Genomic DNA, 72,089 nt, shown 5'->3' on the forward strand with positions numbered 1-72,089 from the left:
ACATGGAACTTGGCCCTTACAGAACAGTATATAATATTATTACCATTTCATTAAGATTCCTGAGTTTTTATTTTACACAACAAATGATACACAATTGCAATCAGAAAGTTCGATTTCGATACTGAATGCAAGCCTGTACTGATGTATGAAATGAACGGAATTTGTTTCGCGTTTGGTGATACTTCTTTATCACTTTTGAAAAAAAGCTTTGATATGTATTACGCAGTGATTTCATACAATGTTAAATTACGATTTGATTAACTACATTAGGCAACACTTACCGCATCCCCAAAATACTATTCTAATGACAAGAATCAGACGACACAATTTCAAAATTTAAACAGACTGGTCGGCCGGATGAAGCTACTTATCCAAATTAAAAACTAAATATTATATAAATTAAAGAGTTGTAGAATACGTACATTGCTGGAACTATTTGTAAATATTACACGTATTCTACTCACATTCTCGCAATAAAATTTAGTACAAGAAAAGGTTCGTGAATATGGACACGAATTTGACTTCAGCCGGTTCGCGAGGAACAGTAGAAACACAGAATACTAACTACGGTCAACCAATCTCCCATAAGACTGAAACAGCCCTGGTGCTGCCACGCGCCAGACAGAATGATAGAGGAATACCATAGGCGGAGGGGTAGGTGGGTGTGATGTGGGAGGTAGGGGAGGGAAATGAGTGCGAAGCACACGTAAATTTTACGTACGGTACTGTTCTAGGGAGTCAGTCGTTTGCGTTTCTGTGCCATCGTAACAGAAGTGACACACACTTCTCACGATAACCACAAAGAATACTGTCTACTGTCTGCACTTTTAAAAAGAAATACGTTCGGTGTAACATGAAACAATGCGCGCTAGTTCGAAATACTGGCCATTGTTGTGTCGAATTCCAGGAATTGCGACAGTTTTCTTTCAGGCTGTCCGTTATTAAGAAGTTTTATTTGCGTTGGGAGGTAGTTTTCAGCGTCCGCGTCCGTTATTGAGAAGTAATATTGCCATTAAACTCCATGTATATCACCGGGGAATTTAAAAGTGTTCGTAAATTAGAGGTGTCCTTTAGGAGAAGTTTTACTGTAGTATATGTAAACATGCAGAGAATAAAAATATCATTTTTTGAGTTAACATGCCACTATTTGCAAATATAATAATACAAAGTATCATTGATTTTAGAATCATATAAAAATATGTATTTGCATTCAATACATTCCCTGCTTATGATTAAAGCTCTGATATTTACGTAACCAAAACATGCGAAATATGTACATAAATATGTAGACTACATCGCTGAAATATGTAAAAATTATATTAAAAAGTGTCAAAAAATTTTCGCAGCCTTCGTTACTTTTCTTCATTCCTGTGCTTTTGTTTCGGTTTCGGTGTATTTCTCGGAAAATCCACTAGGGGCACTACCTGCAGTCATTACTCCCAGAATCAGCAGGGGTTATTTGGGAAACATGGTAGTGGCGAAGAACAAAGGATACAGGGAGATTTTGTTTCTACCAGGTGATTTACAAGCACTGGTTAAGTTAAAGTAAACTGAAGGGCTTCTCACTATTGGCGTACACAGGATTTTAGTCGGGGGGGGTTGGTATTGTAAAGGTGGATAGCACGTAGCTTTTTTTTCTACGGGGAATGCATACATAATAAAATATTTCGTATATTTAGATTCACTCTCTAAAATGGCAATCGGGAATAATTTTAAGTGTGGGTTGCATCTACCACTCTGGTTTTACCCGACATCTTCACAGCTTTTATTTGAGAAGGTTAATTTTCAAAAAAATTCGGATGGGGCTGGCCCCATCAGCCCCCTTCTGCGTACCAGTGCATCTCACACTCAGAAAATCACCAATTTTTGAAGAAATCTTATTTTGAATATTTTCCCTATAAGTATATCTAAGTTCTATTAATTAAAAATCCACAAATATAGATTTTTTGTAAAAATACATACTCTAAACTCATGTATAGCGATCCTAACTGTGTAATTCGCCGGAATTTGTTCTTTTGATTGATTATATATTAAGTAAAGACATACGTAATCACTAGACCTCGAATTTTTAGGTTCTAAAAAGTGTCCTAAAATAGGCTCTAAATATTACAAAATAGGTTCTAAAAATCCTAAAATAGGTTCTAAAAATCTTAAATTAGGCACGAAAAATCCTGTAGTAGGTTCCAACAGAAACTTAAAATGCTTCAAAATTCCTGAAAAGTACTGATTTTGTACATCTTCAAAAACAAAATTTAAAAAAAAACGTAAAAATTTTTAATAGCTATATGTAACAACCAAATATTAATTTTCTGACAAACTTTTCATTTGCATACATCATTTTCAAAATTATCCACAAATTATTGTAATCCTATATTTGTGTTGTCAGCAAAAGTTACTTGTCGATCTGAAGAATGAATCAAGTATCTATGATTTGCTGCACAATACCAGGGTGGCTAGTCACTGGGAATTACTTGAATTCCGGGAATTGTCCGTGAATTATTGGATCCGGGAATTCTGCGTGAATTTTTCTGCATAGACGTGAAAAAATGCTACATTTATTAATCCAAATCTCATTGAATTTATATATACTTATAAATGCACTGACGTTCTTCACAGTTTAGCTTTAATTTTATCGAAGAAGAAAAGGAAAGCTGCGTGGAAAATAATGGGAGGGAAATCAACAGAAAATGTGTTTCAAAGACGTTAGTCATTGATTTTTTTGGTATCAGACCGAGCAAATACCTCTGTGTGACATAAAAATCCAGAAAAAACTTAAAATATATATAAAAACCTAAAAAAAAGGGTTTGATTTAGGCGCATAAACCTAAAATAGGTTCTAACAAGCAAAATAGGTTATTTTAGGCACTATAAAACTTCATCAGTTGTTTCGTTTCTAAATGAAACTGTGACGTAACTTGTTATTTCTTATTTACCTGCTAAGGAAATAATAGGTTAAAAACCTAAAATCAGAGGTCTAGTACACATAAAAATCAGGTCCGTACTTATAATTTAGCAACTTAAATATTTGCAAAATAAAGTTTCGTACATTGCGTTTCAATATGAATATTTCCCTAGTTCTGCTACAACAAAAAGCAAAGAGCTTATGTTCATATCTCGCTGTAATTCGTTTTCTTATTTCAGTAACTATTCTGTGCTTCAAGTGGAGTATTTTCGGAAGTTTTGTTGTGGAGTAACGTAAGTGCTTCATCTTAAAATGAGTTGACAGATGTCGCTCAAATCTAATTGAAAATAAGTCGTTTAAGTTTTACTATGAGCTGTGGCAATTTCAACGTTAAAACTTTGAATTTAATTAAGTTATTTTCGTTACAAAATTGACAACTCAATTCTTCTTCATTCTCTCCCCTTCGGACCCTTCATATTATAAAGTTTCTAGTTCCACACCTTAACTTAACTGATGCCCTAATATTTCTTGGTGTTTAGTTTTTCTAAAATTTTGTTAGAGTGCGCGTCAAATCTCCTGCATATGGCGATAGCCAATAGCAGCGCACTGTAGCGGTGCCATGTCGAAATCTCACACGAAAAAGAGACAGCGTGGTTGAGCGAAACGCCCTTGTCGCGGAACAAGGCAACGCCGTAAGTCTGTGATTCGCTGGTGCTGTTCAGCCGTTCAAGGCCATATGCAGGAGATGTGACGCGCACTTTAGTAATAATACTGTTGGGAATCTGTTAGTCTATATGAACCCTCCAGCCTAATAATTACCAGTACATAGTTAAGATGGATTAGTTCATCGAACTCTCCAGCCTAACTATTGCCTATTTTTGGGGGGGAGCAGGAAAAGGTATTTAAAATCCTTGCCTCGGCTCATCTCACCCAACAGGTCGGTATAGGTGTCCCGAGTTGATATCTTCCTTGAGATGAGGCCTACCCGAAAAGGATCCTAAAAGTCCTTTCTAAAGTTTTGCACAGCAAGAGTTTTGAAATTGTTAATCCATGAAATTTTGTATTTTAGTATTTTACGTCGAGTATCTGCCACTTTTTGTCTAATCGTCGAGATGAGAATGAGCAGTGGCGGCGATTAGGTTCCAAAACTGGAAGGGGCAAGGACAGTTTACTTTCCCTTGGTGGATAAGATTTATAGTTCAGGGGCAACCATTGAACTATATATATCTGGAAGGACTTCTTTACGGCGCAAAAGTGAAGCCAACCTCTCGCTTGGTTACGTCAGGGAAGTGTGGAAGAAAAGCTGAAGCAGACGAATTTTTATATGGCGGCGAGGGGTGCCCACAGGAGGGTTTCATGACGCGCCTGCGGCATGAGAATTTTTTGAGGGGACAAAATTTTATATCAATTCTATATATCTTCACACAAAAATAGGGGGATCATATAGTTTGATTGACTTGTTATTGATTTTTAATTTTGGTTATTATGTTTAGTTTTTCTACCTACCTGTGGGTGATCGCGGCGATAGGGTTGAAATGAAACACCACTTCTTATACCTTTAGAATCGGTTTGGATGGAGGGGATGGCGTGCTGTTCGCATTAATATAAAGTTAGTCGAGCAAACTGTGCATAATAAGGTTGACTAACAATGGCAGTGAGCCTAAAGTATCTAAAAACATATATTGCTTAAATATGCTGTATTATACAGTGACGCAACCACAGGGGGCAGGGGGGTCATTGCTCCCCCAACCTTTGACGGAAGTCAATTCTAGGAGGGCAAGGGGGGACAAACATTGACTGCCAAGGGCACCTGCAGGAGGGTCACAGAGGAGCAATTACCCCCATCGATTTCAAATTTTATGCAAATAAAAATACATTTTGTAAAATTTTCTTGCTTGCTTCGCTCACATTATCTGCATTTCTCGTTTTCGTAGCTGTAGCTAGGGGGCGGCGGGAGTCGGCCATGGGCGCCGAATGATCTAAAAGAAGTTGTAAAAGAGAGAATGCCATGGCGTCCAGCGAAATTATTTGCGCCCTCTTAAATCAATATTGTTTTAAATTGCAAAAATTGGATCTAAAAATTTTCTTGATCGCTTCGCTCGCAATCTGCTTGTTTTCTGTACTGTAATGTATTTAAATAATATGTGTTGTATTATGTTTATTTGTATTGAATAAGCTTTGAATACGTACACAATTTAGTGTTAGCTTGTTGCATAAGTAGTATTTTCTTATTTTATGTCGCTCCATGTTGTATATGTGTAAAACATATGTTGTACATGAAAGTTACACATGTATCTTCGGAATGAATTTATCATTCATTTTCTGCCATTCAAAAATACAGTTTGTGTGCTTCGTTTCCATTATTAGCTAATGTGAAATTGACGGTATTGAAAAAATATTTCAAATCGTTTGTTCCAAATAAATGCTTTAGCACTGACTTCTACCCCCTTTTTGCGTAATTTTTGAGGATTAATAACTACTACAACTAGTAATACTAATAATAATAATAATAATAATAATAATAATGTCATTATTATTATTATTGGTACGTTTATCCTGGTACTTGTCCCCCCCCCGACAAAAATTCGTGGTTGCACCTCTGGTATTATATTTTTCCTCAAATTTTGTCTGACAAAAGTAATTTGACTAATTAATTTGGCATAAACGGGGGGATGTTCTACCTTTTGGGGGGGGGAACGCGTCATGGGCCTTGTGGGGGATGGGCACCCCTGATGGCGGCAAATGGATTTTTAAAACTAATTATTTACGAAATAAAAGCCAAAATTTATGAGAAAACATTACAATGAGTACGTCACCTATATTCAAACACCACGGGATTTAAGATTAAAATAATGATAACAATGTATTTTTAGGAACTTCTTGGTAAAAGTTGATTAATCTTGAGAGTTCCGCAGTTGTCCCCATCGTGTTGATATCAGAGCGATACTCTGAATATGATTGGGGTCAAACCATAGAAGAAATATTGAGAATAAAAGGAATGTAGTTTTCATGCACGGATCCATATTTATTTATTTATAAATGCCACATTACATGCAAATGTCCGCTCATCGTGTCTTCCAGCTGACAACATCACACTAACGAGAACTGTGGAAATGCATGAAAAGAAAATAATAATTAAAAGGTATGGAGTAGATTGAAAAGTAATGCTCAGAAACTTCGATTTTACTCTGTATTGAGTGAGACTAAATTTTGGTTTCGTTATAAATGAATATATTTTGGACACGTTAATTCTTCCTTTTACTGTGCGACAGCGATAGACAATTATATAGGCTATAAGTTAAACACATAATATCTTGATTATATTTCATAAAATGAGAAAATGTGAAAGTTACGTCAAGTTCGTGCGAGGAAGCTACATCTAACAAAACGCAAAACGAAGTCTAGACATTAACCCGGCAGGATGCGCGTTTTTCTACTAGGACGTAAGGATGTGCGCTGGATACGTCTTACCCACAAGCAAAATTGCTTCGTAAATTCGAATAATATTTTTTGATAGCATGCAATAATAATACCATCATTGATTAAAGTAATGATATTAGGTTCTAACATATATTTATAAGTTATGAAAAATTCTAATTGGTTATTACAAAGCTTAATCACGTATGAAAGACGTGGCTGTAAACACATTCGCAAGCTTTCGCTATAACCAGGGCTCGGAAGTTGAGGAAAAATCTTTTTTTTTTTCCTAATGTCCGAATCCGAATCCTAGTGTCCGAAGACGAGGCCCAACATAATATACGTATGTTCATTTTGGGTAATTGTAGGCCAGAAAAAGGTGGGTTTTATTTGTCCTTTCTTGCCTTTTTCGGCATTCTTTGGCTTATTGGTCCTTTTTTAGCCTTTTTTTATGCCTTAACGGCTTTGCAACTTCACCTTCTTTCGACTACGTTTTTACTGCCGATTCTCAATTCGAATCATCATCACCTCTTAAACATTCTTTCTGTAGTAAAGAAATAAAAAAGAGAGAAATAAATATATTTGAACCGATCCCTGAAACGAGAGAAAAAACATATTTGGACGACTGAAGCAGGTACGGTGCAAGGTCCTTTAACCGTAGCTTGTCTGGAAGGTTGCTGTAAGTGGCAACTTTCTCTTGTTTTGAAGCTGTGTATACAACCAGACAGCACAAGCCTGCAAAAATCTCAAGGTGCCGCGCAGAGGGAGGGGATGGGGAGGTTAAAACTGAAGTTATTAATTAATTTGGATCACATTTATACGTTCTTTTTGATATTTTAGGTCTTTTTTTGGCAATTTATAGGTCTTCAACTTCCGAGTCCTAGCTATAACATTTAATTACCGTCATAAACTTTTAATTAAATCTAGGCGTAGTATACACATAATTTAAGAATGATACTTTCCGAAAAAAGTGCATACCCGGGCAATAATCTACACGATTTGTTCATCGAAACTCCGAACACGACCGTACCATGTTCAATCAACTTAAGACTGGATAAAGTGTTCGAAACAACACATGACAACTATTAATAGCAAATCAACACTTAATAAGGCATTCATTTATAGCACTGAATGCATAAATATGGTTAAATTATGTTTATTTTTGTCCTACACGAAAGCAAAAAGACGAGTCACACATGTTAGCTCATGGGATCAAACCGTTTTCTTCCCTTCTTCCCTGTAGGAACTAATCGCAAAAGTTGCTTCAGTTTTCTTGGTCGACCAGCGTTGCAGTGAGCGTTCCAGTTCAAGGACGTATTTAGGGGGTCCAGGGGGTCCGGACCCCCCCCCCGAAAGATTTATCAAGTACTAAAATTAAATAATAAAAAATATAGTCGTTTAGCCGTTGTTGAATAACAAGGATTATATTGGGATCATAGGGCTTTGAGGAACACGAAGGACGTATTTAGGGGGTCTGGACCCCCCAACACACATACACACACCCGAAAGACTTATTAAGTACGAAAATTAAATAATGAAAATATACTCGTTTAGCATTTGTTGTATAATTCCTATGAACTTTTTTTTAAACAGAAACTTACTTTTCTCCAACTACATTTGACATCATTTTTGTTATTCGATAAATATTCAATTATTCATCTACTTGACATTAATTCTTTCATCAGTAAACTTTCCTGTATCAAATTTTAGAACTTTTAGATTTTGTTCCTTATGATTTATCACTGAGAGTCTTTCTCTTAATTTAGCAATTACTAAATAATGGTCACTGGCACAGTCAGCACCTCTATGTGTACGAACGTCAATTATACTTACTACCTATAGTATGCCTTCTCTTATCAATGAGAATATGATTTATCTGATTATGAGTTTTACCATCTGGAGAAGACCAGGTATATTTATGGATATCTTTATGTTTAAAAGTGGTACTTTTCACAATTAAATTATTTGAGGTTGCAAAAGTAATCAATCTTATACCATTATCATTACTTAATTCATGAAGACTTTCTTTACCAATCGTGGGTTTAAATGTCTCTTCTTTGCCAATCTGTGCATTACAGTCACCTAACAGAATTTTCATATCATACTGAGAAAGTTTATCAAAGACCTGTTCTAACTCTGCATAAAAATCATCTTTAGTATTATCATCTTTATCTTCCGTTGGTGCATGTATGTTTATTAAAATAATTTTACACCACCTACCCTGTAAAACTGCATATGATATCCTATCATTAATAAATTCTACTGTTTTAAGAGCAGAGATAATTCTATTATTTATGAAAAAGCCTGTTCCAAAATTATGATTTTCAGTACCACCATAGAAAAAAGTATAATTTTTAGTTTTACAATTCCCTTCTCCTGGCCACCTAACTTCCTGGACAGCTACTACATCTAATTTATACTTAACTATCTCATTAACTGTACACTGAAATGCCCCAGGCCAGTAAAGGCTCAGAACATTCCAGGTGCCTAATTTAATATCCTTATTCCTAACGTAGATCTTATCCTTAGTCCAGGGACCTCCCAAAGTAGTCCCCAGCCGGAGATCCGAACGGGGGACTATTTTACCTCCGGAATATTTTACCTTGAGAACATCCATGGCCTTATGTTGCTGTTTCTTGACATTTTTTTTTACAGTGCAGAGTTGTCAGCTCTACGTCTAACGCCCTATATGAATGGAGGAACTACTGCACAAGACAAACACAAACCACATTAGACAGCACAATTACTACACAAGACGAACACAGACACATTAGACAGCACAACTACTACACAAGACACACACAAACACATCACAACTATAACACAATATAAACACAAACACACCACAACTACTACACAATATAAACATAAACAAACTACACACCACAACTACTACACAAGACAAACGCAAACAAATTAGACAGCACAACTACTACGCAAGATTAAACAAACATACTAGACAGCACAACAACTACACAAACATACTAGACAGCACAACTACAACACAAGACACATACATACACATCACCGATACTACACAAGACAAACAGAAATACATTAGACAGCATAACTACTACGTTGTACATAAGATAAACACAAACACACTAGACAGCACAAGACAATCCCAACCACACTAGACATCACACCTACTACACAAGACAAACTCTCACACTACACAGCACAACTACTGCACAAGACAAACACAAACACACTAGACACCACAGCTACTACACAAGACAAACTCTCACACTACACAGCACAACTACTGCACAAGACAAACACAAACCCACTAGACACCACAGCTACTACACAAGACAAACTCTCACACTACACAGCACAACTACTTACTGCACAAGACAAACACAAACACACTAGACACCACAGCTACTACACAAGACAAACTCTCACACTACACAGCACAACTACTGCACAAGACAAAAACAAACCCACTAGACACCACAGCTACTACACAAGACAAACTCTCACACTACACAGCACAACTACTGCACAAGACAAACACAAACACACTAGACACCACAGCTACTACACAAGACAAACTCTCACACTACACAGCACAACTACTGCACAAGACAAAAACAAACCCACTAGACACCACAGCTACTACACAAGACAAACTCTCACACTACACAGCACAACTACTGCACAAGACAAACACAAACACACTAGACACCACAGCTACTACACAAGACAAACTCTCACACTACACAGCACAACTACTGCACAAGACAAACACAAACCCACTAGACACCACAGCTACTACACAAGACAAACTCTCACACTACACAGCACAACTACTGCACAAGACAAAAACAAACCCACTAGACACCACAGCTACTACACAAGACAAACTCTCACACTACACAGCACAACTACTGCACAAGACAAACACAAACCCACTAGACACCACAGCTACTACACAAGACAAACTCTCACACTACACAGCACAACTACTGCAAAAGACAAACACAAACACACTAGACACCACAGCTACTACACAAGACAAACTCTCACACTACACAGCACAACTACTGCACAAGACAAACACAAACCCACTAGACACCACAGCTACTACACAAGACAAACTCTCACACTACACAGCACAACTACTGCACAAGACAAACACAAACACACTAGACACCACAGCTACTACACAAGACAAACTCTCACACTACACGCACAACTACTGCACAAGACGCACAAACTCATAACAACCACTACACAAGGAAAAAACAAACGCACAACTACTACTACACAAGATTATGTCAAAAACCGTATGAATGAAAGAATGAAAAAAGGAAATTAAACATAATACTGTAAATGTTAATGTTAAAGTGGTTTTTATTCTTCCTGCCATTCTGGTTTGCTGTGAAAAGTGACTAGGCATGTAAGTTTGTGTTAAGGACATATTTAGGGGGGGGGGGTCAAAAGCATGGCAAAACTTTTGCAAAACATTAGATCGAAGATCGATCTGGCACAAATTTAATTCTATTCGCAAACTCACCCAAAGTAAGGTGAAAACTCTAGACCGGATTTGGGAAAACGACTTCATATATTTGTTAACAGCCCGTAAGGTTAGCTCAGGTTATAAACAAGACGAAAAATTAAATGAGTTTAGAAAGGGGTGGCAACCTAAAGTAAACTCGATAAAAGATAAAGACGGTGATTTTCTAGCTGAGCCAAGCGATATTCTAAATAGATGGAAGAACTACTTTCATGACCTTATAAATGGTCATGTAGGAGATAAATCAGAAGTAAATGAAGTACACACAGCAGAACCTTTAGTTCCAGAACCTAACTTGACTGAAGTTAAAGATGCTATTAAAAGGCTAAAGAATAACAAAGCACCAGGCATTGATTTAATACCAGCTGAGTTAATTAAATATGGTGGAAATTCATTAATATGTCAAATTCATAAATTAATTTGTTTAATATGGAATAAAGAAGAAATCCCTCAACAGAGGAAAGAATCCATAATTGTTCCTGTGTTTTAAAAAGGTGATAAAATGAACTGCAATAATTACCGTGGAATTTCTCTACTCTCAAAAACATATAAAATATTATCTAACATTCTTTTAAGAAGACTAACCCCATATGCTAATGAAATTATAGGTGATTATCAGTGTGGATTTAAACGTAACAGATCAACTACAGATCAATTTTTTCACATCAGACAGACACTTGAAAAAAGTGGGAATATAATCAAAATGTCCATCAGCTATTCATTGATTTCAAAAAAGCATATGATTCGGTCAAAAGAGATAAATTATATAATATATTAGTAGAGTTTGGAATACCTAAGAAGCTTGTTAGTATGATAAAAATATGCACCAGTGAAACAGAAAGTAAAATTCGTGTGGGTATTAATATGTCTGACAAATTTACAATTCATGATTGGTTAAAACAAGGAGATGCATTATCTCCATTGCTCTTTAATTTTGTCTTAGAATATGCTGTAAGGAAGGTAAAAGAAACTAAAGAAGGATTAAAATTAAATGGTGTGACTCAGTTGTTAGCATATGCAGATGATGTGAACTTACTGGGGGATGATGTGAATACAATTAAGAATAATGCTAAAATATTTTTCAAAACTGCTAAAGAGATAGGTTTGGATGTTAACAAAGATAATACTAAATATATGCTTACAGGCCGAAACCAAGTGTTAGGTAATAATCAAAATCTAATTATTGATAACAACTCGTTTGAACCAGTTTCCAAATTCAAATACTTAGGAGTAATATTAACAAATGAAAATGATATTAAAGAGGAAATAAAAAGTAGGCTTAATTCAGGAAATGCATGTTACTTCTCTCTTCATAAACTATTGTCTTCTCGTTTAATATCTAAGAAACTAAAAGTTAAAATATACAAAACAGTAATTTTGCCTGTAGTATTATATGGATGTGAAACTTGGTCCCTTACATTGAAAGAGGAACATAAATTGAGAGTATTTGAAAATAAGATCCTTAGGAAAATCTTTGGACCTAAAAGGGATGAGGAGACAGGTGAGTGGAGAAGGTTACATAATTTAGAACTACATAATTTGTATTCATGTCGAGATATTATTAGAATAATTAAATCAAGAAGGCTTATGTGGGCAGGCCATGTGGCACGAATGGGAGAGGAAAGAAGATTTTAGAGGATTCTTGGTGGGAAACCTGATGGTAAGAGACCTATAGGAAGGCCAAGACGAAGATGGAGGGACAACGTTGAGATGGACCTAAAGGAAATCGGTAGGGATGGAAAAGAGTATATAGAACTTGCTCAATATAGGGAAAGATGGATGGCCTGTGTTGCTGCAGCCATGTACCTTCGAGTTTAAGAAGGCTATGGAGTTAGTTAGTTAGTTAGTTAGTTTACTTGACATTAATTTCATTGCCAGAGCACTTGTTTATTTGTAAATTATTCCGATCTTAACTAAAGGTAAGCTACGTAATGAATATGCGCTGTTATATCTCTATTTTTATAGCTCCAGTATATTTACCCACTATTAATTCATGTATTGTAATTAATATTGATTTAATTTAATATAATTTTTTTAATTTAAAAATTATTATTATTATTCCTGAGACACTTGGTTCGGACCCCTTCCCCAACCCGAAACATATTTCTAAATACGTGCCTGTTCCAGTTATATATAGTTCAATGGGGTAACTGCTCCTCCCACAATCGCCGCCACTGAGGAGGAGTGATGATAGATAAGGTCTGGTCAAGCCGCCGTATTTGCGTGTGAATTTTCACACGTGGACCGCAGAGCGAGCAGAGGCGCTCTAGCGTTGTAAGATGGGTCGAAAGAGAAGAGGTGGAAGGCTTCACTGGTCGCGGTCGCCCGGTCGGAAACCTCTCGTTACCTGAACCTGCAATCAGAGGCGCCAACTTAAGATAAATTTTGGTGGGCAAGATTGACATAAATACCTTTATATGTACAGCGTTATTCAACAAGAATATTACAAAAGTAAAGTTAATTTATTTTTAAGTGAAAAGAGATACAAAAGCAATTCTGGTGGGAAAGAAGAAAGAAAGGTTGTAAATTTATAGCCTGTGGTTGTAGTTGACGTAAAATCCGCTAGAGGCGCTACTTGTTGTTGATAGCTAAAATGGCAACAACGAAGGTAGAGCAAGCATATTGCGTAATGGAATTTACACGTACAGGGGCAGTTGTTACAGTTCAGATACACTTTCGTGCGAGTGAGTTAAAATACGTTCCTCCATTGACACAGGACTGAATAATTTAAAGCAGCGCATCTCGCATGCAGTGGAGCTGATAACCGAGGATATCTTGGAAAGCGTCTAGCAAGAAATGGATTATCGTATTGACATCTGCCGTGTTACCCAGGTTGCTCATTTCCAACATTTGTAATTGCCCAGGTAAATTTACAACCTTTCTTCCTTCTTTCCCACCAGAATTGCTTTTGTATCTCTTTTCACTTAAAAATAAATTAACTTTACTTTTGTACGATTCTTTTTGAATAACCCTGTATAAATATACATAAATGGTGTCCTTCTAAGTGATTTTTTATGGGGGGCAGACACCCCAAAGTCGGCGCCTATGTCTGCAATGCTTTTCCATGTAGGATTATCCTGTGTTGACCACTTAGATAATCTTTCTCTGTATGTCTCTCACGTCATTGTTACGCTTCCTGTTGCAGCGACAACAATGCATGACTTGTAAATAGCAGCACCGTAGTAACGGACACTGCTCTCGTCTTGTTGGCTACGCGTTACACAGGTACTAAATTATTCACAATTCTTAGTGTATTTTCGTGTTTTTATCACAATTTGATTCGTGTTGCTTTGTTAAACTTCCTGTCACTTTCCAACCTGCCATTTCTGCTTTTCTGCGAGTAATTAATAATATATTAACTGTAACTATACGACGCACGGTTTTAGAAGCGATATCGGGCGGAGCTAAAACGGAGAGCGTGACCTTGGCGACCAGCCAATGCCAGGAGTGCAACGTTGTACAGTGAGGAAACAGCGGCGCGCAAGTTAAACGCCGTGTTCTGTATTTTTATTGCGCACAAGAAGTCTTCATAAAACTCATCACTTTAAGGTTCATCATAAGATGGGGCACGACATTTTGAACCTGACTGTCCAAGTCGCATGAATTTCCGTCGCCTAAAGCCGGAGTTATCGCTTCTTGAAGAAACACGGGTAACAGCACGTCTCGACACCCTTTCATTTTCTTTCCATCTGTTTTTTTTTTCGCTGCCACCGTGTTGACCCCCGCAGAGTTGCTGTGTCTTGGTAAAGCCATTAGTAGTCAAATTCGGCTGAATATGCCCAATGAACCTTCATTGTTGTGGGCGTTCACGAACATCGCGAGTCAGTTAAGTCAGTTTGAGTTCAGCGTTTTCGTAACAAGGGCGGTGTAAGATAATTACACTCGTACGCCACAAAGAATAGTTTGGTTTGAGTTGCTGTTTTAAGTCCACTTTATGCACAGTAAGGCTAATCGGGACTGGACCTACAGTTTAAAGTGGGATCAGAACCACTTGTGCCTCCACCGGGTATCGAACCCGGGACCCCTCGATTACAAGAAAGAATAGTTGTGAGATGATTCAATACCTGGGGGGTAAAGGCGGTCAGGGGCGTGATGCTGATCACATCACCCCCACTCACGACCGGATCAAGAAAGTGTGGGGCGTTACCCCCACACCCCCTAAACGCCTTCATGGCGTGGTGCTATGCACAGGGGAACACTTTACCTTTTTTTTTACCTTAAAGATTGATTGATTTGATTTATTTCACTTCGCTTCGCTCTGTCACTTATGGCTAATCGCGAAGATGAGGATGGTTGATGATATGATGAAATTGATGAAGGGACACTTACAAACAACTATTCCCGTTCCGGGATTCGAACCCGGGAAAAATCAGAAACGAGAGCGATGACGATGACTTTGCAGTTCCTCTACAATAAATACCTTCAAACTTCTTTCAGGTACGAGCTTCTCTTAAATGCTGCAGTGATATGATATAATCATGTGTAGAAATATTCACTACATATTTCATTGTATTCAAATATCACGTGCATGCATTATACCTCGGTATTTAAAAGTTGAATTTTGGACGCAACGAATTCTCTGTGTTTCCTTTCCGCTAGCAGTTGGTTTGACAACAACGCGAACAGCACTGGCTGCGTATTGGCTGAACTCATGTTCCATCTAAAAGCGTACGCCGTATATATATCGTGAAAACACACAAGTTTTTTTTTTATGTATTTCTTTATTGAAATTTCCAGTACAGCAGAAGCAGGCAATATATATCTCGGAAGGGGTCCGAAGCAATGCCTCAGAAATAATATTCGATTGATTGATTGAGTTGGTGTTTTAAGTTCACTTTATGCACAGTGAGGCTAATCGGGCCTGGACCTACAGTTTAAAGTGGGATTCGAACCACTATGTGCCTCCACCGGGAATCGAACCCGGGACCCCTTGATTACAAGGCGACGACGCTACTACCACTGCGCCATCGGGGAGGCCCCTCAGAAATAATAATGTTTAAATTGAAATAATTACATAATTACCGGTATATTAATTTAAATAATGTTAATTAAAGCACGTAAATTAATATTTTATTCTTATTTTTACATATTTAGGCAAAGAGACTAAGAATGTAGATATAACGACACGCATTCATTATCTAGCCCAACTATAGTTAGGATCGTGAAAATTTGTATGAAAACAATTGCCCTCGCAAGGAAATTAATGTCAAATATATAAAGAATTGAAAATTTATTGAATAACAAGAAAGTATGTAAGATCCAGTGGACGAAATGTATAGTTCCTGATTAATGTTTCATGGATAATATTATAAGTAGTAGTAGTTTGCAAAAATCTTCTTTGATACTGTCTTTAAAAGCCTTACAATTAAAATATAATCCTTGCTTTCGAATACGTTCGGCGGGAATAAATAATAATAAATAAAAACAATAAATATACAACAAATACTAAACAAGCATATTTTCAAGATTTAATTACAACACTTTTCGGGTGGGTCCGGAGCCTATGGACGTCCTTGAGCAGAAGCCATTTTAAACCGGAAAGGAACAATAACAAAACAGCAGACAAGTGTTAGAAGAAACACGAAAAATAATAAACAAGCCAAAACAGCACCAAGGTAAACACTGATCAGTATCACAAAAGCATTACTTATATGTCATTGTTTATTTTTACAGCAGAGAGTTATGTGCTGTTATTTGCTGGCAGTATTTTCTGACGTCAGCAGGGTGCACTGGCCTGGCCATTCGACATTTGCCTGTGGCATAGGTGTAAATTGGCGGGTTTATTAAAATGTACAAGTTAATGGTACTTGTGTTAACCTAACCTCCTGGGACCGGAGGAACAGAGTAATGAGTAATTTTTATGACTTTAGCACAATAGTCCTCTGGATGCTGTTTTTACATGATAGAAAACTTTTATATTCTTCTGTCCCTCCAAATTAAGCCACAAGTTAAATTCTCCTCCCCCTCAAGTTAGGCTCATGCCCCGTGGCATACCTGAATAATTTTTGGGACCCTTGAGCTTGATGTTGGTAACAAGGTAGGAAAATGCTTTTTTGAATCCTGCGTGCTATTTGCTCATGAATTCAATCCATTTGTCGGTTAAATAGTAAAATAGTAATGTTTGACCCCCTTTAACTTTCTTAGAAGATTCATAAAGGATGCTAAGGCAATGGAGGGTAAGAATTTTTTTCTGGGGGGTCATATTTAGTGTATATCTAAATACCGCACAAAAATGCACGTTTGGGCTGAAAGAAGATTTATGTTTAATTTTTCTCACTTAACGGAGATCAGCAGGGAGTGTTTGCCCCCATGTCTCCTCTAGCGTCTTCACTGACAAGTACAGTGTCTCAAAATAATGTTTACACTATTTGAACGTTAATAATGGGATCACAAATACCAGCAAGCATGAACCTTTTTGCGTGTCACATACCTTCAAGTTATAGACGTTCATTGGTAGCAATAGTTTGTCTGCAATGCTACAGAACATTAACAGATCAACAAATCAACAAACAGATATGGTTTCCACAGCAAAGGAAGCAGAGGTAGTGACGTTTTATGTCGCTGTGTGGGGCATACATTATTCTTCAGTTTCCCAGAGGTAGAAATCTAACGGTGTTAAACTGGGTGGTTATTTGACACTTCTTGCTTTGCTCACCTCTGCCATTTTTGGTGCACAAATGCCTACCGCCTGGCGGGCTGTGATGGAACTAAAAACAGCAGAATGCCTACATACGCTCACACGCACACGCAATGTAGATATTGCAGCTTCAAATACAAAAAGTCCAGTTAAGTTATCTTTAATAGTTTCTCTGTTATTAACATTCAAAAAGTGTAAACACTTATATTGGGACACACTGTATTTATTTATAGCTTTCTTTTGATACCTTATTTTACATAGGGGCGAGTCACTTTACTAAAAAAAGTACAGCTGTGTCTGTTATAACTGCTAATAGATGGTGCTTTTGCATAAATATGTTACTAAGTAGCAGAACACAATTAATATTTCAGAAATTGTGAAGCTCGTGCGCGAATTTCGAGAAAACATATCAGTAGCGTAACGGTCCATTCAGATAAATGCGACAAAAGGCAAGGAAAAAAACTATAAATGAAAATTGATTGCGTTTTGAGTGCAAAATTCAGGATCTGAATTATGTATGGAAATCCAGTACATGATTCCGTATTAACCTAAAAGTATGCTTAACCTTATGCCGTACCAAATCACCCTGCGACACCCATCGATTGAGATTTCAATGAAACTTGATGTATTTTGAACACATGCAAATGTCCTCTACCATCCTACCAAATTTCATGAAAATCTGAAATCGTCGGGTTGAAAAGTTAATTTTCTTTTCTTATTATTTGGCATGGAATAACCCTTATGCGTATGCATAATGTTTGTTTTAAAGAAGATTTATTAATAGAAGAAGTGCAAATACCACCGATTTTATTTCATATCCTTTCAGAACAATTTGAAAAAGAAATTGGCATGGTAACTTTTCTGCCTAAAGCCTGGTTTACATTGTTCGAGTAGATTGGAGAGTAGCTGGAGTGAGTTAGGGTCAAACGAGCTACTCTCCCCGTGTAAACAACCGGGGAGAGAACTGGAGCCAGTACTTGGTCCAGTAGTCAGGACAGTCGAGTGGCTGTCCACGGAGGACAGCGACTCGGCCGAGTTGCTTCCTATCCAATCGTTTTTTCACTCGCGCGTAAACTCGACAGACCACTCGGTCAATGTAAACGCTTTCTCGGTATAGAGTCTGTGTTGCGTGAGTGTTCAGTGTCCATGGAATTTGCGTCGATTATAGAACAAACAAAATAAACTACGGGCGTATGATGCTTTAAGTGTAGGAGATGAGACTGGATGTATTTGGCGTAGAAGTGAAATTAACAATAAGTAATAATTTGCGTTCCACACAAGCAAGAATGATCGAAAATAGAAAAATCAAGGAAATTGGTTTTCTTTCCAGACATGTCACCCGTGCACAATTGTATTCATTTCTCGTGAAAAAAAGTGTGTAAACCGTTTCAGAACTTTTTTTTATATAATCGCCAACGACGTCGATGGGTTCATTCTGTGAAAAGAGCACAAAACAGCTGCAGCTACTGTCCCACTTTGCTGGAGTCAAGTAGAAAGTGTGTAAACAGCTACTCGCCATACAAGGGTCGAGTCGAGTAGACAGGCCGCCAGTAACTCGTCCCAGTAACTCTCCCGCTCACTCAGCGGAGGCGCCAGGATTAATCATCTAGGGGTGCTGAGGGGGTGCGATGCTGAAAATAAGGAAAAACATGAAACACGCATGCAACCTTTCAAAACTGGGGGAGCAAGGTGCCAAAACGTGTATGGGGGGGGAGAGGGCAAGGACAGTTTACTTCTCCTTGGTAGATAAGGTTTAGCATACTGCCGGGGGCAAAAATAGTAAAAAAGCGATGGCAACTGCACCCCTAATCGCTGCCACTGATTAACAAATTACTGACTGAAATGAAATTATATGTGTGAAATATAATAACTTTAGATTGACATTCATTCTCCAGGGAGGCTGTGCCCCCTTGCCTTCCCCCTGGACGTTCATGATGATATGTATTAAGCCTTATACTCCAAGAAAGTGGCCGTACAGTCACGGACACTTCTGGCTTGTAGCAATCCCGTTGACAGTATATGGGGCTGTTACAACCCCAGAAGTGTCCGTGACTGTACAAGGTAAACATTCAGATCAGGGAGTCGTAACGTAACGAAATGGAACGGTATTTTCAATTACGGTTTCCGTTACGTTACAACCAGAAACAGAATAACTTTTTTCGTGAACAGAAACGTTACCTCAGGTATATGAACATTACGTTACAGGTGTGCATAACGGTACCGAACCATAACTGATCTTTAAAGAAGTAGGTCTTCACGTGACACTTTAACGTTACATCCATTGCCGGCAACCAGTAACGTTACAGGGTAAGAAAGAGGTTCGTCACGTATTGACTAGTAACTTTAGTGTGTGTGGAAAGTGATAGTAACGTTACAATTAACCAGTAACTTAATTGAGGTCACTACTGAAAAAACGTTACACTCCTTTTTTCAAAGCAACAACGTTATTTATAGCTGGTATCATACAGACGTTCCGATGTGCAATACCGTGTCCGATGCCGTGTTCCGGAGAGAATAACATAGGTCTCTCGTATAATTGTGCTCGTTACTTTTGTAACGTTACAGTTCTTTTCCTCCACAAAAGTCTGTTTCGAAAAAGTGATACACATATCCGTTACGAATAGCAAATACCGTTATCGAAGGCGTTTTCGAAGAAGTCTCTTAATTGTTTGATTTTGATATGCTTTATTTGACTTCGCTTTTTTTTTGCCACTTTTGGCTAATTCTCGAAGATGGAGATTGGTGATAACAATATGAAATTGATGAATGCACACTCACAAACATCCACGCCCAGGCCGGGATTCGGACCCGGGACCCGTAGCGTTCTCATAATTGTGATCGGCAGCATAGTAACATTACAATATTTTGACACCTTGAAAGTCATTAAGTTATAATACGTATTTTCGTTTTGGATGTCAGTGAAAACATTAAATTGTAAAACAAAACGTTTCATTCGGCGTGACAGAATTCTGGTTATCGGAATTTACTGACTAACTATGTATTTATCACAAATATATTTCTTTTCTGCATACTTAATCACTTTACGTGAATTTGTTCTAATTTGAATATCTATGCAAGATGAATTTTAACATGTGCGTTCACTTTATACAATAGGAAAACAAACGTTTGTTGAAGGAAAACGTTTCTATCTATCTATCTATCTCTCGCTCTCGGTTTACATGTGTTACATCAATTAAAAAAAATACATTATGTTTTTCGATGAGAATGATTCGTTCTTAGATTAAAATGCTGAAGGACGAAACATAAAGGACCAACCATGGTCGAGCCAAAAAGTCATCCGTGCCACGCGTTCGTCCACATAAGCGAGAGGCAAGCTTTTTCCTATCGGAAGACGAAAAATAATTGCTTGCTGCGCGACCTTGAGAAGGCGAACCGAACTGATAGCAGCAGCACCACGCAAATCGGAAAATCTGAAACTTTGTACACGTGACCTTCGATCACGAAGCATCCGAGTAGACAACGCCCTGAGGCGATATGAAAGGCACTTTTAGCCAGTGGCGGCCGGCGGGTACTGTCAACGTGATCAAGAAATCGAAGAAAAAAAACCTCCGCAATGCCTTGGCCCCCCTCCTTGAGGTTGCCCCACTGGCCAAGATGTATATCCTTGTTTGGTAACGTGGAAAACAGTGTGTTTAAGTAATAACACACTAATACGATTCATCTTCACTCACTAACCTATCTTTAAACACTACAGGACACTTCACTAAAAACACAATTACAAGAGGAAGGGAAAGCAAATCTTCTCACCTTCTCCTCCCCCATGCACACGTATTCCAACTGGACGTTGAAAATATTCTACATTTGATGTAAAAAGAAATTGTCGAAATGCCAAAGGAATTTTTACTTTTATATTTTTAAAAAGTCTGGATGGCCCTCTAGGCGCATCTATCTATTATCAAAATGTTCATTTAACTTCGGAAAAATACTAGGTTCGTTTCTCCAAATGTTGGCAGAAAAGTAGATAGTACCTTTTTCACGAATTACTTCCCCAACGGGTCGTACAAATCCGTCGTATTTAGCGACTTATCTCTGAAGATGGCAACGGTGTCAACACTGAGAAAGTTCCCTCGCTGTGCTAAACGGGCACGGCTGGTGTCTTATGGGCTAACCCGATTGGCTAACACCACCCCCTGCAACCTTCTTCCCGGCTTATGGTGCAAAGGTTACTCGCTGAGACTTCACCAACCCTCTGCACGCGTTTCAACTTGGTTAGGCCAGCTCTTGGGTGGCGCCGACCGCTGCCTCGCCGAGGATACGAAACAGCTGGCGATGCAGTGAGGAGGTTGGGGCGGTTCATATCTAGTCTGTGGTTGGGGCGGTCGTCACGTCAGCTTGACCGATTGAAAGATTCGAATCTCATTGTCTGTAAACTATCAATGTATTAATTTAACAATACTTGGGCTAGGGGCTAGGTATGCATTTCTTCTGAGGGTAGTGCCATGGCACGGCGGCTCTCCCCCTTGAGCCGCCGCTGCTTTTAGCAAGTAGAAAATACGTATAAAGGATGGAATTTGTGTACGAAACAAATGAAACCGCGTTTGCGCAACTGGTCTGTAGCTAGACAGGGCCTTTGGACTCTGAAGTAGGCAACAATTGTATGGAGAGTGATTCTCAAAACTAAGCGAATAAAAGGACAGTACACGTATTTTACAAGGGCCCTCATCTGCTTACAATTTTGAAAATTACTTTCAGTAATTCGTGCCTTTTTGGACAGGAGATGAATTAAACTTTTTGGTGTAGAAACAGACAGAGCGCCTACCACGTTTGAAAGAAGAGCATAGGCAGACATTAAAGTAATTTTCAAGAATGTAAGAACGACAGTCGACATGGACATTGAGCAACGTGTGACTGAGAAATACAATCGGAACAAAGGACAAGATTCTTCAAGAAACAGTAATTTTATAAAACTTCCTATCATTAACTAAGTTCATCCTTTTATCCTCTTTTGTTTCTTCTACTTTTGTATTGTTCTTGTATCGCTTTTCTGCCACTTGTAGATAATCGCGACTATGAACATTAATGATGATCATATTAAATCTATGAAGGGATGGTTACCAAAGAAAACGCTCATGCCCAGGTGTCTACTCGAACTTGAAATGTTTGGTAGAGAGTTTATGAGTGGATCACTCAACGACTTCGGCTTCGAGGATACTGTTTCAGTTGCAACATGCAGTATAATTACGTTTCTACTACTCTCAATTGACCCAAGCATGTGGTATGTGTCCTTCATTTTACTTAAAAAGCCCCCTTGATACATGAGATACTGCAAATAATTTCAGGCATGCCGTCGAATTCACATTGCCTGGCACTTTTTTTAAACTAAGTAATGAAGTGACGTGTATATTCATATTACGACTAGCTCGAACTAAAAACTCTTGTGGAATACTGTGTATATGTTGTCCTTGTTGAAGTGAGGAACTTCATATTTTGCTAAGAAAATATGTATGAAAAAATATGTTTGTAGCTACTAGAAGAATTCAAATTATTATGATGGAATTTCAACTTGCGTATACTCTTCATATAACGTGGTATATAGTTATCGCAGACGAGGTCTTGTTTCGCAGTCAATTTATTTTTAGTTGAGGAACTCGAGAGTAAGTTGCAAATATTTAATGACCCACGTTGTGGTGTGCTGTTCGATTAAGCAGAATTGGAGTGAGAGAAATCATTCAACACGTCAATTTGTAACTGTGAATGCAAGTTTTCTTTGATTTAGCGGGAAATCAGTCTGCTATTGTTGTAAGTAATAAATGGAAACATATACATTTTCTGCTCGAGTAGGAATCCACAGGCGTTATCCAATCAATCAGTTTCTGTGTTTGAAACTTCTGTCTAGGAAAGCTACATAAAATTTGCTTTTAATAACAGCAGCTTCAAAATAACCTATCCATTCTTGTCATGCCAAGTAATGTTTGATTTTGATTTGTTATATTTAACTTTGGTTTTCTGCCACTTTTGGCTAATCGCGAAGACGAGGATGGGTGATGAAATTACAAAATTGACGAAAGGACATCACAAAGAAAAATGAAAATGATGCATAGGCTGGGATACGAACTCGGGACCTGTGGCGTCGTATTGCGATGTGCTAACCGCTCCGCCACGGAGGTCTGCAAAGTTGTATTTGACCATTGTACATTGTTAATGAAATAAAAACATTACATATACAGTGGCTCACATTAGTAACCGAAACGTAGCATTTTGTTTCATTTCTTCACAATATTTCACAATTAACAACATGTACATAAATATAATCCATTGTGAAATATTTATACGCATTTATTAAAGCTATATTCCCTGTTACGTTTTTCTTTTTTTTTTTTAATTTTGGGTGTTTCAGCACTTAGGCTATTTTGCACCCGCCACGTTATACTGGGTCCAGCCCCTTACCACAACAAATAACATAACTGTAAGGTCGCATAACTGAAATATGAAAATATTCTGACTTAGGTTAAAAGCTGAGGCTGTAAAGGGGCACTCAGCACACATGACAAAAAGCAGGAGAACATACAGAATTATACTGGCCAGTCACCAGAGACTTGTTAGTCAGCAAAAGGCAGCCCAGGGTGTACTACGTGGAACTGATTTTGACGATCGGGTGTATGTACTGCGTGGAAGGTCACCCCTTACACCCCTGTTACGTTTTCAAATCTGAAATTAGTTATTTATATTTGGGTGTGAAAAAAAAGATCACTTTAATATTCAGACAAATCTTGAAAGCCTTCTGTTACTGTTACATAGTTTTTTACCGGTCAACTACAATGCAGGGAAAGAACAATTCATGCTACTTCCTGACTACATCTGTTATGAGTAACTGCATTGATCCCTGACTGAAGTACGAGAAAAATGGGTAACAAAACAAAAAAACAACATTTGACGAACGAGAGCTATTTATATTTGCCGTATCTAACCAAAGGGTGTCGGTACGTGCAAGGAAATTGAAAATGTTAAGTACATGTAAGCGTACCGTGGGTAACGCAATAAAACGTAATGAAAAGCAAAATGAGGTAAATTCCGTATCTCAGAAAATTCAACCAAGATAAATGGGAGAAAGAAATGAAGGAGCTTCGGTATGAAAAATCAAGACCCTTTCCTCACCCCCACCCCCTTCTCAAACCAAGGGCTCTGAAAGCAGCTGTGCAACTTGGAGCAGACATTGGGACTGCTTTACAGACGGGATAAAATGAAATGTACTTCCGTTTTCCTACCAACTCAGAAGCGAGTTGGAAACTCTTCATTGCTCCTGTATAGATAAGAAAGTGGGGGAGGGCAGTAGCAGACAAGGCCACCACGGAAACTTGTTTCCAGCAAGCTTTATGTTGGAGTCTTGGCAGTTTGTGGAAGGATTTTGTGTTCTGCCTTCCCCCCTCCTCTCTCTCTTTGGATTGAAAAACAGGGTGCGACGATTATGCGATGAAATACGGTAATATATAACGATAAAGCTTTATTTGATTGAAGATGATGATAATAATAATAATAATAATAATAACCCGTGACGCAACGGTCCGTGAGGGCCACGTCCTACCTACCGACTGCCGGCTTCACTTCCACCTGCCGAGGTTGGAATTATGGGGTGACGCGTGGTTAACAAGACAAGTCTTCAGCTAATCTGTGGTCTTCAGTCTTTGCAGGTTTCCATGGCCGCGTCACGCTACTAATTTGTAGCTCCTCAATTTCCTCACGACGGTGGATGGCCACCAACCCCATACACAGGCCGAAATCTCAGAACCAGGGGTTCCGGGTTCGAATCCTGGCCTGGCCATGAATGTTTGATCTTTGCAAATTAGCCAAAAGTGGCACAAAAAGCGAAGTATAATAAAAGAAAATCAATCAATAAATTGTTTATTGTTGGTTGACGTGAATTGTTAATATGCCTAAACTATTAAAATACTCTAATATCAGGTTTTCTGTTGCAAATTATTATTTGAATTTTGAGGGCATCCATGACGAAGTGCTTTGCATACTGCTCTATGAAACCGGAGACCCTATGATCGATTGATTGATTGATTTGCTTTATTTTAATTCGCTTCTTGTGCCACTTTTGGCTAAACGCGACGATGAGGATGGTCGATGAAATGATGAAATTAATGAAGGGACACTCACAATGAACACCGAATGAACACAATGCCAAAGCCGGTGTTTAAGCAAGCTGTGCTAACCACTCTACCACGGAGGCCGGAATCCTTCTTAATGTATAGGAGAAATCGTTCTTTGACATCGAACTAAGAACAGTTAATATGCGTCACCTCGGAGTTATTATATTTTAAATTTCGAACAATCAATTGAGATTTATTCTTCACCATTATTTTGTCCACATCAAAACTTCCACACAATAAGATCAATTACACTAAGGACAACAGCATTAGAGTCTATGCTTTAAGGAATGATTAAGCACACAACGATGACGGAAAATAATTCACATGATTAAAGTGATGCATTACATCAGTGAAACATAAATTTTCGGTCATGAAGAAAGATTGAAAAACGCAGGGACACAATAATCGATGTGTTTATTTATTTTATTTCGCTTTTCTTCCACTTTTGGGTAATCACAAAGATAAGTATGAAAGGTGTGTTAAGATGAAATTTGTGAAAGGACAACTACAAACGTAAATGGATAGGACACAGTCCAAACCCCACAGACCATTATACTGACCTTATGTCATGACGCCAGATCCTCGTTAGTGTGCAAAATGCACTCCATGGTCACAATGACGTAAGCATTCGTAGAATTGATTTGTATATCATTCTTTCTTTTTTTCAGAAAAACGCGAGCTAAACTATTGCGCGTTCTGTGATATGTTCATTACTTCTCAGGAACACTCGCGGCCTTCAACCAGTTTTATCCTTAAACAAAATTGCGGGTTAGGATGTTAACAGATACTTCAAAGACAATATCCAAAAAATTACTTGTCACATACGCAGAATGTAAAACATTTTTATTTTCTCGTTTCTTCTACATCCTTGGGGAGTAAAGACGGCTGGAGCGTGGTGCTGGTCATATGACCTCCAAAATGTCCGAACTCGAGAATATGCGACACCCTACTGCCACAAACCCTTAAATGTGCCTTCATGGCACGGTTCTATACGCACGACGAACTTTACCTTACCTTTACTACTACTAAGTACTCATGCCCGGAATTTTTGTATTTTTGATCCCTCATTATGTCTCCATTGCTAACCTGTTTCATTTCCAGTCATGACAGCAATTAGTCGATGCAATAAAAATACGTCAAACTTAAAATGAAACAGGTGTCGGCGCGCGCACACACACACACACACACACAAACACAAACTCAAGGAGAGAGAGAAAGGCGGGGTTGGGGTGGGGGAGGAACACAAAATCCTTCCACAAACTGCCAAGACTCCAACAAGACGCTTTGCCGGAAACAAGTTTGCGTGCTGGCCTTGTCTGCTATTGCCCTCCCCCACTTTCTTATCTATACAGGAGCAATGAAGAGTTTCCAACTCGCTTCTGAGTTGGTAGGAAAACGGAAGTACATTTCATTTGATCCCGTCTGTACATCCGAAATGGTAATCTGGCGGTTAAGAAAGCAACGATGAGTATGAGCGACGAAATGGTGAAACTGATGAAGGGACAATCACAAAGAACACTCCTGCACAGGTCGGGATTCGAAACCGGAACCCCTGGCGTCGTAGCGTGCTGTGCCACTCTACCACGTAATATTTTTTATGTACTCATTTTTAGCTACTTCCTTTGTTCCTTATTTTATTAAGTGTATCCGAATATTAATGTTGCTGCTATGTAAAGTCCAACGTTCATAATTTAATATCTGACTAAATTGTATTTTTTCAAAATTGTTCCACTTTGTATCACACATCTACGATACCGAATATATTTTTTTAAAAAAAATTCTAACGTTCCTTCATTTAAAATGTGTCTGACATGCCTTAAAATGAAAACGTCTTATCTGGCCAAATATTCGAGAGTCTACCTATTTAGCGAAGCGTTTTTCTGTTGTTTGCGACGTGAACAACGTAACGTCTCGAAGGTAGTGAAGTATAAAGACATTTGTAGACATGTGAGCACTTTTGTTATCATATTCACTGATTGTAAATGTCAAATGATGGGGAATTGCAGAATTACGCCTGTTTATTTGATGGAATTCTAAGTGAAAAAGAAGAGAGGAAATGGAGATATTAATACTAACATTTATTGAACGTTTTATCCTGGATGCGAACCCGGCTTCTTAAAGGTAAGTGATCTCACTTTGTATTTGTTGAATATGTATTTAGTGTACACATTTGTGCCTAATAAAGAAGTCCAAGAAAAATGTATTTTTTAGCTAATACGTTTTAGAATTATTATTTTTTTAAGTATTTGTAGGTGTGTTTTACAACAAAAGAGCATTTCGGTATCAAAGCAGAGGGACACAAGAAAGAAAATGCAAGGGCATTAAATGAAAACTCCTTAACTTCATTAGGGGTAACATCTGAAATAAATAAATCAATAAATAAATCTAAGCGTACATATGGTGAGACATGAATCCATAGGGACAAAAGTATATTTTTGGTGAAATGGATTAGAATCACTGCGTGCACCCTAGAAAGTTTGATAAAACACCTCAAGTGTTTTTCTTAAGAGAAGTGTAATACTACCAAATAGGACCTCTGGCAAGAAATCGCTAATAGGCGGTGTGTGCCAAACAAAGAAGACGACGACAACCTATCTCCAGTTCTCAAGGGCATTTAGTGGAATGAGTGATTATGAAGTTTTATTTTGGATTTGTTCAGTAATATGGTGCAGGCGATAATCGTTCAGGTGTGTATATGTATATGATTAATTGAATTAGGTTATTTTACTTACCTTTTTGTCATTTTAGTATATATATATACTAAAGCAAGATATATATATATATATATATATATATATATATATATATATATCTTGCTTTAACCCACGGAAATAACTATTTCTGCTTCTGCATTTTTCAGCAGTGTACAAATACGCCACAAGCTGCTTCTACATGGAGCCAATCAGATTCGCAGTGTTCGATTTAAGGGAGGGGTAGGAGGTTAGAACTACATTTTACAGCGGAGGTAGATGAAGAAATTGGGATCCTTAAAACTAGCGTGAATGGGAATCTCGGTCTTTTACGATTGGTTACAATGGAAGGAGAAGGTTCTTCGCTATCCAAGGGAAGAAAGAGAAAAAATCCCGTTCGCATGTTTTTCTCCTTTGATGACATACGACGAGAATCTCACTGTCTTATTCCGGGCTGCGGAAAGAAAGTTGCGGTAAGTGCAATCTTCGGGCAGGTTGAAATGTTTCAGTTCTCGCCGTAAATTCCGTTATTTAGGATTTCAGGATGGGACTTATCTTAACTTGTCGAATCTCATAGCCGTCCTAGACCGAAGCCACCTTGATCGTGTTATTACTATTTAAACATCATAAGTGTTTTCTATCTTATAAGTTACATTCTTCCTCTCAATTGTTCTGCCAGTGAGGGTCAACGTAGAGAACGTGGTCTCGAAAAAGGAAACTGAAAACAGCTCGTCTAAATGTCGGAGAGCCTTAGTTTAGAGTGCAATGGGGTTATACGTCGTATAGAGCGACCACAAGGGGAAAAAAAACGCCGAAAAGTGTACGCACAGATTTTCCTTCTTCCATTCAGCTCTGGCCATAAGAAAGCATGCTTTACTGTGCCCCTCTCCTCCACGCGAGAGTACGGTGCACGCGAGCCGCGAGTCTGCTCAGGTTTATATCCTTGTGGTCCCACAGTAGTTTCTGTTCATTTCTGCAGGAATTCAATCTTATCATAAAAAACTAACTAAACTTTTTGCTCTGATTGTCGTGGATTAAAAAAATGTTAGGATGCAGGCGAAAGGAAATGGAAAATAATTAACGTTTGTAAATTACACGTAGGATTGTGCACGAGTGCACTCTTGCTCACACATCACATTCTGCTATGAGCCAGCGTATTTAAAGGTGCTTGAAGACTATGGGCAGATCTTTTCATGTCTGCAGGTTTGCCTTGGGAAAATTCAAATGCCTAGTTTCAATACATTAATTAATTTAACTTTATTTGGGATTCTATGAAATTATTTGCATGGAGGTGCATATAGAAACGTTCATTTCATCATGTTAACGTTTGAAAGCAACTGATATAGTCTGACCGTGGGCAATAGTTGCTTCGGCATTTCAAAACTCGGCTGCATATGCATGTGTGGGGGGTAGAGGAGTATTTTATTTCCTATTTCGGCAATTTTACGTAGCTTTCCTACCTCTTCAGTTATTTACTATGTTGAGGTTGAATAGATATTGGGACAAACTCAATGGTACGTCCATACCTTAGCCAGGGTTTCAAATAGCAGCTTAGCTGATCAGTCACGGAGCAGGCAACGACTTTAGTCTTTACGGTGTTCTTCAAGCAGCAATTTTAGTATGGTGTCCTGATACTAATTTTTTCATGGCCATTATTTTGTTGGCCGTGACGATATAAGTTGTTATTGAACATGGTATCTAAAACTCAAAGTTTGCTGATTTACGTGAATGCTGAACTCTTACTCCAAATTGAAATGAATGCAATACTCCTTGACTACTAAAAAGTGATAGCGATACTTGAAGTGAAGGTCGGCTTCCCCGATGTCGCAGTGGTAGCGTCGTCGCCTTGTATTCCAGGGGTCCCGGGTTCGATACCCGGTGGAGGCACACAGTGGTTCGGATCCAATTTTATAAACTGTAGGTTCAGTTCCGATTAGCCTTACTGTGCATAAAGTCTGACTCTTAAACGTGACTCAGTCTTACAGATAAGAATTAGAAGTGGAAAAATGTCGATTTACTTCAAATACCCTTCAGAGGATTTTTTTTTTAACAAAACTGAAAACCGCATTTTTGTAGTTACGTTCGTCTGATTCCCGTAGGACGATAGGTGAAATACGTTTCCCGAGAAATATTTGAAAGGAGTTGTGTTAAGATGTCAAGCATGTAGCCCACAGCCATGCTGTATGATGAAAGCATAGAGGATAAGCCCCACACTTAATCTAGGTTCACAACAAAGATAGCGACTGAGAGGCCTAGCGTAATGAAAGGCAAGGAAAACTGTTAATCATTGGAAGAGACAATGAGTTTCATGTTTAGATCATTCTATCATATGTATAATTAATGAAATTGCTTATAAAAATAAAAAATGGTACAAAATGCTTCAAAGTAATTGAAAATATCGTCTCCAGGAAAAACCGAGAAAAGGAATACGCCCATTCAAACTGCAAACCTCGATTTGCATACTATATAGAAGGAATTTCCACCACATACTTGAAATTAGTTTGAGAAAATCTAAAATACGAGGAATCCCTATTCTCGTGTTGCTATTTCCTGTCAAATAAGAGGCTGTTGCGGTCTACTTCCGCGCTATACATTGAAGAAACAACGCTTTATACTCCGAAGTAGATACCAATGGTTCATGGACGCCCGCATTTTTTTTCAGGGAAGGGCAAGCAAGGTAGTTTTTTCCAGGGGGGGAAACAAGGTGCATGTCCTACACCATAAGTGTTGTCTTTTAAAAAAAAACATTACTTTAATTTGAAGTTATGTTCATGCAATAATTAACATATATTATTGTAGCTGAAATGACATTATATGTGATATATATATATATATATATATATATATATATATATATATATATATATATAATTTTTGGTTGACTTTCATTTTCCAGGGGGGTCGTCCACCCCTTGCCCCTCTTTCGGACGTCCTTGCAAAGGTTCTATTTTTATTTCGCGTCTACCACTGTTAATCGCGATGATAAAGGATGCGATAGATGATGGAAGTGGTATAAAGACAATATCTTCTAGTCCAGGTTCTAATCAGACTTTAGACTTCGCATTGTATTACGCTAATTAATTTGCCACGGGATCGGCTACTTTGTGTTTGTCTGCTCATCAAATGATTAATTAGTTATTCAAACTCTATAGGTAGCAAAGCGATATAAAATAACGAAACGGAAAAAATCCACTTGACGTCTTGTAGTACTATCATCAACCTACAATTTCATGCTCACAAATCCACACAGGAAACTTCTTGTGGCATTAGTTTTGCGGAATGGCCTTGGGAAATAAAGATCGCCCATTTCCTTGTTCAGCTCTAAGCCAAGCGTCAAGTCAACCTTGCAGCAGGTTTCGCATATGTAGATCCAAACGTGCGCGCAAGAATATAGTTCCACTGAGACGGGTTCTATTCCGACACAACTGCATACTTGCAAGAAAACAGTTATTTAATTTGTAATATACAGACAAAATAATACATCCATTAGCAGATATGTACGTGATCGGTTGCAATCATTGAGCAGACGAACTTGGAACCACAGATCGCCAACTAGCCTGTTGGTAGTGGTGAATGAGCACTTAAACTCAAGAGCGAGTCGCGGTGGACTTGAAGACGGTTGGAGTACGCGTGGAATCGCCAATGCGTCTGGCACCAGTGTTGCAGACCGTACTATATTAACCCTACATTTATTGTGATTCATTGCTAATCGAGCTGCACAGCAACGAGAATGGCTGAATCGAGGTCTCCTGTTGAGCGCGCGGTTTCGCCCGAATGTTATTTTAGGCAGCATTCAAGAGGGAAAGCTCTCCAAAGTCAAGCCAAACAAGTTGTTTTAAATGTATATTCATCCTTAAGGCAACAATATCCGGATAAAACAGGACGTGAGGTGATGAGCATGACGTCGGTGAACGTTCCATTTACGCGGCGAAGAGTGTTTTTTTGTCAACGGGTAATATGGAAACACCAGGCAAGAAGAGGCCCCTTGCTAAAGGAAATCGTTCAAGAATGGTGGTGTTGGATGATTTCTCCAAGCGACTTATTCGCCAGAAAGTACACGAGTTTTACCTTCGCAATGAACTTCCAACTTCAAAAAAACTGGCGCAGGCAATAAGAAGTGAGAATGATTTACCGCCGATGAGTGCTCGAACTGTGTGTCGGGTGTTGAATGATTTGGGTTTTGAGTTTAGGAGGAGGAAACGATCGTCTGTGTTGCTGGAGAGGGAAGATATTGTTGTTTGGCGACACAAGTATCTCCGCGCTATAAAAAGGTACCGCCGCGAAAAGAAACATATTTATTATTTGGACGAGACATGGGTCAACGCGGGACACACTTTGAATAAAGCGTGGGAGGATTCCACTGTGCGAAACCACCGCCAGGCTTTCGTTGAAGGGCTGAGCACTGGATTAAAGCAGCCGACTGGGAAGGGGGGGAGGCTTATTGTTACACACATTGGCAGCAACGAAGGCTTTGTCGAAGACGCTTGTTTACTGTTCCGTGCGAAGAAAGGGGAGGGTGATTATCACCAAGAAATGGACGGACCAAGATTTGAATCATGGTTTAGTGACGTGGTTCATAAATTAAAACCAAATAGCGTGATTGTAGCAGACAATGCACCATATCATTCTGTTCGTGTGGAGAATGTGCCGAATACGTCATGGAAAAAATCTGACATTCAACATTGGCTGTCAACAAAAGCTGCAGATCAGACGACGCAAGAAATGAAAGACAGGTTTTCGTGGACATCGTGCATGCTAAAAATAGAACTTTTGCAAATTGTGAACAATGTTAAAATTATGTTTAATGAGTACAGAGTGGACAGAATTGCTCGTGAAGCTGGTCATGTGCTTCTTCGTTTACCTCCGTATCATTTTGAATTAAATCCAATAGAAAAGGTGTGGAGTGAAGTTAAGCGATATGTTGCCGCTAATAACAGAACTTTCAAAATAAATGACGTGCAACAGTTGCTTTTGGATGGACTGAAGCAGGTTACTCCTGAAAAGTGGGACCATTATGTTCGGCACATTGTAGGGGAAGAAGACAAAATGTGGAAAATGGATTGTTTGGTTGATGAGGAGTATGTGAATCCTCTTGTCATTTCCACGGCATCCGATACAGAATCCGATTCTTCAGACGAGAGTATGAGTGGCGTAGAAGAACTTCAATGAACCAAATTTGAAACAAAGGTAATATTTTGCTTGAATGAGGCTCCTTTTTAAAATTAACATGTACTTTACTTTACTTCGCTTTTATGCCACTTTTTGGCTAATTACGAAGCTGGGGATGAGTAACGATATGATGAAATTGATGAATGGACACTCACACACAAATTGAGAATAAAATTGATTAATGACATTTTTAACAAAAGAAATGTGTGTGTGTGTGTGTGTGTGTGTGTGCGGGCGCGCATGTGTGTAAGATGCACGATTATTTATGAACATAACACAATGTTTTCAGTAGTTCTTATGTCGAAAACGAAGAGACGCACACAAAAAAATTGAGAATACCGGAACCTTTCTTCCTCGCAAAAAGTTATTTTTAACATTTTTTTATTTCATTTATTTTGCTTAGCTTTCTTTGATACTTTTGGCTAATCGCGAAGATGAGTGATGATATGAAAAATTGATGAAGGAACACACTCAAAGAACACCCGTACTCATAGGCGTCGATTCCATGGGGCTTGGGGGGGTCGAGCCTCCCCAGTGTTAACGATGTGGGGGCAGAGCCCCAAATAATTTTGCTTAAGAGAATCTAATGTATTATTTTCCTTCTCTTGTAAAGTTTACTCTGAATTGTGCCACATGAACTTAACTTTAAAAACACATTTGAAATGTTCTAGACCATCAACTTTGGGGGGGGGGCCTATGACCAAAACACATGACTTATTACTCTATACTAAGTATATGATTGTGAGTATTGTTAACATTTTTACTAAAAAGAGTTTCAAAAGAAGATTTGCATGAACTAGGAGAGTGGATGGGACGTTCGGGCTACAAATGGCTCTCACATGACATTCAGAACGAGATCATTGATATATAAGGGAGATATGTTTTGCGCTCCATGGTACCAGATATTAAAAGTCGGGAATATTTTGCTATTATGGTTGACGAAACTTGTGACATATCCATCCGTGAACAATTGACATTCTGATTCGAACTGTAAATGAACATTTTAATATTTTTGAGGAATTAATGGGTTTTTACGAAATTCCGAACACTGAGGCCAAAACTTAAAAAAGGGAGAGAGTGAGTCATTCATTAATTTATTTCAGTGATCAGAGGCCCCCCCCCCCCCAATAATTTTGAGAAGTCTGCGCTCCTGCCCGTACTTGATGTATGAAATATCATTATCCTTGTTTGCATATTTACTGTTCCGCGCAAAGAAAGGGAAGGGTGATTATCCGCAAGAAATGGACAGACCAAGATTTGAATCCTGGTTTAGTGAAGTGATTCATAAATTGAAACCAGAGTAATAGCGACAGACAATGCACCTGATTGTATATATCACCAATAACAAATCATGCTTTTTTGGTGGTATAACTTGAATTGCGTGTGTCTTACAGGAACGGATGTATTGCGGACGAAGCAACCACGTTTTTCATAAATGTATTTCTTTCTAAACCAAAAAAAAAAAAAAAAGTGTCATTAAATTCAAGAGGGCCTATCGATGTTTACTTTTATCTTTGTTCATTTTTATTTTTGCGTGCTCGAAATATACACACACGCTCTCATGTTTCGAAGATATTTCGCATTTATATTAAGTAATGACATTTATTAAATAATCTATGCGCAGAAAGTACTTTTAAAATTTTATGTTTCAGGAGACAAAGAGAAGCAAAAATACATTCCACTTGACATGCATGCGGGTTTTGATGTGTTGTGCGGTTGGCAATACTGTGGATTTTCTCAGTGTCTGCGATGTAAGCAGCTCGGCGGTTGAGGAAAGACTGGCACGGAAGATTCTGAGCTCAGTTCTCGCGCGGATTGATACATAAAACCTGCTGCAAGGTTGACTTGACGAGCAGCTTAGACAATTCAGGTGCCTTATCGAAGCTGCTCTTGAGCACGCAGGGTTTCTAACCTACTTCGCCGTAATTCAGTTGTTGTATCTTGATCAATATGCTGCATTGAACATTCCACTCAGAAATCCCATCCTATTCAACAGGGCGAGCTCACTACCATTCACGATTTTCGTCTGTATAAAGTTTGAAAAAGAAGAAATTTTCAGAAAACTCGTGTCTAATGTATTTCATTCTTTGATGTTTGTGTACAATTTGTAATACTATTAGTAATTGTAATACAGCGCGTCATTTTACTAGATATTCAACTAGTCTCTGTAGAAATAAGACAAAAAAGGAAGGAGGCTACTTAATGAAAAGGTGCAAACTGCTAATTTATAAATCTAAAGTCACGAAAAGAGTTCAGTCAAGGTCACGCCGCTCACCTAGTCTTGCCAGTAAGTAGACACATCCATATTTCGTTTTTGACGAAAACACGAAATGTGAAATGACATGCTGTAATGTTAATTTTTCATGTTTCTGAAAGGTGAGGTGCATTTTCCTACCCTGTTTCGTAACGAAATGATCTGCAAAATAAGAAATACTCCTAAACACAAAATTAGTTTATTTACCGATGCGATACTTTCTGAAGTTTGAAATATCCTGAGTTAGGTAATTCACGGAGAAATGATTAATTCTGCTGTAAATATTTGAGAAGCATAAATTGACCCCTTTATACAGAATAGACTAAATACTCTCGTAACTACATAAATGCGTAGCGTTCCAACAGAACTGATATGCTACGAATGTACTATAAGGGATATACTTATTTTGTGTAATAAGTGCAGTTTTTTAATCAAATTTAGGATTATATTCAATTTGTCATTTTATACACCACTTTTGATCAGATTTTTCACCGCTATAACAACGAATTTTTATTTTATTTAGCGCATTTGAACCCGAAAATTGTACCGAAATTTTGTATTATTTACCAAAAATATATGCCTCTTCTACCAATAAGCAACAATTTCAGCTGACGCAATCAACCGCATACGTACAGTGCGATGCACTAATATTGCTCGGCAAATTGTCCGACTATTTTCGTTATTTTTCTCGTACATCCTATGTGTTTTAAGCGATGGATTTTTATGTATACTGGTGCAGAAGTTGTCAACAGCTTGTTTTGAGTTTTCTTTTAATTCTTGAAGCTCTTATTGGGTCAAATAAAATGCACTAACATGGTGATGGACAATTTGCACGGTAATACTCATGGATCCCACTGTACAACGCGCGAAGTGTCGACTGAGCAGCTAAGATGTGTGGCAACCCTGTAGGACCAGGGGTGTGGAGGAGACAAGGGGAAGCTCAGACTTTGACTGGACTGTTTTCGTGGAGAGAGCAATCGTGGGAAATTCCTACTATCCATTAGCTAGTATATCCATATAAAATTGCGGAGGATGGTTACATTCTAACATTCCAAGTAGGACCTTTATTCCATCACTTGAATTGTTTAGTAAAATTTATTATTTTAATTCGTATATGCAAAATTGGACTAAATTGATCAATTTGATGGAGTGGTAAGTTAAATTTTACGTTTGGTACATACATTATATTTCGTCAGAAACCAAATGCTTTATTGATGGCGTTGCGGGCCAAAACTGAACGTATGAAAATATTTCAGATCAAATTGTGACTTTACTGGAAAGACAAAATATCAGGTTCAGGAAAGATTTCCGTGGGTTGTAGTTTATAAAACACACACCTCTGAATGGGTGTCCAATATGTCCAGGATTGAATTGCAGTAATTGGTTAATATCAAGGAAATAGCGTTTATAACAGGGCGAAGCAATTAATGACCTAAAAATAAAATTTTAAAAATATATCATTTGTTATTAATTCCTTAACAGTTGATGAGTTAATTTTTGATAAATTTAATGGATAAGTGTAAAATGTTTAAATTTACTACAACTTGTTCGGAAAATGGAGTAATACACACTGTTAGCAGCAGTGAGATTAATGCAGAATTGGCAAATACGTGAGATTTAAAATCATTTTTTTTAAAAAATAATTTTATGTTGTATTGTTACAGAAGACAAAAGTTGCAATGGCTTTTCAGAATAAAGCTGAAGTAATATGATCAATAAACACTTGACGGAGATTCTAAAATAAAAATGATTGTCTGCTAGTAAAGACGTGTACAGTACGATACACAAGTATCGTGTGGGAAATTGACAAAGATTACTTTTGTTAATTTTTTTTCTTGCATCGTGCGTGTGTTTGAGAAATAAATGCTTGTGTAGAGATTCAGTTGCTTGTCTGGCGCTTTGTTCAAATTCGCAACTCTCATTGGGTAAAACAGAACAAACGCGATGGTGGATAATTTGCTTAGTAATTAATACTTATGCATCGAAATCAGCATGGAAAAGCTCCTCTATACTCTCATTGAAAGAACTGAAAGATACTGAAAGCAGTGTGTCCTAGGTTTACTTCAGTCAGCAAGAGGACATTATCACATGACAAAATTTGAAAAATAAGGGTAAAAGATATTCAATTAATAAAATGTCAAACTCTACAAAAAATCTTCAGAAAACTACTATAAATGTTCAAAATTACCTAGAATTGACAAAAGTTACTTATCATTACTTAAGCATTAAAAATTCAAAGCAAATTTGCCTGAACAAATTGGCTTTACTGAACAAAGTTTTTACGCACATTGTTCTTGCATTGGAGCAATCTTTGCATCCTTTTTTTAAAATTCAAAATCAAATTACTTGTTCTATTATTATAGTAAAAAGAGCAAAAGTGTGCCCATTCATCATATCACTCATCCCCAACTTCGCAATTAGACAAAATTGGCAGAAAAGCGAAGTAAAATATACTAAATCAACTCAAATGCATATCCCAATCATTGACTTTCAATTTTTCCCAAAATCTCAAAATCCATAAGCACAACTTTCTCCCTATAACCTGTAGAGTTTATCTAGAAGTTAGGCGAGCTTATACCGCAAATTAGTCTTGTTCTGTCACTTATCACCACGCCCCCCTCTATAGTTGCCTCCAGCTCGTTGTCCTGTAAATTCTCCACACGCATTGTAGTCTAGCTTTCCCCATGTTCAAGAATTTCGACGTATTTTATATTGGGGAAGGTCCACTATGTGTAGGGTATTCTATAGTATTTTAATCAGGCGTAAAAAGTGCTGGGATTCCAATTTGTGACTAATCTCCATACAATAAGCATATTGTTATATAATGACAGTTAGTGGTCTCCATATATTTACGTATATGGGTATATTGTACGAATACACAAACTCGCACATAGATTTTACTTTGATATTAATTCTTTCAGTATGAATAAAACTATTTTCTTTATAGGGAGATCATAGTGGTAACCTAGAGAAACATATCAAGCGGAGGCATCAAGATAAGCTGTCATTTCTGCAGAAGAAGAAAATGAGAAATGCTATCTCTAGTAATCCGAAAGCCAATATTCTCCTAAATGTAAAGATGACCGCAGACATCCTCAGGCAGTCTTGCATCCGACTCATCTCGGAGCACGGACGTCCTTTTTCACTGATGAATGACCAAGCATTTCAAGATATAGTGAATCCTCTTTTGGAAGCGATGCCAGCTTCTGACAGGTGCGTATTTTCATCAATGTCGTCAGATTGTCCTTTACATGTATTCCTTAGTATGTTCACATTGTATACGAATGAAATTATTTTCATTGTTAGTAACGGACAATCTTAATCAGTGTTCGGAAAGTTACTCGAGTCAGTTGCTTGGTTCAAAAAGTAGGTTCGGTGCAGCTACTCAATTTAAAGAATAACTTACTTTTGCAGTTACTTTCTGTTGGATATTTTATTGCGAAAAATTGAACACACCCAATGATCATTAATTACAAGAAAATAAATATTTAAGAAATTTTATTTTGGATTTTATGTCTGTGGTATGTCATCGCATTGTAATATTATGACAACAATCAAGATTAAACCAAACACTGAAGTTTTAATGAGCAACTAGAAATGACGAATTGCAACAAAGCGTGGATGTCCTAAATTCAAAATGGAACGAAGCCCAGCTTTCTTGCCTTAGTAGGAGATTCCGAAAAAAAAAAAGGAAACAAAAGCGTCCAGAAAAGAAATAGTTGGAAGCTAAACTACCCCTCTAAGAGAAAGGCCCTTAAATCAATTTGACGTATACAAACAAGACTAATTATTCAAATGCCAACAACTCTAAGCTGATTTTTCAAAGGATGACGCTTGGTCCGCGCATAGTCCATCGCAGCTATTTCTGGCTTTCAAGACAGAACCCACTCCTTAACTAGCTCAACTACTGTCCTCGCGTAGCTGGGCAGGACTGAAATTTTGGAGGGCTCCCACCAGGAATTTAACCCTGGACCGCTAGCGCCAAATGTTAAATCACTCATAATTTGGCTACGCGGGAGCCCATAGTTGAAACAGTGTTGCCAAATTTAACTTTTTCCCCCAACGCTACAAATTTTAAAGTTAAAAATTTGTCTTAAAGAATAGTAAAAGTAACGTCATAAAGTTACATCTATTGCAAAAATGAAACTCTGCTACGGTTACAGCTACCTTCTTTAGTTAGAATTCCTTAGAAATTCATTTCAGGTTACTTCAAATACATTGATTTTATTGATCCAGCCTCATGTAATGAAGGTAGAGAGTTCTGTATATCCTTACAATGTTTAGAAGGAATGCAATTACGTTAAGTTAGTTTTTCAAATAACTGTAAAACTAGTTACTCACTGACATAATCATGAGTAATTTCAACTGCAACAGTTACTCTTTGAATAAGTAAACTAAGTATAACTGTCTGGAAAAGTAATTTTCTGAAGACTGATATGTATGAGACACATTTTTTCATCAAATGATATTTAACACACTTTTGTACACTCAAACAAAACTAATTAATATAAAGTTTTCAAATATTATGTCAAATTTTCCTCAATTTTACAAAGTTGTTACATATACAGTGCGTTCGTTTTAAACTCTTATAACACAGGTTAGGTCGGAATATGTAATATAAATACTGTATAATTGTCTGCATGCTAGACGTTACGGGACGAAAATGCCGGCATCTGTCCCATATCACGTGCTAACTCTGCGCAGAGACAAAACAAACTCACTGTACTCCATATGCCTAGAGACAGGTTATGCTAACATTCTGTAGCTTTCCAGTGCTGGATGGAACTGAGCATGCAGTACAACTTATTTAGATATCCCCTATATACTATTGTTAATATATTTTAGAAAATAAAAAAAATATAGGTGTCACATATATCCTTTTCACAGCCTTAGGTATATCTGAATGAAGCAAAAAGACCTATTGCCAAAGCCCAGTGCTGTGACCAGGGAGGGTGGTGTTATAACTTCCTCATTAGTTCAAACTTTACTAAAGAGCGTTGATTGCATCAAATAACACTGTTTATTGCATGCAAGCTGCGTTAGTTTCTAGACACACTGATAGAGGTTAACCTATTATGGTTTTAAATAACAATCTTTTTCACTTTCACCAAAAAAATGTTCTGCTTTCTCATATTTGTAGCATTTGCCTAGTTGATGAAAGCTTGATAATATAATTAATTCATACTATTTGAAAAATATTTTTAAGAATTTTAATTCTATTTTGGGTTTGAAACAAATGTCTTGAAAATTTCAAAAATCAAGAAACAACTTATCAATTAAGGATTAAAGCAAATTTTATTCTCTGCAGGTTTATCGTGAACAAGGAAGGTGTACGGAACATGCTATTCAGTCAGGCCCAGCAGATCAGAGAAACAATACGCGGCGAAATGGAGGGAAAATTGATACATCTAAAAGTTGATTCTACTTCGAAAAATGGACGATCATTCTTTGGTGTCAACGTCCAGTTTGTTGTAAATGGGGCTCTCCAATTGCGTACTTTGTCAGTTCAAGAGTTATTTGTGTCTCAAACAGGTAGCAATTTGCGTTACGAATTGTTGAACATTCTGGATAAGTATAATGTGCCCGTGGAGAATATATATAGTTTAACTACAGACACTGGAGCAAACATGATTAAAGCCGGGAAACTTATTGGGGAAGATCAAGAAACAAAGATGTCTAATATTTCTCAAGACACTTACGAAGATGAAGATATTGAAATGGAATTGACGAGTAAAGATTATCGTCTCCAATCCGTTCGTTGCGCGTCGCATACTCTTCATTTAGTCGTGAATGATGCTCTCAATTCCATTCCTGAAGTTAAGGATATTATTGTGACATGTCAAGCAGCATGCCGTGTCTTACGATCGCCTACAGCACGGCGTCAATTGAATGCAGAATCACTGCCGGTACCATCCCTTGATGTCCCGACAAGATGGAACAGCACAAATGATATGCTCCAGTCACTTTTTACACTTAAAAAGTTCATAGGGGATTACTATCAAGAGCAAGTTAAAATAAAGCAAGAAGACTGGATATACATTGAGGCTATTTTGACGTCACTGGAACCAGCCAAAGTAGCCACAAAGAGGCTGCAAGAAGAACAGCTTCTACTTGGCGACTTCTACGGGATATGGCTGGAGTGTCGCCTTAAAACATCAACAATCAATACAGACCTTGCACGCCACATAGTAGAGGGCATGGACAAACGAGAAAAACAAGCATTATATGTCAATAACGAAGAGAGACTTCCATCATTATTTGAGTATCCAGGATTTCTTGCTTCTATTTACATGGATCCCAGGTACTTTTCTGTTTTAAGTGAAGAAAACATCCATGTGGCGAAGGTGTATCTCCAGAAGTTGTGGTTAAGACTTGAACACATGAAATCCTTATCAGTGTGTGGAGAGGTAAAGAAACAAGAAGATTCCAGCACTGAAGATGATGACAGTGACCATGTCACAAACTACTTAAAGAAACAAGATTTATTGCGGCGGAATACCATATCTGCACCAAAGTTTAATATTGCGTCATTATTGGACACTTACTTTGTTTCAACTCGAAGACTGAAAAGGACTGAAAATGTTCTAAATTTCTGGGAAATTAGAAAATCAAGTTGTCCCGAATTGTACATTTTGGCTTGTATTGTTCTCTCTACTCCTGCAACACAAGTTAGTGTCGAGAGACTCTTTTCATCTCTGAAATTCATACTAAACCCACTCAGGTGTAATATGGCAACCGAAATTATTGATGACATACTTGTTATTAGAAATAATTATATTTTCATGAAAAAAAATCTAACTAAATCTTCATTAAAAAGCAATCTCAGAAATAGCAGCACAGAATTGACTACAAACATTGTAGCAAACTTTGTGGAATCCAATGATACACCACAGAAAGATCTTGTACAACATGTTGAAAATGTGGGGAATATTACTGTCTAGATTAATAATGTATATAATTACTTGATTTTTTTTGTGATCTTATAGTTCATTATACATAAGTAGCTGTAACCAAAGAAAATCTTTTCAGAGGTTCCATAAGAAGTAATTTAATTAAAAGAACAATTTTGCTCGTACTTGTTTAATGTTTCCTAGTAATTAATACATTTAGTTTTGAGTAGCTGTCTTACCTGTTCACAAAATTGCACAGATATACTGATGTTATACAAGAGTATGAAATATATTTTTATTCATGTCAAATTTGTGGAATTCTGTGTAGTTTTAAATTGACACCTGAAGGAAATGACAGTGTATTTGCTTTGTTTTGAAAGATACAAAATTTCTCTAGTTTTTTAAGTAATAAGGTCTTTTTTTTCCTTGTTTTAGAATTTACCTTGGAATGATTAAGAGAATAATAAAGATATTCAACAAAATTTTAAAAACTGTTTCAATATATACTTTTCAGAACCTCCGTTCTATTCTTATGCTTATACAGTACGAATGCATACTTTAAATATATGTATATTTACATTTTTTTAAAAAAAATTGAGCTTCGATGTTGTAGGGAGTTGAATATATGGCAAATATTGTTATTCCTTGGTTGGTGAACAAATCCTAATTTTTTTTATTGTATTAATTCCCATGATATCTATTTCTTTGTGAGAGATTAGTGTAAATTTTTAGATTTTTTATGATAAATTTGACAGCCATTTTAGAATGTACCTCAAAATGTAACATTTAGAGCAAATTACTCAGGAACACCACTCAATAACAGACGTTACTGTTAGCCTCCTAATATGTAACCTAAAATCAATTCTTGTTTTTCAAACACGCTACTTCCTAAGGTTAAGTTTAGTTCTCTTGTTATAAAATTCTCTTAATAAAATATCAAAAAATGGCAACATCATTGTCATTATCTTGTCTAAGTAATTATTGCATGGCATCTGATAAATTATCAAAAGACGCACGCAAATGCAAATTAATGTACATTAATTACCTTGATGGACGCACGTGTCTGCCTGTGTGTGTATCCAAATCAGCATGTTACTTTCTAATGTTCTGGACAATGAGTTTTTGAAGAATGGAAACCGAATAGTCAATCACTCTACTACCAAATCATCCCGTGTAACAGCATGGAATGTAAATGGAGATGACAAATAGCATCCACATATCTTTTGAACTTGACTCATTTTGTTAGAATCAGTCGTTCCACATGTCTTATCGATACCTCAAAAATACTGAACCCACAATTGTAATATTAAAATGGGCTCCAATAACTATCAAAGTTTAATTTTTGCATGGCTGAGTTGGGGTCATGTAAATTCTTGTCCTCGCTAAAGTACAGTATGCGTACGTTGCACAAGACTATATAAAAACAAAGTAAATTTGTTACACACACATAAGTGCGCGCCCGCAATTGCATAGCTGAAAGTCTACTGAACACACACACACATCAACTTTCGAGCACTAACGATGACCATTGCCATAAGCACAATCTCTGGCGTGTGTCCAAACATGCACTTCTATGTTCACTATCTAGTAGTAGCAATTTATGGTAGAAATCAATGGTCACTAAAAGTGCATGTTACAACGTCTGCCCACACCTGGGAGTTAGGAATGGAAGACATCGCCATTATGTTATTAAGTGTCCTGTTCAAAATGTCCTTACTTTTATTTTTAAGAAATTTGCCAGAGAACGAAGCGCGATAGTTTTCAATTACATAGAAAATGATGCACCCCCTCAGAGGAGTAACCACAAATTCTTGTCTGCGGGGGGAGTACTTGGATAAACTATTAATAATAATAGTAGTAATAATGGCACTATTATTATACGTACACAATTTATATAGCCTATATTAATACATTACATAATGAATTCATTCGCCCCCACAACAAACAACAAAAAATATGCCTCTGAAATGTGTGCGCTTCTTCTCCCCCAAACAATTGTTCATACATTTAAGACTCAACTGTTTGTAATAGTCTGACGTACTTACTTCTTGTTACTTCTCCCTCTGGTAATTTACAATGCATTACAGAAAATAAATTGCTAGCGAAGCGATCAAGAAAACTTTTAGATCCAAATTTTTGCAAACTGAAAACAATATTGATTTAATATGGCGCAAAAAAATCATGGAGGCCCATGACATTCTCTTTTACATTTTTTTTTCTATTTACATCGTTCGGCGTCCAGGGCTGACTGCCGCCGTCCCCTATACATCGACCACAAGGAAAAAAACCTTGGGACGAAAAGTCCCCGCGCAGCTTTCCCTTCTTCCCTCCACCTCGGGCCATAAGGAAGCATGGTCCACTCTCCCCCTCCCCTACAAGCGGGAGTATGGTGTACAGGAGTCGTGGGTCTGCGCAGGTTGTTTTGCTCATGGTTCCACTATAGCTAAGGGTTTGAAATTGACAAGACTGTAAGAAAAGCAGATATTGCGAGCGAAACGAGCTAGACAATTTTATATAACTTTATTTACATTTGTATAAAGATATAAATCGAAAGGGGGCAATTGCCCTTCTGTGCCTCCTTGCAGATGCTCTTGACCGTCTGGAAGAAATAATGCACGAAAGACGTGAAAACTAAATCCGTCTTCAGTATCGTTTTGTCCTGCAACTCTTAGATTCTGCAACCTTTCTTTCCATAGTTCAATGTTTGCAACCTTACCCCTTAGAATTGATTTCCGTCCAAGGTTGAGGCCCAATCTCCCCCCCCCCCCTGTGGTTGCGCCACTGCACCTTCTTTAGCCGTAGTTGTTTTGTGAACTTTCATTGGCTTAAAAATACTTCATTTTCTTCAAGAGCATAATATAGTTTAATAACCGGCGATAAAATTCCTCTCCCCTAAATTTCTGGATTAAAGTATAATAATATAGGGGCATGGAAATCTGAAAGGGGGGTGCGGATGGCCACCTCTCTCCTTTAGAAAACGAATGTCAGCTAAAAGTATATATTTCACACGTATAATTTGATTCCAGTCATAGTAATTTACATTAATTATTATAATGGGTATGCAGGAATGCGATAATTTCGAATTCAAGTGGTGTTTCTTGAGGGGGCAACACTATTATCGGGGTAATATGCCCCATGGAAAAATACCTCGCTTCTCCCTCCGTCGAAAATATCTGCAGACGTCCATGATTAGGGCGGGGCATTAACCCCCCCTTTGGACTTCGTGCGCACGCCTATGGCTACTCATTTCTACACTACATGGAAGGTTTATTCAATTTCGAGCCAAAAATGTAATTTTCAAATCAGGGTTTTTAAACGTCCACGAACCCATCAACTAATGGGTTCTATTGGGTTCCGCAACAATACCGGAACCTGTTCTATCACAGTGTAAATTCGGTCCAAGTTGCGTATTGTTTCATTTCAAATATGGAACTTAGACCGTCTTTAAATTGATCCGGAACGAAGGACCTTGTGCCGTATTTCAATTGATCCAGAAAAAAGGTTCCTGGAACTTATTTAAATACCTTAAACATAAAAAGGCTCTTTACGGTCCAGATCCATTTATGCTTGCTAATATTCCCTGCTGAACCTGAATTGAATTGATTTAAAATTCCTGATCCTTTAACAACCCTGGTGGAAATTCATTAATTTACAAACAACCATATTTTTAACGAAACATTAATCCCACACAATATACTGAGTTATTTTTCGCAATGTTCCAATGAATGGCAAGAGATTTGGGCTATTCCTTTTTCTTCCTTGATGTTTAATAGATTATATTTGTCACGCACCTATAACGTTACTAGCAAACATTTGTGAATTGTTCTTTCCTTGTAACGTTAACATCTACCATACTGAATTTATTTACGTTCCTTATGCAGATGGTATGTACCCAACTGCATTTTGTTCCGTTCCGCTACAGTGGTTTACATTTTGTTACATTCCTATGTAACGTTAATTAACCATATTGCCTTTCACTTCGTTCCGTTACGGAGGATTGCATTCATTACGTTCCTATGTACCGTTATTTACTACCATGTTGCATTTCGTTACGTTTTTTTGTAACGCTAGTATATACCACAATGCATTTCGTTACTACGTTCCTTGTATCCTTGTAACGGTAGTATATACCATATTGCATATTACGTTATGTTCCAATGTGCTCATTTCGTTCCGTTCCTTTATAACGTTAATATCTACCATAATACATTTTGTTACGTTCTCTGTAACGTCAGTCTGTAACATATTGCATTTCGTTACGTTCCATGGGTACCAGCAGCTGAACCATACTCTTCCTCCTACAAAATGGAACGTACCGTGTAACGCAAATTGGGTACGTTACGACTCCCTGATTCAGATACACGTTGCAGTCCTATTGAACTATGTAGTGAAATACAAAATGAAATTACCCTTGTCTCTAAAAACACAATTTTTGAACCGTTTCAATGTAACCCCTTGAGGTACAAAATACATAGTACGTACATTGTGCCTTCCGTCTGCCACTTCAGGACAAAACGCAAAGTGCAAAGCCAACAATTTCGTCTTCGTTAAAATCCCTTCTGCCGCACTATTCCCAACAACGAACTGTCAAATTTCTTCGTGAACATTGGGCCTCTTCAACGGGTTTTTTTAAAAAAAGCCTGAAATGGTACGTTTAGCACAGAACGTATTAACAACAAAACTACCCTTGACGTCACAACTCTCATTAAATAATTTCCCGAACGCGATTTGATGATACTTTGAAAGCTGCTGAAATTTTTGCTCCAGTGTCAGGAAGAACAAGTAGGCGGAAAATAAACCGTTTAACAACAATGAAAAAAAAAAAAAAAAAAAAAAAAAAAAAACTTGCATTAAGCTGTAGGCCAGTGGTTCCCAAAGTGTTCGCTGCGAAATGTTGTAATATTTTAGCCACACTAACTGAGCATTGCAAGTATTTGATAGGCCTTACATTCTGACTTGGGCGTCACGGAAAAATTTTGAAACACTAAGGGCGCCGTGAAACGAAAAAAGTTTGGGAACCCCTGCTGTAGTCAATTATCGAAAACCACAAACAGACCACTTGAAGAAAGAAAAGAAGAAAAAAATCATAACAACAATGCTGGCGAAAGAAAGAAAACGGACGCTGATCTTTATAGAGGCTGCCGCCAGTACAGGCAAGTATGTGTATCGGCATCTCTTTCAGTGCTTGCCTGTTGCATACAATAATAACGGTCTTACTTCGGTACCTAACATTCGGCGCTCGATATGACGACATGACATAATGACATAATGACATAAAACTCTAAAGGTTAGTGTTTTCAGTTTAACGTAGGGGGTGCGGAAGAAAAGTAAGGGGTGCGCAAGCACCCCTCGCGCCGCCCCTGCGCTCACTCGACCAATGTAAACCAGCCTTTATAATGACAATGCAAATTTAGTAACTTGAGTCGTTGACACAAGAAAAAACATTATATGCAATACAATATTTTTTTCCTCCAGGAATCTTAGTGACAACCTTTTAAATAGAATATACAGATATTTATGAACTTTAGGGGGAAAATCAAAGCGATTTGTCGATTTGACTCCAAGATATAACTTTTTTCTGTTAAGTGCTGCAGGCTACCACCATGGCCTCGCCATCTGTGTAAAATTCTGAAAGGTTAGTCTCCTCCTTCTCATTAACTATGGGAAGGAACTACGGAAGAAAAATTTATCATGTGTCGTATTAACAAATACATCAAATTTCATTGAAATCTGAATCGGTGGGTGTTATGGCCTGAATGATTTGACACGGAATCAGTCCTGATCAATTTTGACTTTGGGCAGGGTAAGTACCCTCAGTTTAATAATAATAATAATTTAGAAAATAAAAAAAACACGCTTGTAACTGCAATTGTTATATTTTTGAGAAGCTAAAGTTGGTGGTGGCAATTTCATTACATGTTCTATGTGCGAGAATGTATGGAGTCATATTTCACAGCCCAATATCCTAAGGTGATCAGATTTTTAAAACAACAAAACGGGACATTTTTCATATTTTGTTGACGGAAAAGGAGACAAAACGGGACAGCAAACTGTACACATTTTAATATAAAATCTGTTTCGTCACAAATCCTTGTTTGTAAAGTATTTAAATAACTTACATAATATGGTGATATGAACTGCAATTCAATTAAGCAGTCCTTTAGAATTAGAAGCCATTCAGTGATATTTTCAGAGGCGCCTACTTGTCAAAATTATTGGTGGGGCTCTGTTCACTGAAATAAATTAATAAATGACTCATTCTCTCCCTTTTTTAAGTTTTGGCCTCAGTGTTCGGAATTTCATAAAAGACCATGAATTCCTCAAAATTATCAAAATTTGTATTCACAGTTCTAATGCAGAATATTAATTGTCCACGGATGGATATGTCACAAGTTTCGTCAACCATAATAGCAAACTATTCCCGACTTTTAATATCTGCTTCCACGGAGCACAAAACAGATCTCCCTAATATATCAATGATCTCGTTCTGAATGTCATGTGAGAGCCATTTGTAGCCCGAACGTCCCATCCACTACCCTAGTTCATGCACAGCGTCTTTTGAAACTCTTTTTAGTAAAAATTGTAACAATACTCATAATTACATACTAAGTATATAGTAATAAGTCATGTGTTTCGCTGCCTCTGGTCATAGCCCCCCCCCCCCCCAAAGTTGATGGTGTAGAACATTTCAAATGTGTATTTAAAGTTCATGTGTCACAATTCAGAGTAAACTTTACAAGAGAAACAAAATAATACATTAGATCCTCTTAAGCAAAACACATCGTTAACATTGGGGGGCTCGAGCCCCCCCAAGCCCCATGGAGTCGGCGCCTATGGATATTTTGCAGGTGGATCTTGTTCAGTACATCATTCAAGTTCCCCTTATTAATCAACATAGCTTTCAAAGTTTGTACTGAAAGAGCGTCTCGTCACTAGTCCACAAACCATTCGATTCATGTACGAAAACACTCGTTCAGTGGGGGCATTTGTTCCAGGAGAAGAAACTCCAATATTTTAAGAAAATTGGAATATTGCACATTGTTGGCCATGAAATGTGAAATAATGTATACCCAACAATGCTATAGTTCATAGTAATAGCATAGATTGATTGATTGATTTATTTAGTTTATTTTACTTCGCGTTTTGTGCCCCTTGGCTAATTTGCGAAGATGGGGATGAGTGATGAAATGATGAAATTGATGAATGGACATTCACAAACAACCAAGCCCGACCGGGATTCGAACTCGGGACCCTTGGCGTCGCAGCGCGATGTGCTAACCACTTTTTTTTTTTTTTTTTAAAAAAAAGCCCCTATGCGGAAGCTTCCCCCATCACACTTCATTCACTCATATCATTTCATTCATATTTCAATTTCAAGACTTTTCAGGACAGACAATCACAAACATCCATGGCCGAGCCGGGAATCGAACCCGGGACCCCTGGCGTCGTAGCGCGATGTGCTAACCACTCCGCCACAGGGGCCGCCCAACCACTCGGCCACAGGGTCGGGCAGTAATAGCATAGAAGGTGCATAGCATAGAAGGTATAGAAGATAACATGGGTATTTGTCGCACGAGGGGTAATGGAAAAATAACTTCCTCAAAAATCGTACAACGTATCAAACTGTACAAACAGGTGTAGACCATGTGCCCTACAGATTAAAACACTAGTTTAAAAGCAGTCTCTTGCAGAAAAGTGTGCTAAAATAAAAACGCGAATTTTGGGGAAATAACACCTTAATCCAAAAAGAAACATAACGCTGGAAAATCGAGGTCGCTACTAATAGCTAATACAGATCTAAGAGATATGTAAATCTATAGACTTTATCAGTCTTTTTTTACACGTTGCCGCGCCTGTAAATTGAAAATGGCGTATTTCACGTTCAATATCCTCACAGATCTTACTTTATATATTCTGAGCAGTTACTTTACCTTTTCCAAGTCTCAAAGCGATATGATATTTCTCACACTACTGATCAGAGTTGCTGTGATGTTCTGTCTGATTTTTTTTTTTTTTTTTTTTTTCAGAACACTTCAACATGGCGGAACAGTGGTTATTCGAACGAAAGTTCGCGAAATCTCTCCAGGAAATGTGCTGTGAGAAGCTGGTGAGGATGCTGGTGGCTGCTACACCTAGCGATGTCTCCGATAGGAAGAGAGCTTTCAAGCGATTCTTCACGCAACTCCCTCTCACGCTCAGAAGCGAGGTTCTGAGGAAGACGCTGGAATGCTTGAGAGGCAGGGGACAGGCATCAGCAGCGTACCCGGTTTCCCTTAACGCCGTGGAGGCTTTGTATTGCAAAGGCTTGGAAAACCTCGACGTCTTTTTCGACAAATCCTTCACGACGAGATATTACATGCAGTTCCTGCAAGTCATATCTGAACATGGGAAGAATCTAAGATTTCTGAGTGTCCAGGTGTCCAGCTCCTTGTTTCGACACACTTTGGGACCCAGTGTCTGGGACAGGGGGCTTCGGACGGCGAAGAACTTGGTCGTCTTGAGCCTTGGACGTCTCTGCAACAACGAGCTGTTGAAGGTCATTGGGCTGCATTGCTGTCGGTTGAAGAAGCTGAACATCTGCAAGGCTCCAGTGACCAACAGAGGGCTCTCTTTTCTGACGCAGAACATCGTACACGTTAACACCATGAACAATAAGGGTTGGGAGAGTACTTTCTGGAAGATTCCAGGAATTTTTTTGCCCTTAAAGAAACTGGTACCCCCTGGAGAAACCATTGACTGGTATACAAGGACCAAGAGTGCTCTTTGTGAGACCCTCATAACCTTGGAGCTGGATTTGGAACATAAACTAACTTACAAAGGCCTTATGGAGGTTCTGGAACTCGTTCCAAACCTTGAATCATTCGGATCTGCCAACATGGTAAGACTCTTCACGGAGCTCATCATAGTCTGGCAGCGGGATGATGTGATGTATCGGAGAGTTCCTATGCCGTTACTGAATCTGAGTTCAATATTTGTTTCACATGTCGATGAGAACATCATCAAGGTGATTGCAAACTTATGTCCCAAGCTGAAACAATTCAGGAGTGCGCCGTGTCATACTTTCTTCGACCCACCTCCACCTCTGAGTCTTCTAAGTGCTTTTCCCTTCCTGGAGTCCCTCTACGTTGAACGCTGCGACAACCTCAGTGTAGGAGACGATCTCCCAGCGCTCTCTGAAGGGATCAGAACCAAACTCAGGACTTTGGCGCTTGCTAACAGGTACGCCATTGTTCCAGCAAACCTTTTCCAGATTCTCCAGCAGTGCCGAGTTCTCCAGGAGGTATACTTGAGCTTCCCAGCAGTGGACTGGTTCAATCCCAATGCAGTGTGGAAACTCACTGTGCAATCTCCTTTTCAGGGCCTCACTTGTGCCAAACTGGTAAGCTCGGTGACTGCCAACACTGTCTTCGGCCTTATCAGGTACGCTCCCAACCTGGAAACCCTGCACGTGAATGCCATCAGGAAGAGAGAAGATGATTTTCTGCACAAGCTGTGTGACCTCGTCGCCTCACCCAAGCTGCAAATTTTCCACGTGCACATCGGCTTTTTTCTTCAGAGCCAGGAAGAACTCGACTTCTTCCTCGCCCATTTCCAGAATATAAGATATGCAGGACGATTTCCTTTCCATACAGGTTATCTGCATCCCAACCACAATATTGAACTATCCTGGTGAGGACAATGCATACAGAGCTGAAATTATGAGTTTTTAAAAATTCTACGATTTGAAAGTTTCGCGAAGACATGAAAATGTAAACAAGTTGTAGTAATGTATCGAGAATCACAGATGACGCTAATTTTTTAGTTAAATTATACTGACTAGGCAGTGACAATTATGAAAATAAAAATTATGTAGATTGTAGCACGTTTGATACAAGGAACATCTTGCTGAAAAAGAAGAAAGATACATTGCATTGACAAGCTAAAAGAAGAGTTTTTATCCATACTTCACGAAATTCCTAGCAAAACTCATTGAGTTTCAATTAACTTCTAGAAATGATTTATCCATCTATCAGTCCCAGTAAGGATCTAGGACTGTGAAAGGAAAAATGTATTGTATTTGTTTGTTTAACGACGCTTTTATACGGACTTCAAGATAGTAGTGCCGATGAAGAAGCACATTGACGCACACGTATGCAAGACGAGACTCGACCTCGTAATATTAGGAGGCGAAATCGTGAGCTTTCCCATCGAGAAGGTTAAAATACAGTGGATGTAAGAGTCTACCCAATACCTGAGGGAAATACTGGCGATATCAAGGTCAAAGGTCAAGGTCACGTGGCAAGATTTTATTTTTATCCCAAGGTAGGCGTGTTACATATCATTGGACAGCTAGTTCCATTACCTGCACAACAAACTTTATTTCAGCTTCCTATACCAAATAGGAGCAGAGTTAAGCCCCTATCACACGGAACTGGAGACTTTGTCGGGAAATGGAGATTTTTTTCCCGTCCCGAATGTCAGGATTAAAAAAAATTCCCGTCCCGATCCCGTCTCGACCAAAAAATTCTGTCCCGCACACCCCTAAATATCACAAACCACGGCATAAGAAGAAAATATCGAAGGATGCACATAAAATGTCGGTGCTTGGTAGTATGGAGGGAGGTGTGGTTAGGTTGTTTGCCTTCAGGAGAACAGTTACAGTTTCGCACCAGTTGTACGTACCTAGGTACATTTATTTCAGTATCGTCCGAATGGGCACTCTAACTACTATGAGGAGCTGTCCTGTTAGCGGACAGTTCATGGAGCGAACAGGGCATGAAGCGGACACAACTTGATTGACATGTTATCTAGTGAACTAATCAGTTAGAAAATATAAACCTCCCGCCCCCACGCGTTGCTGGAAGGCAGCAACCAGTTCATGGAGCGGACACATGTTCATCCACCTCCCCCGCCCCGCGTGTTACTAAAGGGTGGATGGATTTGTATTTACGTCCACTTTGTGCCAAACAAAACTTGCACAAATCCTTACAATGAAGTGCGAAAAGGTCTATACTTAATGCCAGCCGGGACTGCGTGCCTTCTTCACATTCGGGCACCTCATTATTCTGAACGTGAGCATGTCGTAGTGCCTCACACCAGCAATGCGACAGGGTGTCCAAAGACCCACGGATGCGATAGACCCGCAGGGATAACCGTACTCGGCCTTCAGCATTAATCTGCTTCGTCAGTAGTATAAAAGTATATAGGATAAACTCAGGAAAGGAAGAGCCCCCCTCAAGCAGGTTTGGCTATACTTAAAACAAGCTCAACATGAGCATATGAGTTTTTTGCTCTAGTGTGGAACCCTGCCTAATCCAAGATTTTTGTAAAAATTCCCTCGGGAATTTTCTGTGAAAGGAAGAGCCTCCTCAGATTGATTTGTCTATACTTACAAAAATTGCATCAGCCAGATTTTTGTCTATAAACTTGTCAAAAATTGATATTTTTTTGGCTATACCTGAAATTAAGCCAAAAACCCATACCCACACACACATATTTACTTCCAGTTTAAGTTCAATTGGATACCAGCTTCAATTTGTTTATCTAATATTAAAACAATGCAATATGCAGAGACCCTCTAGAATTGCTCCGTGACTCTCTCATTTTTTATATTATATGTTTGCATGTTTCTCCTCTGTGTCAGTGTGTACAATTCCCGAGACGGTAGTATTGATTTTTGCTTTGCATGTTTCTCCTCTGCGCCGGTCCTTACAGAAATTCCCGAGTATGGAAGCTTTGCGTGCAAACAAAAAAAATTGCATCAGCCAGTATTGTGAGAGTGACTGAGGAGAATAGATGTGTTGATACAGTGCTTCTCATACTTACAGGCCTGTTTGGTTTAAATATTCATATTGAACAATATAAAATCTGATATTTGTTGTAATCCACTCATATTTAGAGTCAAGCTTATATTTGTCCCAGCCTGTTATACAAAAATCAATACATAACAAGGTTATTACCATTCTAGACATGCATGTTTGTGCAGGTATTTGCGCTGGGTCAGTGTGAATGAATATTTATTCTTTTTTTCCACTTGTAAGCTATTGGCTTTACAACCTGTCATAATAAGCATGGAGTTTTGAATTGAACCCCAGGAAATTTTATATAAATACCAAAGCCAAAAATATTAACACACATACACACATACACACACACATATACACACACACACAAATCACACTGCTGAACCCAACTGATATTTTTTATTCAGTATAAAGTTTTGAATTGAAACCCAGGAAATTGTATATAATAAACAACAGCAAAAATGCCGAATCAAAAATATTGCAATCAGTGCAATAAAAATATATTTAGCTCTAATTGGGCCAGACACCAAAAGATTTGTAACCCAGACAAATACAGAACTCCCACAAAAATTTGCCCCAAATGCAATAGAAAATACAGCATGCAATACTTCACATATACACATAAAGATACTTGCTCTGCACAGTCATCAACATTGCCCCCACAACCATCCACATCTGGTCTGAAAAGAAAGCATGAAGCACCTCTTAATGCCAGAGCAGCAAAGCAGCCACGCTATGAACCTATCCACAGCAGTTTTAATGCCCAACTTAGGGATTATCGGTTTGTATCAGAGCCAAGATGTGGTATTAAGAATTTTTTGAACAGTATAAATTCTGATCTGCAGGCAATTCTTAATGCACAAAATGGCTCTTATAAGCTGTCCCTCAAATTGTATACACAATATAAGAAGCCAAATGGTACAAAATTTACACAGCCCCACAAAACAGAAACTGTACCGGTATATTCAAATGCAAATTCAGACAAAATAATAAGCAGGTTGATGGATCAATTGAATATTAAACACTCTGAATTTGCAGCAAAAGAGTCTGGATGGAGCCTATGTGGCTCTCCACACAAGTTATATGTTAATATTTCTGAATTCAGCCCATTGCAAGGATCTACATATCTGCCATTACCTGCCAATATTAAAAACAAAAGAGCCGTGGTTAATATAGAAAATACCGACCAGAAATGCTTTTTGTGGTGTATATTAGCTGCTTTGTTTCCAGCTTCAAGAAATCCTGAGAGAATAACTTATTATAAACAACATGAACATCTTTTTGACGATGCAATGGAGGGTTTAGAATATCCAATGTCTGTTCAGAATATTGACAAATTTGAAAAAAGAGCCAGGGATATGAATGGTAGACAATTATCTATTAATGTATTTATTTGTTCCACTGGCCGTGGCAATTGCTTGATAGAACCTCTCAGAATCAGTACAATTGATGATGATTCTGCTGTCCCGATTGATCTGCTCTTAATTGAAGAGGATGGCAAATATCATTACACTCTGATACATAATCTTGAAGCTTTAGTGAGAACACAACTAGACAAATCCAATACAATATTCAAGTTGTGCAGAAGATGCTTAGCTGTATTTGATGGTAAAAAAATAATAAAAGGGGTTTGTAAAGTGAATGCAGAAATTGCCAAAAACAAGTTAATTGAGCATCTAAAATACTGTAAAAACCATAAACCTGTTCATATGGTGATGCCAATGCCAAGTGAAAATTGCAAATTCAAAAAGTTTGAAGCCTTGTTGGAACACACAGCATATATTGTCTGTGATTTTGAATCAAACCTCAAACCTCTTGCATTCTGCAATCCAGATCCTGAAGAATCTTCAATTACACCATACCAGCTACATGAACCTTCCAGCTTTTGTTATATAGTTATACGGGATGGTGTAGCTAGTGAGCCACACTTATACATGGGACCAAATGCCATCAAAATATTTGCACATAGAATAGAAAATGAGTGCCATGACATAGCATCTAATATTTTATTAAAATCAAAGCCTATGTTGCCTTTAACAGAGAAACAGATTGAAGATTTCAACAATGCAGAAAAATGTCCGGTATGTGATTGTGAATTTTCAGATACAAATATCAAGGTGAAACACCATTCTCATACAGATGGTAAATTCTTAATGGCCCTGTGTAATAGCTGTAATATTAAGATCAAGAGACCAAGATTTGTCCCCATATTTTGCCATGGAGCATCCAATTATGATTTCCATCATCTGATCAGATATGAGGGGTTTGACAAGCAGAATTTAAATATTTTAGCTGAAAATGATGAGAAATATATTGCTATTAGCAAAATAATTAAAGTTAATGGTGTTCCTATTCACATAAGATTTCTTGATTCTTACAGAATTTTATCTGCTAGCCTGGCTATACTGGCCACTCAATTATCTGATGATCAATTCAAAATTACACGTGCCTTGTTTCCAAATCAGGACCTGAAATTAATTAGGCGGAAGGGTGTATATCCATATGATTATGTCACAGATTTTTCTAAATTTGATGAGTGTTCCCTGCCACCACAAGAAGAGTTTTACAGCAAAATCAGAGGATCTGGAATCACTGATGAAGATTACCATCATGCCCAATTGATGTGGAACAATTTAAATTGCCAGACATTTGGTGATTATCACATGGCATATTTAAAACTTGATGTCACCCTCTTAGCTGATATATTGCAGGCATTCAGAAAATCTTCTATGCAAAATTATAAACTGGATCCAATATATTTTTTCAGTGCCCCGGGCCTAGCATGGGCCGCAATGTTTTTCAACACCAAAAACCCATTGGATCTGATCCAAGATCAAGATACGTATCTGTTTATGGAGAAATGTATAAGAGGAGGGATGGTGCAATGTTCCCAGAGATATGCCAGAGCAAATAACAAATATATGCCTGATTATGATCCAGCACGGCCATCAAATTATATAGTGTATGTAGATGCAAACAGCCTCTATGGTCATGCCATGATGCAAAAACTGCCATATGCAGGGCTTGAATGGGTTGAAGATTTCAATATTGAAGATCTTCAGGACTTTGATGACAGTAATTATGGCCTATTCTTAGAGGTTGATCTGACAATTCCTGATGATTTGCACAATAAATTTTCTGATCTGCCCCCAATTCCCGAGGTTCAGTGCTCACCTGGCTCTAAACAGAAGAAGCTCATGATGACTCTGGAGCCGAAACAAGGCTATGTCATATATTACAAAAACCTCCAGTTCCTGATGCATCATGGTGTTCAAGTGACCAAAGTTGGAAAAGTTTTGAGGTTCAGGCACTCAGAATGGTTGAAACCATACATTGATACAAACACAGAGCTTCGAACATCTGCAAAAAGCCAATTTGATAAGGGCTTGTTTAAATTGATGGTTAATTCTGTGTATGGCAAAACTATTGAAAATGTCAGAAAACATACCGATGTTAAAATAATTACTGACCCCAGCCTGAGCAAAAAATTGGTTGCAAAGCCCAACTTCAATTACAGAAGAATTTATGATGAGAGTATGGCACTTTTCAACATGAAAAAAACAAAGATTAAGTTTGATAAACCTATTTATGTAGGGGCTGTGATATTGGAATTGGCCAAATTACATATGTTAACATTGTATTATGATGTGTTGAAACCTTTTTATAAGGATCGTGTAAAATTGATGTACATGGACACGGATAGTTTTATTCTTGATATTCAAACAGAAGATGTTTATCAAGATATTTCCCAGCCTGAATTGTTTAAATATTTTGATACCAGTGAACATACAAAGATTCAACACCACCACAACAAAAAGGTGCCTGGCAAGTTAAAAGATGAGACACTTGGTGATGTTATTGTGACATTTGCTGGGTTAAGTGCCAAGATGTACAGTTTTAAAACATGTAGTGCTGTTGTCAAAAAAGCCAAGGGTATTGGCAGAGTGACTGTTGAAAAAGAGCTTGAATTTGAAGATTATGAAAATTGCATCAAATCCCAGAATTTAATCAAAACATCAGAATCCAGAATTCAGAGTGTGGATCACTTATTGACTTCAAATGTTGTAAGAAAAGTCGCTCTGGACCCACATGATGATAAGAGATGCATTTTATCATGTGGCATACATACTTTACCTTGGGGGCATTGTGATTTGAAAAATGGAAATCAATGCCCAATTACAGAGCATGATTTGAAATAAATAAACATGCCTATGAACTTATTTGGGTTCAAAAAATAGGCTATTATGGAGCTGCCAACACCACAACCCTCTTCTGATATGCTGTCTAAACTGAGTGGCTTGTTAATTATTCATCTGAACAGCATACTTACAGATATTGATGATGAAACAGGCAAAACATTGTACATATTTAACAATAATTTAAATCATTACCAATTACCTGTAGGTGGGCAATTACAATTTATTACAACCCCTGAGGGCAATGTCAAGATTTCAATAGGGAGAAATATTTATAGAATTAAGCACTCAAACATGATTTCTGGCACTGTTTATACTGTTTCTGCTGGTGACTGCTTATATATTGAGGTCCCGGGATCATATGACAAGCTTATACCCTTTTTTATAGAATTAAGAATCAGATACTCTATAATAAATAACCACTAAAACAAAATGCCTAATGATATATTTGGCCATACAAGGCATGAAGATCACAGTGATGAGATTCTGATGCTTGATGTCAGAGTCAAGAAATTAAGAAGTGATTTACAAGCTTTACAAACCACACTCAATGCCAGTCTTCAACTAGAGATTACAAATTTACAATCACAATGCATGGACCCTCTTCTTAAAATTGACTCAGAACTTAAATTATTGCTTCAAAAATATACTGACCTGGCCACATTGGATAATTTTCAAAGTTTGGAAGAAGCTGTAGCAGCTCTCCAAGCCAAACTTAAGACCCAGGCTAACAACTCTGAGCAATTGAAGCAACAATTAGAAGAGCAAATAAATAATGTCCAGGCACAGCTCCAAACAATTGTCAAAAGCATAAAATCACAAGAAGATTTTGATCTAGTGATTTCCACTCTAAAAGAACAGATTCAATCACTCCAAATACCTAATCTGGATCCTCTGCACAATGCCATAGCCGAGGTTAAAGAAAAAATTGAGACACTTGAAAATTTTATGAACAATTTACCATCTTCTGATGCTTTGAGTGCAATAACTCGGAGTGTTGCCAACATTAAGCTGCAACTTGAAACATATGAAGATTTTGGAAAAATTCAAAGTACCATAACCCATCTTGAAGGTACAATAGCAGCAGTGCAAAGTGATTTGACAAATGTACTAGAATCTCGCCTGCCCGGTATTGTAGATACACTTGTCAGTGTCCAGCAACAAATCACAAAGCTTGAAAACCTCAACACTGAATCTGAACTATCTCATTTTCATCACTTGATCGATGATATCCAAACAAAACTTGAAATTTTACAACAATCCACACCCACTCAGGCAGATATAGCCCTGCTCCAAAATGCTATGCAAAATGTGGCTGATGCTTCTGAATTAAACAATGTAAAATTGGCACTTGAATTTTTGCAAAATACAGTATCAAATCTTCCTACATCACAGGAACTTAAAAATATTAAGAGGGCAGTGAATCGCATATTGAAATCAGAAGATATCAAGAATATCCAAGCAGAGATCAAACAACTCACTCAGACAGTGGCCACTCTACCAACAAATCAACATATTAATGAACTGCATGCCCTGTTTGAGGATATCAGAAGACAGGTCCATGATCTTACTGCTCAAAATTCAAAATTGGCAGTTGTTGAAAATTTGCAACAAATTGTAGCTAATATCAAGCAACAGCTAGGAACCATGGAATCCAATCAAGCAAATGCTCTGTCTGTTTTTGCCACCCAGCTTCAAGAAATTGTACAACAATACAAGAAACTTATTGTGGACATAAAAATCAAGCCAGGCCATGATGATGTTGTTAGGACCATCAATGAGCACCTTGAATCTGTAACAAGCAGATTGCTCACAGCAGAAAAAGAAATAACAGGCATAATCGAGAATCCAAAACATTCAGTAATTCTTGAATTGTACAGCATCCCCAACAAAGAATATGATTCTCCATTTACACCAGGTGGCAAAATATATATGCTGTCCCCTGCACAATTTTATTACCAATTTTTTGTTGGGGGCACATTGAGACCAATCAAGATCAATTGATTGATTGATTTAGTTTATTTTACTTCGCGTTTTGTGCCTCGTGGCTAATTTGCGAAGATGAGGATGAGTGATGAAAGGATGAAATTGTGAATGGACATTCACAAACAACCAAGCCCGACCAGGATACGAACCCGGGACCCTTGGCGTCGCAGCGCGATGTGCTAACCGCTCGGCCACAGGGTCGGGCACCAATCAAGATCAAATATTGGCTACAACCACAGGCACACCACTACCCTACCTTATCAATAACAAATGCTGATAACAAAATGAAAATCACCAGTGTGGAATTGGAGGATTTTACAGATCCCAATACATTAGAAACAGCCTATACTGAAGATGATGGCTCTCTGGAATTTAAAATACAAATAGGGGACAAATTATATTTAGAAAATCCTGCAGTATCAGCTGCTGAACACCCCATAGTTGCAATATTCTTGTTTTCATATTATGTCTAGACAAATTATTGTTGATGAATTACACAGACAAGCCCGACATAATTTTAAGAGACTCCCAGTAGTCACAAAAAGCATAGATGATTTATGGCAAAGCGACTTGATTGAAATGGCAAGTGGGCAGTTGAAAAACGTAGACAAAATCAACAAGGGCTACAAGTATCTACTCACTGTAATAGACACATTTTCAAAATTTGCCTGGGCTCTGCCACTCAAATCCAAGACTGGAAAATGTGTTACAGAAGCCATCAGGACAATCATCAATCAGAGTGGAAGATCCCCGCGCTATTTGCAAACAGATAATGGCAAAGAATTTTATAATTCAGTGTTTCAACAATTTATTAAAAGCCAGGCAATAAAACATTATTCGAGTTACAGTGATCTCAAAGCCTCAATTGTAGAGAGATTCAACAGAACCTTAAAAAATCTTATGTATAAACAATTTACAATTTAAGGTAATTATAAATGGATTAATATTCTTCCAGAACTTCTACATAAATATAACAACTCGGTCCATTCCACAATCAACATGAAACCCTCTGAAGTAACTTCATCTGATGAGCAAAAATTGATCAGCACTGTTTATTATCCTAGATACCGGCCAACAACAAGAAAGGCCAAATACAGGGTGGGTGATCAAGTAAGAATCAGCAAATATAAGCACTTATTCAAAAGAGGCTTTACAAGAAACTGGAGCACTGAATTATTTACAGTGGTTCAAATTAAACCCGGGACCCTTAACACATATATAATAAAAGACCACCGAGGAGAAATTCTCAAAGGCAGATTCTATGAAGAAGAACTCAGCAAAACTAAACAGCCAGACACATATCTCATAGAAAAAATCATCCGCAGAAAAGGCAACAAGTTACTTGTCAAATGGTTAGGACTTCCAGAACACAGCTGGATCGATGCAGACAAAATAATAATATGAGCACCTGGGATGTTATAAAGAGGCTGCCAGAACCTGAACAGCAGATTAAGAGAAATGGCAACTTGCTGCCTGATAATATTAGGTGTCTTATTGTTGGGCCATCTGCTTGTGGTAAAACTACACTAATGGTTGATAATTTTTTATTGGCACCCAACTGGTTAGACTGGAAAAACAGGCACTTGTATGTTTTCTCTAAGAGCTTGGAACAATTAAAATATCAGCAGCTGATGAAACTATATGATGGATTGGATATTGCCACTTTTGAATCAGATGTTAAGCCACTCCATGAATGTCTCGATAATTCTGTTGTTGTGTTTGATGACATTATACTGGATAATCAAAACAAGGTTAGAAATTTCTTTACACAGGGCCGGCACAAAAACATTGATTGCTTCTACCTGGCACAGACTTTTTCAAAAATACCGAAGCAACTGATCCGAGACAACAGCAATTTTATATGTGTGTTTCATCAAGATCATACCAACCTCAAACACATACATGATGAATATGTAGGTGGGGACTTGAGCTACAATGATTTTTCCAAGTTTTGCAGTAGGTGCTGGAACCAGGACAGCTATGGGTTTGTCACAATTGATATGACAAGAACACCTAATACTGGAAAATACAGAAATAAAATCAACAATTTTCTAGACATTGAAACATATATAAATAACCATGAAAAGGCCAATCATTGATGATCTTAAGTTAAGAGATTATCTTGTAAAAAGATTTAAGGGATGGAAATCAGAGAACCGGGGAATTTATGAAAAACACAAACAAGCAGAACAGCCTGTAATTGATGCTATTGGTGAATTAGGTAAGAATATCAAAACTGTTACAGAGCAAAATCAAAATTTGATCACAGAGCTTGTACCTGTAGCTGCAAAGAACATATTAGATTATCCATTCACCCCACTTTCCAGTATTCATACACCTAGTCCTATTGCTCCTAGAAGAATTGAAGCTACTCAGGATCCTATTGAATTGGGTCTTCTTGCTCAAAAATATTTAACCACACCTAAAGACAATAAAGATGAGGTGTTTGGCTTATATGCTGACACAGAGCCTGATGGTAGCATCATACATAGAATTGGCAATTTCAGAGTAACATTTATGGGAGATGATATAATTGTATATTCAGAATCTCGTCTCGGAGAAAAAGGTGCTTTTGTTAAGTACCCCGGCACACCTGGGTTGTGGGAACTGATGACTCGGAAAAGGCCTGGGAGCTATACAGATCAAGATTATGATTATTACAAAGAAATATTAATAAAATCAGATGCTCTATACCAGAACAATGATCCCACACAAAAAAGAGTCAAGTCGAGCAGTGGGGCAAAATACAACAATTTAATCAAGCCCATATGGTCACAGATCAAGACTGGCAGTGGAATCAAACAATACAACACCCTGCCCAAAGAATTTGTGTGGGTTGATGATGTCAGGAAACTTGTAGATAGGTTATTGGTGATAGCTGGGGAGGAAAATGCTGGGAACCACAATTTTTACAATGAAAAGGTTGGAATTATGGACATGATAAGCACAAAATTGTCTAATTTTATAGTGAATGACACTAAGGGGATTGGATATCTCATAAAAATTATTAATACTCTACCACCTAAATTTTGGAATATTTCTGAGGGTCGGGGCCTTGTTAATGACATTATAAACAAGTTGCCATTTGAACTACACATTCCAGGCTATCAGTATTGTGGTCCAGGCACAAAATTGGACCATAGATTAAACAGAGGTGATCCTGGTGTAAATCCCCTAGATGCTGCTTGTAGAGACCATGACATAGCATACAACACACATTCTGATCTTGACAAGAGACATGTTGCAGACAAAAAATTAGAAGAGGCTGCATTTGGTAGATTTGTAAGCAAAGATGCTTCTTTGAGTGAAAAAATAGCAGCATTGGGGACCACCATAGCTATGAACACCAAACGAAAACTGGGGTGGGGTTTGTGAATATATATATAATAAACCTACAATGAAGGCCAAGGGTGTTATGTATCAAATACCTTATGCAGGTCTCAAATCTCTTAAAACTATTGATAGCCTTTTGACCAAAAAGCAGCGCAAGAAAAAAAATTCTTGTATTGCAAAGGGACATGGTATGAAATTGTTGCTTAGCACCCCCCAATTAAAAAAATTACAACAATCTAGAAAAAAAATCACATGTGGGGGGTTTCATATTTACTATCCCTGCCATCTTAGCAGCACTTGGGGCTGTTGGGAGCTTGGCTGGGGGATCAGCTGCCATAGCAAAAACAGTAATAGATGCCAAGAAAAATAGGGCAGAATTAGATGAGCAGAGGCGCCATAACCTGGCAATGGAGAAACAAGGCAAAGGTGTTAAGAGAGCCATGAATAAGTTTAAAAAAACAAGAGCCGCTTACAAACCAAGATATTGAAGCTTTAATCAAGCCACTGGGCATCAAAAATTTTAGAGGTGTGTACATGTCTGATTCTTTACCAGAACAACCACTCAACAAAGAGTGTGGCATTGTTAATTTGGATAAGTACAAAAATCAGGGCACTCACTGGATTTGTTATCTTAAATATTTAAAAAAATGAGGCATTTGTGTTTGATTCATTTGGAGGTGTTCCACCTGAAAATTTAGTAAAATATCTAAAATCAGCTAATCTTTATTACAATAATGCCCGTGTTCAAAATTTCAAAGATGTTAATTGTGGACATTTGTGTTTATCAGTTCTTAGATATATGTCTCAAATAAATAAACCATCAATTGAAAATTTTCAAAAAGCCTTGTGGTATCTGAAACATCATGGGGGTATTCCATCTCACCAGCCAAAATTCAATATTGAAACTCAAATTGCATGATGACATAGTGTATCCCAAAACAATAGCTCTCAGAGCATTTTACGGCATGTACTTAATCCCTAATATTACTCACCACAACAACAAAATTGCAGTAGGGGATCAAAAAATTGTCATCACTCCAGGGCAATATAATCTGTCTACTCTAAATGCTCAGTTACCCAGAGGTATAGTGTTAACTCAAAATTCTGTCACTCACAGAGTAGAGATTGTATCTGCTACAGAAACAGTGGATCTGGGTACTATAGGAGAGCTGTTAGGCTTTGAGAACAACACAAAACTTGAACCAGCCATCAAACACACTGCTATGAATATACCTAAATTCTTAGCCATAGAGACTCTGAATATTCACTGTAATGTGGCCGAGGGTATGATCACCAAATCAAATGGCATAGGCACTCACAAACAAACTGGCATCATTGCAACATTCAAACCTAATTCTGAATTCATGGAGCCCATCATCTACAATCCATCCCCAACATTATATTTTCCTGTGTGCCATAATAGAATATATTATATTGAATTGATGGTCACTAATGAAAAAGAAGAATTAGTTGATTTTGCTGGAGCCACAACAACTGCAATCATAGAGATTAATATTTAAATAAAAATACATACAATGGAAAATATTGAGAGTTATGAGCTACAATCATTCCCCCCAAACAGGAGGACATTTGCAAATTTAAATCAACCCAACACAGAGATTGAGGTTGATCTTGATGTAGGGGATGGCTTTATACACCCCCACAGAGCAGATCTATACATCAAATTTGATGTTGTAAAGCTCGATGGAACAGATTACCCGGCAAATTCATATATAAGATTGGTTGATAATTTTGTGCCGCATCTATTCTCTGAAATTGAGATCAGAAAACATGGCATTGTTATAAACAGAGTGGATTATCCCAGCATTACCTCCACAGCTTTGGCCACACTAAAATTATCCAAAACCGAGGCTTCTTACTACAGAATCGGTGGATTTGAGGCTGGTGATAAAATATTATCTAAAAACCACACAGTGCTGTTCCCCATGCGCCTGTTGCCAGGATTCTTCTCAGATTACAAAGATATTATGTGGAAGGGTGGGTTAAGAATCACATTTAGAAGAGCTGCAAATGATAATAATGCTTTGATGAGGTACAGCACATTAAACTCTACAGGAGAAGCTCTGCCTAATACCTTACCAGATGCAGGCAAATGCATTATTCAGACTATGGAGCTAAGAATCCCTGTTGTTGAATATGAGGCCAGTTATGCTCTTAAATACAAAGCAGATATAATAAAAAATCCACAGGTTCCTCTGCAATTTTATACATATCAATGTGTACAGAAGCCCGCAACTGGTACATATTATGAGTTTGATGCTACAAATTCATTCTCCAGTATACAATATGACATGCCGGATTTTGTGGTGGTTCTGTTTCAGACTGGGAGACACAATAATCAGGAAAAAAATTCAAGTAAATTTGATAACTGCAACATCAAGAACATATATCTTAAAAATGGCAGAAATGAGGTATTTCCTAGAGAAAATTACAATTTAGACATGTCCAAGGATGATTTCCTCAAATTATATGAGGCATTTTCGGCTTTCAAAAGGGTCACTACTGGCAATACTGACATGTATTACACACCAGATGAATTCAAAGCACAGAGACCCATGTTTGTAATCAACACTTCAAAAAGAAAACAAGTTGTGGTTAATGACAGGACAAACATTAAAATTATCTGTGAATTCCATGAGGCATTACCTGATGACACCATATGTAGTGTTATTCTCATAGGTGAAAAATCATATGTTTATGATGTAAGAAATGAGAGAGTCACGGAGCAATTCTAGAGGGCCGATTCAAACACAGAAGTCCCTTGATTATCAAGCAATAATACCAATATTTTGCTGTCAGGAAATATATTACTTACCCAAATTTAACAGCACATCTGCTTGTGGCAGGAAAGCTCAAATATATCACGTCTGCATTTTGCAGGAAAATTTTTATTACTTACCCAAATTTTATAGCACCTCTGCTCGTGGCAGGAAAGCTCAAATATATCACCTCTGCATTTTGCAGAAAAGCTCAAATATATCACATCTGCATTTTGCAGGAAAGCTCAAATATATCACATCTGCATTTTGCAGGAAAAGCTCAAATATATCACATCTGCATTTTGCAGGAAAAGCTCAAATAACACAGCACATCTGTTACAGAAAAGCTCACACACAGCACTTCTGTTACAGGAAAGCTCAAATAACACAGCACATCTGCTATTTGCAGGAAAGCTCAAAAACACAGCACATCTGTTACAGAAAAGCTCACACACAGCACTTCTGTTACAGGAAAGCTCAAATAACACAGCACATCTGCTATTTGCAGGAAAGCTCAAAAACACAGCACATCTGCTCGTAGCAGGAAAGCTTTTACAATATTTCTGCCTATTGCAGAGAAGCTCTCACAGCACATCTGCATTGCAGGAATACAAATGCAATGAATATTTCTGTAAGTTACACACACACTCGGGGCTTATATTATTGCGACAAGACCAAACCTAAATGCTATTCAGGTTTGCATGACAATATCCAAGAAGCCAATATTATCATTACTAAGAATTTCCTCTTTGAGTTAATATGATGGATAACATGTAATTTTCTCTGAAGGGGTACAGTGTAGATAAGAATTTCTCTTTGAGTAAATAATATGATGGATGACATGACATGTAATTTCCTCTGAAAAGGCACAACACGGGTTATATTTCTTGTATGTCAACAGATATAATCTCCCAGGCATACAGAAAGAGGCAAATATTCTCCTTACTAAGAATTTTCTCTTTGAGTAAATAATATGATGGATGATATGTTATTTCTCTCTGAAAAGACGCAGTGTAGATTATATCTGCTGGCATAAAAGAAATATAATTTCCCGGGCAAGCAATAATTTATTGCTGGCGGAAACATGGGACTGATCAAAAGATTGGAAAGAACATGGAAGCAATTAATTATGTTTGCTTGACCTCCATTCCATTGTATTGATCAGGGAGTTTTGCCTCATAGAAATATAACAGCAGTTAATGTGATTTTATACCCAGACAACAGCTATTAACTAGGCTCTGTTGTATAACACTTTTACCAGGTTTTCAGATCTGGGAGTTGTATATCAACTAGCAGTAATTATTCTCAAAATCTCACGTATGGAAATATTATTTTGCCACACATATTTCAATCTATCAGGACTCGAACCCGGAGCCCCTTGTTTACAAGACAACAATATTAACATTTTGCCATCAGGGGAGGCTTCACATATTACCAGGATTCAAACCCGAGCCTTTTGATTACAAGACAATAAAAACCATGCACCACACTCTACTGGCTCTCAGAACCCAATAAATATCAATTCAAGATTCCTGGGATTTTGACAGAAAAACATACTATAAACAATAAGATGATAAGAGAACTTGGCATAGTTTTAAGTATAGACAAATCAATCTGAGGAGGCTCTTCCTTTCACAGAAAATTCCCGAGGGAATTTTTACAAAAATCTTGGATTAGGCAGGGTTCCACACTAGAGCAAAAAACTCATATGCTCATGTTGAGCTTGTTTTAAGTATAGCCAAACCTGCTTGAGGGGGGCTCTTCCTTTCCTGAGTTTATCCTATATACTTTTATACTACTTTCGTCAAAGACGTACATTTTGTGCTACGTCAAAAGCCTGTCCGTATACATAAAGCCACCCTTCCTCTACGTCGTCCGGTTTCAGAGTGGGCACGTTTTTTCGCTCTTGAGAGCGCTTTCCTAACTTCGATGCTGGCTTCGTCGTGCACACATTGGTGCTCGGTCACAATTAAAATTGTATCATCCTTGGTCTTCATCGTACCTTTGCATTTCGTCGATTTCTCATTGACACAAAGCCACGTTACAACAGCAGATTTGTTTACGCGTAATTTCCGGTACGAGTATCCGTTAAACATTGCACACGGTTTCTCTTTCCTGGTCTCTACGATCTCCATATTCTTAAATTTCGGAACTTACTTAACAGGAACGAACAGCTAGGTTAATCGCACAAAAATGAAATAAGCTCACAGGAGACAGGACGGGAAATATCAAGCTTCCCGGCTGGAGGGGGAGGTCAATGAACACGTGCCCGCTCCATGAACTGGTTGCTGCCTGCCAGCAGCGCGTGGGTGCGGGAGGTTTATATTTTCTAACTGATTAGTTCACTAGATAACATGTCAATCAAGTTGTGTCCGCTTCATGCCCTGTTCGCTCCATGAACTGTCCGCTAACAGGAGGACACGTTATGAGAGAATGAATTTATCCCCATGTTTCAAGTGGAAGCGTTATTTATGTTGATTATTAAGCTAGACACGATATTTGAAAAATATGATGAATAAGAATTTTCAGAATCCCATATATTCTTAATGAAAAATCAATTCCAACTGCAAGTTACGGCTAATCAAATGGAAGTTTCGACTTTTCCGCCTGTCAATTACATCTTCAACCTGTCCTCTTTCCCTTGATAACCTTTTCTATGTCATCGGAAGTTCGATATTCCCAAGTGAACAAATGCAATAATACTCCCATAAGAGCAATGCATTTCTCCTTGCCTACTACGGCCATCCTGGCAGTGTTGCAAAACCTGATGCGCATAAAAGAGCTAAATTTAAACTTAAATGGAGTTAAAACTGACTTTCAAGGAGCTGGATTGATTGACTTGGTGTTTAAGTCCACTTTATGCACTGTAAGGCTAATCGGGACTGGACATACAGTTTAAAGTGGAATCCGAACCACTACGTGCCTCCACCGGGTATCGAACCCAGGACCCCTTGATTACAAGGCGACGACGCTACCACTGCGCCATCGGGGAGGCCCTCAAGGAGTTGGATTTACGAAGGCTGGATATAGTGCCCCCTAGGGTAATTTTAGTTGTCAAAGGGGTGGGGGCGCTGCTATTACAGTTAGCTTTAGAGTGGGGATAATTTATTGTTACTTTTCATGTCTAGATCCGGTGGCATCACCCATCTCAATAATCCACCGATGGTCATAGGAAATCGACAATAAAGTATTCCCGGATAACAATAACATGTCATCTTCACGTCAAACACGGCGCTATGAAAAAGTAGCTGGCGAGGTAAAAGGGGGTGAGGCGACGCAGCTAATATAACAATATCACGTCACGTGCAATATGTATATATATATGGCAAAAGTTAGTATATTTGCGCCGGAGCCAGTGATGGCATCATAGTGGGCCACGGGGGTGGCCTCCCGGTTCACAGCCAAACGAGTGCACGCAGGGAGCCAGATCTGGATCTAAAAGAGCTAAGTTGGCAACAGTGCCGCGGTGGGAAGAGCGGGGAGGAGCCTCGCGGAAACTGTTCCTCATGCTCTTAAGTAAAATAATAAATATTTCAAAACATTTTGATGTAAAATTACTATTATAAATAATCACATATTTGGAATAAGCGTCATTTCAGTGAAAATATTCTAACATTTCGCGGCGTACCCTTTGGAAACCACTGGGATAGACCCTGACTCATAATATAGAGCTATCGATTGACATCAAAATCCAATGAGACGACACGGCATAGGTGTGCGCACGGGAGGGCAAGGGGGGACAGTTAACTTCCTAATCACGGACGTTTGCATATTTTTTTCCACGAAGGGACAAACAAGGTATTTTTCCATGGGGCATATTACCCCGATAATATTGTTGCCCCCTCAAAAAACACCACTTGAATTTGAAATTATGGCATAATAATTAATGTAAATTACTATGACTGAAATCAAATTATACGTGTAAAATATATACTTTTAGGTTGACATACGTTTTCGAAGGGGGAGATGTGGCCATCCTTGCCCCTCCCCCCTTCCAGACGTTCCATGCCCCTATATTATTATACTTTTACTTAGAAATTTAGTGTAGATGAATCTCCTTGCTGTTATTAAACGATATTATATTCTTAATAAGAAAATGAAGTATTTTCAAGCCGATGAAAGTTCGAAGCAACTACGGGGGAAGGGGGTTCAGTAGCACAACCAAAAGGGGGCAGGGGCATTGCGTTTTCCCAACCTTGGACGGAAATCAATTCTAGGGGGGCAAACATTGAAGTAAAATAATGCAAGACTAGCAGAATCTAAGAGTAGCAGGACAAAACAATACTGAAAATGGAATTAGTTTTCAAGTCTTCTTGCATTATTTCTTCCTGACGGCCAGGAGCACCTGCAGGGGGGCACAGAGGGGCAATTGCCCCGTCGACTTCAAATATTATACAAATTAAATTTCATTTTGTAAAATGTTCTTGCTCGCTTCGCTCGCATTATCTGCTTTTCTTACACTCTTGTCAAGTTAAGAGCAGCTAGGGGGCTGCGAGAGTTGTCCCTCTACGCCAAACGATTGAATGAGAAACATTTAAAACGAGAATGCCATGGTATCCCATGAATTTTTTTGCGCGCTATTAAATCAATACTGTTTTCTATTTATATAAATTTGGATCAAAAAATTGTCTTGCTTGCTTCGCTCGCAATTTCTTTCTTCACTGCAATGCATTGTGAATTACCAGAGCGACAAGTAAGAACAACTAAGTACGCGTACTTCAGACAGTTGCTGTTATAACAGTTTGTTTTCGAGGAAAAGGAGCGCGCATATTTCAAAGACAATTTATATCATTCTTGCATTTGGTTTGTTATGGGGCGGATAAATTGATTATGTAATGTATTTAAATAATATGTTTTATACACACACACGTACGCATATATATCCATCAATGCAATAAAACTAAAGGAGTGAGATAAAAAGAGATTTGTCTTTCCCGACTGAAATTTCATCAAAGCTTTTGCCACCTCCACCCCATAATAAGAGGGTCTGGGCACGTCTATGCAACACTGATAGTGCCGAGAACAGAAAAAAATATTAGAGGCAATGAGGGTACAGGGATATTTCAAGGGGCACACTTATTATGTTTTCTTAAATGCCATAAAAAATTTATAGTTGGGCTAAGAAAATAGCTATATTTATTTAGTTTTTACGTGTTTGCTAGGGTGCGTCATCCCCTCCTCTGGCATTGTCTCCGGTTATTGCTGTTAAACATGAAAACCCAAATTAGGAAAGCCATGGCTCACCAATGTTTGAATCCAGAAAAGAATTGCTGTATCACTAAATACATCCGCTATTTTGTCTGAAGAACAATGGACAATTAGGGAAGTTTAGACAATGCTATGTGACACATAATTCATAGCCTACATATCAGTTAGCATACAGTAGTATGCACTTCCTGTGATACCATACCATTAA

General features: G+C 38.0%; 2 protein-coding genes across 2 annotated transcripts; both read left to right on the top strand.

Moving 5' to 3' along the window:
- The first annotated feature begins 14,031 nt into the window (after positions 1 to 14,031).
- On the top strand, positions 14,032 to 52,380 carry LOC145994318 (uncharacterized). The gene is made up of 2 exons (XM_083130421.1): positions 14,032 to 14,066; positions 50,623 to 52,380. Exon 2 carries the CDS (start codon positions 50,634 to 50,636, stop codon positions 52,266 to 52,268), a length of 1,635 nt encoding a protein of 544 aa, XP_082986547.1. The 5' UTR covers positions 14,032 to 14,066; positions 50,623 to 50,633; the 3' UTR covers positions 52,269 to 52,380.
- Positions 38,785 to 48,079, top strand: LOC145994449 (uncharacterized). The gene is made up of 3 exons (XM_083130584.1): positions 38,785 to 38,918; positions 41,014 to 41,893; positions 48,071 to 48,079. Exons 1-3 carry the CDS (start codon positions 38,785 to 38,787, stop codon positions 48,077 to 48,079), a joined length of 1,023 nt encoding a protein of 340 aa, XP_082986710.1.
- Positions 52,381 to 72,089: the final 19,709 nt, after the last annotated feature.

Source organism: Lepisma saccharinum, chromosome 10 (genome assembly GCF_977018435.1).
Source record: "Lepisma saccharinum chromosome 10, izLepSacc3.1, whole genome shotgun sequence".
NCBI lineage: Eukaryota > Metazoa > Arthropoda > Insecta > Zygentoma > Lepismatidae > Lepisma > Lepisma saccharinum.

What these genes read in the sequence shown, in the direction of transcription:
- LOC145994449 (XM_083130584.1), top strand. Translation starts at nt 38,785, where the DNA reads ATGACCGCAGACATCCTCAGGCAGTCTTGCATCCGACTCATCTCGGAG. An exon ending in GCGATGCCAGCTTCTGACAG is followed by an intron (nt 38,919 to 41,013) that starts GTGCGTATTTTC and finishes TATTCTCTGCAG; the next exon opens with GTTTATCGTGAACAAGGAAG.
- LOC145994318 (XM_083130421.1), top strand. Translation starts at nt 50,634, where the DNA reads ATGGCGGAACAGTGGTTATTCGAACGAAAGTTCGCGAAATCTCTCCAG.